This window comes from Oncorhynchus clarkii, chromosome 5 (assembly GCF_045791955.1).
Source record: "Oncorhynchus clarkii lewisi isolate Uvic-CL-2024 chromosome 5, UVic_Ocla_1.0, whole genome shotgun sequence".
Classification (NCBI taxonomy): domain Eukaryota; kingdom Metazoa; phylum Chordata; class Actinopteri; order Salmoniformes; family Salmonidae; genus Oncorhynchus; species Oncorhynchus clarkii.
Genome location: NC_092151.1, coordinates 82,876,000 through 82,948,088, shown reverse-complemented (window position 1 = coordinate 82,948,088; position 72,089 = coordinate 82,876,000). Strand labels below are relative to the sequence as shown.

Genomic DNA, 72,089 nt, shown 5'->3' with positions numbered 1-72,089 from the left:
TAGCCTTATTAGAATGCCCCCAAAAGGTATTTTGTTTCGACGTGATTACTATGTGATTACCCCATGTGAGATGACTCCTTTCTCTACTGTCTCTGTGGCATCCCTCCGCGGTGTGTGGGCAATTAGCAGACCAGAGCAGCCCAACCCCGACTAGAACAAATCTGGGGGAAAAACTAGTTCCTCTAGAGTCGACAGAAGGGTTGCCTCCCACAATGTTACAAATGTTCCAGCATACATGTCTGTACAAGCACAGAGTTTCCAAACCCAGAGGCCCAACAGGCTAATACTTCCAAGAACTCCTCGTAAAACAGACTCAACAGCAGACCAGGGTTTATGGTGTCAACGAGAGAAGAGAAAAATGTGTCCTCAGATGTACATTTTCTAAACGTTTTAAGGCACAACCAACACTATCGTTAAAAAGTTTGGGGTCACACATTTTTTGGTCCATTAAAACAACATAAAATTGATCAGAAATACTGTGTAGACATTGTTAATGTTCTAAATGACCATTGTAGCTGGAAACTGCAGTTTTTTTATGGAATATCTACATAGGCGTTGTGTTAGCTAATCCAAGTTTATAATTTTCAAAGGCTAATTGATCATTAGAAAACACTTTTGCAATTATGTTAGTGTAACAGGGTTATATTGGTGATTCCACTTGCCACTTTATTGTTAAGCCAATGGGTTTTTGGTTTGAGTTTGTTTTGCCTTCACCTACTCAACATGGCATCTTATTGGCTGGTTTGCGTAGCTTGCTTACGAGGGGGGATGTTCCAGTTAGAATCGTCCCAGTGAACAAGCACCAAACCAGCGTGCGTGAGTGCAGAGTTGGATGGTGAGACGTGCATTGCATGACGTGCAATTTTGTGTCGTTCTTATCAGAATAAAGCTACATGACTGGTGCTACATGTTGGAGTTCCGTGTTGATGACTGATTGTACACAACGCAAGACGAGTACTGTTACAGTAGTGCCGTGACCGTTCTTCTGGATCGGATCATCCTTCGCTGGATTTCCATCTCAGAACTTCGCCGTGGTTGCCGTTGAAGAATCAGATAAGACGTTGCTGGTGCAGTTTATGGCGATATCGCATTTCGCCACAAGAGGGCGCCACTAAAACGTTTTATTATCGAAATTGATGAACTTTTGTGTTACTTGTTTAATTGCAATTCTAATGTATATCTGATATAAGTAGGGTGAGTTTTACCAGTGTACTAGATATAGGTTAGATTTTGACGTGAGGTTTAAAATATATATATATATATATATATATATACATGTTTTGCTATTTACATTTTTATTAGGGTGTTGATTTCCCATTGTTAAAATGGAAGGTGTTGGGAGAGGTAGGGGTTTCCTGTCATTTAATCTGTCACCATCTGTTGGTAGGGGTTCAGCCAAAATTCCAGTTACTTCTACACCTATGCCCAAACTGGAGGGTTTTGATGATAGGTTACCCATGGACACGCCCAAGGATGTGTATGAAAGAGTTTTGCCAAATACAGGGAGTGGGGAGGTCTCCATGGATTTGATAGCAGACATAGTACAGCAGATTGGTCATTCCATTGGGGAGAACATTGCCTCCTGTTTGGAGTCAAAGGCAATTGTTGGGCATGTTGGGGACAATGTTATGGGGAGTGTATGCAGCTCGAGGGGTATGGATGTGTCAGGCCTGAACCTGGTATTGAAGTCTGATATCAGGGAACCGGTGTACTTTCGGGGGGATGGCTCTGAAAAGTGCACAGTGCATGAGTGGGAGGATATGGTAATGGTTTACATGCGTAAGAGGGGCGTGTCTGTGATGGACCAAGCAGTTGAGGTTATGGGCAGGCTTATGGGAAGGGCCCGCGATGTTGTTAAAGTTGGCATACGCAGCAATCCCTCCATTGATTTATCTAAAGGCCCGAGTCCCATCTTTGACATACTGAAACAACATTTTAGTGACACTGTTTTTTCAAGCATGCCCCTTGCTGACTTTTATGCCACATTACCTCTGACTGATGAACAACCATTTGAATATTGGCTCAGACTGAACAGGGCTATGGAGGTTGCTGAAGATTGTCTAAAGAGACAAGGAAAAAGTGTTGAAGACCCATCTCGGGAGCTCACAGTCATGTTTATCAGACATTGCCCTAATGCTGAACTGTCGCTTATCTTTAAGTACAAGCCATTACAGCAGTGGACTGCTGCAGATGTTCATGAGAGGCTGGATGAATACAGGAGGGAGCGGAGGTACTCTCACTTATCTAAGTTGACCCCAGCCATCGCAACAATGAAGCAGGAAGTTGGTGCTGTCATGCCGATCACCATGCCTGCTGTGAGAACCCACATGGAAGTACCCAATACGTTGCCTGACCCAGCCCAGACTATTCAGGGCTCAGCTGAGCCGATGGAACGTATCCTTGCAATGCTGGAGCGTGTGCTGGAGCAGAGGCCACAACAGTCTGACCATAAGTTCCAAAAAGGGAATAGGAGCAAAGTGAAGTCTAATGGGCCATGGGATGTGTGTGGGGATGCCGGACATGATACTTACTTTCACTGCAGGGCCAATCACCTCTGCTTTCTTTGTCATGTAGCTGGCCACGCACGCTCTCAGTGCCCCAAGGCCGCAGCTCTGAGCACAGCTGGTGGAGTCCCTACAGTAATCACTGCTCAGCTTCCGGAAAACTAGTAGGCCTGTATGTAGAAGGGGAGAGTGTTGGGCCTTTTGTAGAGTCCCCATCAGTGAGAGCTGTTGATTTGGAGTCTGTATATAAAAGTGTTTGTGACGAAATGGAGACTGAGAAGAGTATCATAATGCAGAACACACAGAGACTTACCCCGTATGATGATTTATTCTATGCCAAGGTGTTAATAGAAGGAGAAGTAGAAGTGAGAGCTATGCTTGACAGTGGATCCATGGCTTGTACCTTGAGCTCTAGGGTCTTACCTGAACTGTTGCATGCAGGAGTGTTGAAAAGTCCATTATTGAGTCCTACAGAGGTAGTCTTGGTTGGTTGTGGTGGGTTGAAGACGAGGCCTTTGGGAGTATGTGAGCTGGAGATGGAGGTGTACGGATGTAGAGTGGCTGTGCCTACACTGGTGGTGGAAGGCCAGAGTGATGACCTCATCTTGGGCAGCAATCTCCTAAAGCACTTGATTCGCCACCTGAAGACGGATGGAGATCTCTGGAAGAGGGTTTATACTCCTGTGTGTGACGGGGGTGAGGAGAGCAAGCTAATCGATATGATGGCTAATGTGGAGAGATGGAGAGACAGTGAAGTACTTGACAAAGTTGGAACTGTGAGACTAAAAGGGGCTGTGACTCTAGAGCCTATGCAGGAGCACTTAGTCTGGGGCAGACTACGAAACACTCAGTCTATCTGCTGGCAGTGCTGTTGTCATTGAGCCCAGCAGTTCAAGGTCAACACCAAGGTCAATACTGGTAGGGAGGACAGTAGCTCTATTGCGGGGGGATGGGTGGCACCCTGTTAGAGTGATAAACCCTTCTCAGAAGACAGTGACATTGAGACGAAACGCCACTTTAGCCGATGTCTTTCCTTGCATGGCTCTAGAGGACTTTGACTGTTCGTGTGTGAATGATGATTCATCAGCAGCTTTCCAGCAGCAAGTGCAGAGAACGGCTGATATACTCACTGACTGCCAAGATGACTTGACACTGACTGACGGTTCCAGCCAACTTCACGATACTGACGGACCTGACAGTTCAAGCGACCCTGAGGTCTTACGTGACTTAGGTTTGACTGATATTGATGTCTCCTCCTGTCAAGCGTCTCCTGCTGGTAAGAAGAAACTCATCCAGCTCATAGCTGAGTACCAGTTTATTTTTTCCAGGCACAAGTTGGATTGTGGAAAAGCTTCCGGATGTCTTCACCGCATTCAACTGAGTGATGAGAAACCCTTTCGGATGCCCTACCGACACCTTTCACCAAATGATTATGAGAAGCTCAAACAAGCATTGAATGAGATGGAAGAACGTGATATCATAAGGAAGTCAAGTAGTGAGTTCGCCTCTCCCCTTGTCCTTGTATGGAAGAAGTCTGGAGACCTGAGACTCTGTACTGATTTTCGTTTGCCCAATGCTCGCACCATCAAAGACGCCCACCCACTCCCTCACCAGGCTGACGCGCTGGCTGCGTTAGGTGGAAATGCCTTTTTCTCGACAATGGACCTCACCTCTGGCTACTACAATGTGGAAGTGCATGAGGATGACCGGAGATTCACAGCTTTTACGTCGCCATTTGGATTGTACGAATACAATCGAATGCCACAGGGGTTATGTAATAGTCCTGCACCCTTTATGAGGATGATGCTAAACATCTTTGGGGATCAGAACTTTCTTAGCCTGCTGTGTTACCTTGACGATGTCTTGGTCTATGTGGCCACTGAAGATCTGGCTATACAGCGCCTGGAAATGGTTTTTGAGCGTCTCAAGGCTCACAACCTGAAGTTGGCGCCAAAAAAGTGTAACTTTCTGCAGAGGTCTGTGAAGTTTCTGGGGCATATCATTAGTGTGGATGGTGTAGCTACAGACCCTGAGAAGGTGAGGGCCATTACAGGAGTAACAGAAGCTGATCTGATGAAAGATGGCACTGACATTCCATCTCAGAAGAAATTGAGGTCATTCCTTGGGATGGTGGTGTATTATCAACAGTTCATTGAAGGTTGCTCGACCATTGCAAAGCCTCTCTTTGGATTGACTACTGGACACAAGGCTCCATGCTGGAAAAAGAAGCGAAGCTCACCTGTCAGGAAGTTGACGGCTGCCGACTGGACAACAGAATGCAGACAGGCCTTATTCCAGCTAAAGCAAGCCTTACTGGACCAGGTTTTGTTGGCCCACCCCAACTTCGAAAAACCCTTTCTACTCTCGGTGGATGCATCCAGCAATGGCTTAGGTGCTGTGCTATCTCAGGTGCAGGAACCGGGAACTACAGCGAGACCTATAGCCTTCGCGAGCAAGTCCCTCAGTTATGCACAGTCGAGGTATCCTGCGCACAGGCTCGAGTTCTTTGCCATGAAATGGGCTATCTGTGACAAGTTCCACCACTGGCTACGGGGACAGCAGTTCACGGTATGGACGGATAATAATCCCTTGACATACATTCTGACCAAAGCAAAGCTTGATGCTTGTGAACAGAGATGGGTCGCCAAGCTAGCACCGTACGAGTTTGACATCAAGTACATCCCTGGAAAAATAAATGTTGTTGCAGATGCTTTGAGCAGAGAGCCCTTCGCCTGACAAGGGTTCCGTACGAGACCTTACTAGCTGAAGCCGACGCTGTGCGCACAGACAGAGTGCAAGATGTGTTTCGCTGGTCCAGCCACCCCTTTGACAAAGCCTCTGACTCCAACGAAGTGGTCATTAGCTGTCAGGCTACTGTTGACCCCCCATCTGGTGCTTTATCAAGACATGAATTTGCAGCTGTTCTTCATTCACACAGGTGCTGGGTGGGGGAAGTGGGCTCACATGCACTGCTGTTGCCACAGCTCCCACAGGCTGTTATGCCATCAGAGCAGACCGATGTCGATGTTCTGCCACACGACCTACTGATGAGTAAGCAGCGTGATGACAACGTGATCAGCAAAGTCATCTTCTTTGTGGAGAGGGGGAGAAGACCATCCCGGAGAGAGCGTGCCCATGAGAGTGTTGAGGTTTTGTGTCTTCTCAGAAGTTGGGACAAGTTGACCATGAAGATGGGTGTACTGTATCGTGTTTCGAAGAATGTGGTTACAAAGAGGAAAATGTATCTGTATGTGGTTCCAGCCTCCATGAAAGCAATGGTGTTGAAGGGTGTCCATGATGAAGCTGGCCACCAGGGCCAACAGAGAACAGTCTACCTGACAAGACAAAGCTTATGTGAAGTGCTGCAGGAGATGCGTGGTGAGCAAGACTCCTGATCCGGAAGCAAGAGCTCCTCTTGAGAGCATAATAACAACTGAGCCTCTTGAACTAGTGTGCATAGACTTCTGGTCTGCAGAAGATTCTTCAAACAAATCCTTGGATGTGCTCGTTGTTACTGACCACTTTACCAAATTGGCTCATGCCTTCTTGTGTCCGAACCAGTCTGCTAAGTCAGTAGCTCATCAGTTGTGGAACAACTATTTCTGTGTCTACGGGATGCCTCAACGTATACACTCAGACCAGGGAGCCAACTTTGAGAGCGCTTTAATAGCCGAACTGTTGAGTGTTGCAGGCGTTCAGAAGTCTCACACCACGCCGTACCATCCGATGGGGAACGGGTCCTGCGAAAGGATGAATAGGACTTTGGGAAATATGATCCGGGCCCTGCCAACGAGAGCAAAGCACAGATGGCCTCAGGCGCTGAAGTCCCTTACGTTTGCATACAATTGTACAATCCACGAGACCACAGGCTTTGCCCCTTTTCTGCTAATGTTTGGGAGGACGCCAAGACTGCCTGTTGACATAGTCTTTGGCTCTGTCATAGAGAACCCAGAAGTTGTCGACTATGACCAGTTTGTTCAGTCTTTGAGGAGAGATCTGAAAGAAGCCATGAATGCAGCACAGGCATCTGCAGCGAAGCAGTTGAAGAGGCATGCTGACCTTTATGACAGAAGAGTCAGAGGAGCACCAGTGGAGATTGGGGATCGAGTATTGCTGGCTAACAAGGGGGAGCGGGGAAAGCGGAAGCTCGCTGACCGTTGGGAGGATACTGTCTACCTTGTCACTGGATTGAATGCTGACAGTCACACTTTTAAGATTCAGAACAGCTCCACTGGACGGGAGAAGACGGTACATCGCAACCTAATAATGCCAGTCAACTTTCTTCCTCTTCCCCATGCTGCTGTTGAGGAGGGAACAGACATGTCTGGATTAACAGAGTCTGAGGACATGAATGACAGCCTTGTGGTCTCAGCTGCCATGGACACTGCAGTGGATGATGGTACTGAGTACAGAACCAGAGTGTGGGTGTCAGAGTTGTCTTCTGAAGGAACAGGTGACACAAGCTTGGAGGGTGATGTGCGATCCTTGGATGCTCAGGATATTCCACCTTTGGATTCCGTGGATGATATACTGCAGCTGGAAGGTCTGCCTCGATCAGAGAGTCTTCAAGAATCTGACCGAGACTGTAACAGTGTAGTGAGTGAGCTAATTGACCAGTCTGCTTACGATATCTGTACTGACCTACCAAACGCGGACCATTCCTTACCTGATCAGTTACGTACTGATTGTGTTGACGGACACACTATTGCAACAGTACACAACACTGTTACCCCTTATACAGTTGAAGGTAGTTGGGGTCATATTAGGTCAAGGGCAGGAAGGCTAGTTAAACCAGTGTCAAGACTGATTGAGATTATGAATCAGCAGAAAGTTAGCTCTTGAAGGTTAAATATGTGAATAGAGGGTCAATGGTATTGACATCTTTTATTTGTTTTGCTTTTACATCATTGTGACCATGATTAGAGGTTGCAGGATGGTAATGTGACGGATATGATAAAGTCTCTTATGGTGGTTTATTTTATTACTTGGATGTTTTAAAGTCACCGAGTGTACTTATTAACATGTGACAGGCATGTTTACCTATGAGGGCTAAGGGGTTTGATCAACTGCTTTTCACTCTAATTCTCAAGGAGAATAGTCTAATGACTGGAATATTTAGTGACTGATTTAAAGCAGGGTCTGCATCCTTGATATACACAGCTTTACCTTTTAGTTTTCTCTATTAGGTAGTATATATATATATTTTTGTTTCTTCTTCTCTGGATTATTCTGTACATATGTTGAGTGTCTCTGTATCTGGTATGTTTGCACAGTGCCGTTTTGTATTTTGTTATTTTTCTTGGCAAGTGGAATTCAGTAAGTGGGAGTGTAACAGGGTTATATTGGTGATTCCACTTGCCACTTTATTGTTAAGCCAATGGGTTTTTGGTTTGAGTTTGTTTTGCCTTCACCTACTCAACATGGCATCTTATTGGCTGGTTTGCGTAGCTTGCTTACGAGGGGGATGTTCCAGTTAGAATCATCCCAGTGAACAAGCACCAAACCAGCGTGCGTGAGTGCAGAGTTGGATGGTGAGACGTGCATTGCATGACGTGCAATTTTGTGTCGTTCTTATCAGAATAAAGCTACATGACTGGTGCAACATGTTGGAGTTCCGTGTTGATGACTGATTGTACACAACGCAAGACGAGTACTGTTACATTAGCACAGCTGACAACTGTTGTTCTGATTAAAGAAGCAATAAAACTGGCCTTCTTTAGACTAGTTAATTATCTGGAGCATCAACATTTGTGGGTTCGATTACAGGCTCAAAATGGCCAGAAACAAAGAACTTTCTTCTGAAACTCGTCAGTCTATTCTTGTTCTGAGAAATGAAGGCTATTCCATGCGAGAAATTGCCAATAAACTGAAGATCTTGTACAACGTTGTGTACTATTCCCTTCACAGAACAGCACAAATGGGCTCTAACCAGAATAGAAAGAGGAGTGGGAGACATAGGTGCACAGCTGAGCAAGAGGACAAGCATATTAGTGTCCAGTTTGAGATACAGACACCTCACAAGTCCTCAACTGGTAGCTTCATTAAACAGTACCCTCCTGGGACAGGAGCAGAGTGAAGGGTTTCCAAACATCCACTACAGTTCTTCACCATGTTTTCTATCTGTTCATTCAGAAATGGCTCCTTGCGAGCAGCTTCATTTTGACAATTCCAACATGACCTTCAATGTAGTTGCTGCAAAACCTGATGTTTGCATTTATGGGGTATCATGACTCTCATTCCCCACATCAAACATCCTTGGTACGTTGTCATTTCATTTCTCCACTGGAAATACAGTCAGCTCCTTTCTGCCTGTAGTGTATACTTTTGACAAGCTCATGTCTTTCCTAGTCTTCCGTTTGATAACTGTTCTTGTGACAGATAGTGCCTTGAGCTGAGAGGTGTGGAAAATGTCCACTGCATCCACACTCCTTTGCCTTTCTCTTGTACAGGGCAGTCTGGATAATCCTTCTGCAGTTGTGTGGAGGGACGACGGCTTAAACTCAATGTCATGCATATGACTGGCAAGAAACAAGGCGTATCGCTGTAACCTGGCCGCTGTCATTCCCGGAATGCCTTTCTTTGGACTGAAAATGGAAATCAACGACTGGTGATCCGTAACCTGTGTGAATCGCTTGCCATATGTGTGGAATTTCTTAATGCCCCACACTAGCGGCAGTGCTTTTTTGATGATTTGTGAGTAGTTATTCTCTGTATCATTCAATGTTCGTGACGGAAATACCACTTGCCTCCCTGACCCATCTTTCAGTGTGTGTGAAGCCATAAGAGGACACATCACAAGCCAACTTAAATGGCAGTCTGGGGTCGTAATGTCACGCTGGTATAAAGGATTTGGAGACAGGCACAGGAATACACAATGTGTTTTTTTAATACACCCAAAACAAACACGTATACCAAAACACTGGGCTGTACCCAAACAAGAGAGCGAGGGTAAACCTCGTTGAACGAATCGGGATGATACCCGTAATACACAATATATAAAACACACAGCATAACAGCTGCACCAACGCATAGGCACTCACTCAACCAACAAACATGGGAACAATAATCGACAGGACAATGATAAACCAAGGACACACTTATACAATTACAAATCACTGGGAATAGGGGCCAGGTGTGCATAATGAAAGTTCTGGAGGGATCCATGACACATAATGCATCAGAACCTGTTCAGATGTGATGATCCGTTTTGCCTCAAGAAACACATTTTCACACTGTTCTGTCCACTGCCATGTCCTATTATTTTCCAGGAGCTGATTGAGAGGCTGGAGTACTGCTGAAAGGTTTGGGAGGAATCTTCTGTAGTAATTAATCAGTCCCTTGAAAGATCTCACTTCTGTGATATTTTGTGGTCGTGGTGCCTGTACCACTGCATTGATTTTTTCCCCCTATGTTTTGTGCAATCCATTGCGGTCGATTTCATGTCCACAGAACAACATCTTGTCTTTGAAGAGCTCACATTTCTGTAAGTTTGCCTGTAACCCATACTCTTTCAGTCTTCTCAGGACCTCTCCCACGGTAGCCAGGCGCTCTTTGTCAGTGTGTCCTGTTATGATCATGTAATCCAGAATACACTGGGTTCCTTGGATTCCTTGCAAAATCTGATCAATAGCTTGTTGCCAAATGGCTGGGGCCAATGCAATGCCAAAAGCCATGCGGTCTTTATCTTTGTGTGTGTTTATTGTCAGGTATTGTTTGGAACTCTCTTCACCCGGCAGCTGCAGGTAAGCCTGTTTCAGGTCGATTTTACTGAAGTGTTTCCCACCAGCTAGTGCAGCAACGATGTCATTCAGACGTGGCAGGGGGTATTGGTCCACATGCAACATTGAATTCACAGTTACCTTGAAGTCCCCACACATTCTAACAGACCCATCTTTCTTTACAATAGGAACAATGGGTGTGGCCCATTCGCTTCTGTCCACTTCCGTCAGGATCCCTGTATCCTGCAAGCGATCGATTTCCGCTTCCACCTTTGGTCTCAGGGAGTATGGAACAGATCTGGCTTTGCAGAATTTTGGGGTTGCGTCATATCTCAGTACAAGTTTGGCTGTGAAGCCCTTCACTGTTCCCATCTGTTCAGTGAAGGGCTTCACAGCCAAACTTGTACTGAGATATGTATGCTTCTGGGCCAATTAAACTCAGCAACGCTGGTACTATCTTGTTATCAGCAATGTCGTTTGCATAGAAGTACTGTTCCAGTCATTCAATGTATGTTGCCCAGTTTTGTAAGTTGCCCAGTTTTCTTACATGTCATCAAAAACATATATTTTCCCGATGCTAGCCATTCTCTTTACCTCCGGCTCTACGGGTCTTTGATCTGCCGCCTCGTTCTTGTCAGCTCTTCCCTCATCGTCACTGCTTGCTAGCTGTTGTGCTACAGGGTCAAAACCTTCCTTTCTTTCTACAAGCTCCAACTGCAATCGTGATGCACACTGCAGGTAATCATCCTCGTCGCCATTGTAGTGTCTTAGCTCTTATTACTTATTTATATAATAAGAAAGACTCTGAATACAAGGAAGTGAACTGGAGCTTCACATTTAATAAAATGAGTTAGTACCAGAATAACATAGAACAACACTGCGCATGACCACGGCTGCTCCATTCTTAAAGGGGGCATCAGTAATTAACAGAACATAACAACTACTAAATGTATAAAGTGATAATTTTTAACATTAGTATTTTTTTTTATACAAAAAACAACTAAATTTGATTGATACAATCAGTCTTGTTTCTCATGGTCTGAGAGTCCAAGCGAACTGTCACGTGCCTTTTACTGATGAGTGGCTTCCGTCTGGCCATTCTAGCATTAAGGCTTGATTGATGGAGGGCTGCAGAGATGGTTGTCCTTCTGGAAGGTTCTTCTATCTCCACAGAGGACCTCTGGAGCTCTGTCAGAGTGACCAGTGGGTTCTTGGTCACCTCCCTGACCAAGGCCCTTCTCCCCTGATTGCTCAGTTTGGTGAACTTCTTCCATTTAAGAATGATGGAGGCCACTGTGTTCATGGGGACCTTCAATTCTGTGGAAATGTTTTAGTACCTTTCCCCAGATCTGTGCCTTGACACAATCCTGCCTTGGAGCTCAAAGGACAATTGTTTCTACCTCACGGCTTGGTTTTTGCTCTGGCATGCATTCTCAACTGTGGGACCTTATATAGACAGGTGTGTGCCTTTCCAAATCATGTCCAATCAATTTAATTTTCTACAGGTGGACTCCAATCAAGTTGTAGAAACATCTCAAGGATGATCAATGGAAACAGGATGCACCTGAGCTCAATTTCGAGTCTCATAGCAAATGGTCTGAACACTTATGTAAAAAAGGTATTTTTGTTTATCATTTTTAAGACATTTGCAACACTTATAACATTTGCAACATTTTTGCTTTGTCATTATGGGGTATTGATGAGGAAAACATTTTAATTAAATTAATTTTAGAATACGGCTGTAATGTAACAAAATGTGGAAAAAGGGAAGGGGTCTGAATACTTTTCTGAATGCACTGTACCTTGTATAATATTAGTTTTAGGACATTTTTGCCAGTTTAACTAGCTAGATTATTACGATTCACATATATAGCTGATCATTATTAAGTAAAACATTTTCTTTGTGTATATCTTATTTAGTCTATTGTTGCCATTGTCCTGGCTGGAAGAAGGTTCAGTGAATGGGGAGGTCAATCGCGAGGTAGGGGGAGTGCGAGTGCTTCTCAAATGTATTGTTTTATGCATTCTCCACACTCTCGTCCTCACAAGAACGTACTCATGGCCGGAGAATGCATGAGAGTTTAGAGCACGGTAGCATGCATATTGAGAAACACCCAGGGTGTTCAGAAAGTATTCACACCTCTTGACTTTTTTTTAAATCAACGATCTACAGAAAATATTCTGTAATGTCAAAGAGGAAGGTGTATACAGTACCAGTCAAAAGTTTGAACACACCTACTTATTCAAGGGTTTTTCTTTATTTTTACAATTTTCTACATTGTAGAATAATAGTGAACACATTAAAAATATTAAATAGCACACATAGAATCATGTAGTAACCAAAGAAGTGTTAAACAAATCAAAACATCTTTTATATTTGAGATTCTTTAAAGTAGCCACCCTTTGCCTTGATGAAATCAGAAGACTGGATAGTAATTTGACAGCTTTGCACACTCTGTGCATTCTCTCAACCAGCTTCACCTGGAATGCTTTTCCAACAGTCTGGAAGGAGTTCCCACATACACTGAGCACCTGTTGGCTGCTTTTCCTTCACGCTGTGGTACATCTCATCCCAAACCATCTCAATTGGGTTGAGGTCGGGTGATTGTGGAGGCCAGGTCATCTGATGCAGCACTCCGTCACTCTCCTTCTTGGTCAAAAAGCCCTTATACAGCCTGGAGGTGGTAGCCATGCTGGTTAAGTGTGCCTTGAATTCTAAATAAATCAATCGCAGACAGTATCACCAGCAAAGCACCCAATAACCATTCCACCTCCTCCTCCATGCTACATATGCAGAGATCATCTGTTCACCTACTCTTCATCTCACAAAACACGGTGGTTGTGACCAAAAATCACAAATTTGGACTCATCAGGCCAAAGGACAGATTTCCACCGGTCTAATGTTCATTGCTCGTGTTTCTTGGCCCAAGCAAATCTCTTCTTCTTATTGGTGTCCTTTAGTAGTGGTTTCTTTGCAGCAATTTGACCACGAAGGCCTGATTAACGCAGTCTCATCTGAACAGTTGATATTGAGATGTGTCTGTTACTTGAACTCTGTGAAGCATTTAATTTGGGCTGCAATCGGAGGTACAGTTAACTCTAATGAACTTATCCTCTGCAGCAGAGGTAACTCTGGGTCTTCCTTTCCTGTGACGGTCCTCATGAGAGCCAGTTTCATCATAGCGCTTAATGGTTTTTGCGACTGCACTTGAAGAAACTTTCACAGTACTTGACATTTTCCGTATTGACTGACCTTCATGTCTTGAAGTAATGATGGACTGTCGTTTCTCTTTGCTTATTTGAGCAGTTCTTGCCATAATATGGACTTGGTATTTTACCAAATAGGGCTATCTTTTTTATACCACCCCTAAAAAAAGCTCAAAATGGCTCAAAACAGGGCTGCCAGTATAGCTCTTCACTGCTCTATCCGTATGAATATTATCCAAATGCATCAGAATCTCTCACGACTTCACGTTAAAAACAAATTACTATCCAGTCTTCTGATTTTCTTCAGGAATGTTATATTTAAAAATAATAATAATAATTTTAGGCCAGTTAGTACATACTAGCAACATGCATAACCACCAAAACAGACAGGCAAATTCAGGGCAGCTAAGACAACCCAAGCCAAGGACAAATCACCAAACCTCTTAAGTCTACCCCTTCCTTTTTCGAACATTCTGTTAAAAATCGCGCAACTTTTCAGCGTCCTGCTACTCATGCCAGGAATATAGTATATGCATATGATTAGTATGTGTGGATAGAAAACACTCTGAAGTTTCTAAAACTGGTTAAATCACGGCTGTGACTATAACAGATCGTGTGTTTCATTGAAAAACGCAAGAAAAACTGCTCTCTGAAAGCTAAAAATAATTTCCATAAGTCACTTTCATGGGATGTTAAAAGGGGACAAAATTTAATATCGACCTGCATGCAATTCATACAAATTCCACACGATGTCGCCATTGTCGTCATTTTCAATTGAATTTTTTGTTGGAAAATCCAACTATCTGGATTCCGTTTCTTCCGGTCTCCACCAGGATGCTTTGAATGTGGACATTGGCAGCCATTGATTTGCAGACGAGGAGCTATTGAATATACATCGCCCTGTAATCATTTTGATAGATTATAAACGTTTACTAATACCTACAGTTGGATTACAAAAGGATTTCGAAGTGTTTTGTGAAAGTTTATCGTCAACTTTTTTAATTATAAAAAATGACGCAGCGTTTAAAAACGATGTTTTTTTCTGAATGACACAGCTTCCATAGAAAGCTATTTTGGGTATATATGGACCGATTTAAACGAAAAAAAGACCCAATAGTGATGTTTATGGGGCATATAGGAGTGCCAAGAAAGAAGCTCGTCAAAGGTAATGAATGTTTTATATTTTATTTCTGCGTTTTGTGCAGCGCCGGATAAGCAAAGTCTTTGTTTACGTCGCATTCAGGCATTTTGAGGTGTTGCATGCTATCAGATAATAGCTTCTCATGCTTTCGCCGAAAAGCATTTTACTTGTGAATTTGATCAAGGTTTGAGTTTTAACGAGTACATTTAGCATTTAGCGTAGCGCATTTGCATTTCCAGGTGCCTAGTTGAGACATATGCGTCTCAAGTAGAATCAAGAAGTTAAATTTACAGTTTTATATAGAGCCATAGCTGAATGGAACTCTTTACCAATCTATATTTCTCAGGTTAAAAGTAAATCCACCTTAAAACAAATTATAACACCTAATGTGATAGACCATATGACCAGACAGGAAATAGAAAGCATCAACTGAATGTTAAATGTGTTTCCTGTCAGGTATTTTAATTGTCTGTATTGTCTACTTGAATGTTTGAAGTCTAGATATGTGGTTGTTTGTAATGTCTTGTTAATTGGTGTTGGACCCCAGGAAGATTAGCTAGCGTTATGGCGTTAGCTAATACGGATCCTAATAAAAATTACAAATGACAAATTACCTTGTCACAACACTTTTTTGCTTACTCCATGATTCCATATGTATTATTTCATAGTTTTGATGTCTTCACTATTATTCTACAATGCAGAAAATAGTAAAAAATTAAGAAAAACAATTGAATGAGAAGGTATGTCCCAACTTTTGACTGGTACTGTATATAAGAATTTTGAATAAGTAAACCCATATTCTTTATCCAACAGGCTGTAGATGCCAGGCTGAGAGAGAAGACGTTAAGTGACAGGACAGGGGATATTACAGTCACTTTTGTTAATAATTCAGAATGAATAGTCTTGGTCCTAGTTGCTAATGGTCTTCTGAGCTGGCTGGGCTACTGGGTCCACTACAGGCTATGTCAGGTCAACAACTGCCAAGAAACAAAGTAAGCCTGCAGGATCCCTGTCAAAAGAAACTACTAAACCTATATGGCCAACAGATGTCTTCTAGAGGCAACTGACAAGACCTGCCGGTACTCTGTGCCACTCTTTTTTTTCTCTGTGTCCGAACCAATGTTTGTTATGCAATTGTCGGGGCCTTTCTCACACAGACAGATACGACATCGGGCGTAAGAGAATCAAATCAAATGTATTTATCAGCTGATATCTCAAAGTGCTGTACAGAAACCCAGCCTAAAACCCCAAACTGCAAGCAATGCAGGTGTTGAAGCACGTTGGATAGGAAAAACTCCCTAGAAAGGACAAAACCTAGGAATAAACCTAGAGAGGAACCAGGCTATGAGGGGTGGCCGGGTGGAGACTATAGCAGAACATGGCCAAGATGTTCAAATGTTGCTAAATGACCAGCATGGTCAAATAATAGGTCTGGGACAGGTAGCACGTCCAGTGGACAAGTCAGGATTCCATAGTCGCAGGCAGAACAGTTGAAACTGGAGCAGCAGCACGGCCAGGTAGACTCGGGACAGCAAGGGGTCATCATGTCAGATAGTCCTGAGGCATGGTCCTAGGGCTCAGGTCCTCTGAGAGAGAGAAAGAAAGAGATAATTAGAGAGCATACTTAAATTCACACAGGACACCGGATAAGACAGGAGAAGATATAACAGATATAACAAACTGACCCTAGCCCCCCGACACATAAACTACTGCAGCATAAATACTGGAGGCTGAGACAGGAGGGGTCAGGAGACACTGTGGCCCCATCCGATGATACCCCCGGACAGGGCCAAACAGGAAGGATATAAGCAAATTACGGACTCCTCTTTAAATCTGCGTATTCCTTCAAAGCTCAGTTGTCCTGAGTCCGCACAACTCTGCCAGGACCTAGGATCAAGAGAGACGCTCCAGTGTTTTAGTACTATATCTCTTGACACAATGATGAAAATAATCGTGGCCTCTAAACCTTCAAGCTGCATACTGGACCCTATTCTAACTAAACAACTGAAAGAGCTGCTTCCTGTGCTTGGCCCTCCTATGTTGAACATAATAAACGGCTCTCTACCCACCGGATGTGTACCAAACTCACTAAAAGTGGCAGTAATAAAGCCTCTCTTGAAAAAGCCAAACTTTGACCCAGAAAATATAAAAAACTATCGGCCTATATCGAATCTTCCATTCCTCTCAAAAATTTTAGAAAAGGCTGTTGCGCAGCAACTCACTGCCTTCCTGAAGACAAACAATGTATACGAAATGCTTCAGTCTGGTTTTAGACCCCATCATAGCACTGAGACTGCACTTGTGAAGGTGGTACATGACCTTTTAATGGCATCAGACCGAGGCTCTGCATCTGTCGTCGTGCTCCTAGACCTTAGTGCTGCTTTTGATATCTTCAACCACCAACGTACCATCCTGAGACAAGGCCGAGTATAGCCCACAAAGATCTCCGCCACGGCACAACCCAAGAGGGAGCGCCAACCCAGACAGGAAGATCACATCAGTGACTCAACCCTCTCAAATGACGCACCCCTCCTAGGGACGGCATGAAAGAGCACCAGTAATCCAGTGTCTCAGCCCCTGTAATAGGGTTAGAGGCAGAGAATCCCAGTGGAAAGAGGGGAACCGGCCAGGCAGAGACAACAAGGGCGGTTCGTTGCTCCAGAGCCTTTCCGTTCACCTTCACACTCCTGGGCCAGACTACACTCAATCATATGACCCACTGAAGAGATGAGTCTTCAGTAAAGACCGAGTTTGCGTCTCTCACATGGGTAGGCAGACCATTCCATAAAAATGGAGCTCTATAGGAGAAAGCCCTGCCTCCAGCTGTTTGCTTAGAAATTCTAGGGACAATTAGGAGGCCTGCATCTTGTGACGTGTACGTGTAGGTATGTACGGCAGGACCAAATCAGAGAGATAGGTAGGAGCAAGCCAATGTAATGCTTTGTAGGTTAGCAGTAAAACCTTGAAATCAGCCCTTGCCTTGACATGAAGCCAGTGTAGGGAGGCTAGCACTGGAGTAATATGATCCAATTTTGGGGTTCTAGTCAGGATTCTAGCAGCCTTATTTAGCACTAACTGAAGTTTATTTAGTGCTTTATCCGGGTAGCCGGAAAGTAGAGCATTGCAGGAGTCTAACCTAGAAGTAACAAAAGCATTAATTAATTTTTCTGCATCATTTTTGGACAGAAAGTTTCTGATTTTTGCAATGTTACGTAGATGGAAAAAAACTGTCCTTGAAACAGTCTTGATATGTTCGTCAAAAGAGAGATCAGGGTCCAGAGTAACGCCGAGGTCCTTCACAGTTTTATTTGAGAAGACTGTACAACCATTAAGAGTAATTGTCAGATTCAACGTAAGATCTCTTTGTTTCTTGGAACGTAGAACAAACATCTCTGTTTTGTCCGAAAGTAAACGGCCTATTTCTCAGGACCAGATGCTAGAATATGCATGTAATTGACAGATTAGGATAGAAAACACTCTAAGGTTTCCAAAACTGGAAACCAGTTTATTGGAAACCTTTATTTAGAAAAATGAGCCAGAAAGATAACATCGCGTCAGGTGGTCACATGAGTTTTGCTCGCGCAACAGAGTTTGGACAGCTACTGTTTTTCCCTCTCCTACTGATAAAGACATTTGCGGTTGATATATTATTGATTATATATTTTAAAAACAACCTGAGGATTGATTATAAAAAACGTTTGACATGTTTCTGTGGACATTACGGATATTATTTGGAATTTTCGTCTGCGTGGTCGTGACCGCTCTTTCCTGTGGATTTCTGAACATAACGCGCCAAACAAACGGAGGTATTTGGATATAAAAATAATCTTTATGGAACAAAAGGAACATTTGTTGTGTAACTGGGAGTCTCGTGAGTGAAAACATCCGAAGATCATCAAAGGTAAACGATTAATTTGATTGCTTTTCTGATTTTCGTGACCAAGCTACCTGATGCTAAGTGTACTTAATGTTTTGTCATGCGATCGATAAACTTACGCAAACGCATGGATTGCTTTCGCTGTAAAGCATAATTTCACAATCTGAGACGACAGGTGGATTAACAAAAGGCTAAACTGTGTTTTGCAATATTGCACTTGTGATTTCATGAATATATTTTTTTGGGGTAATATTATGTGAATGTGGCGCTATGCTATTCAGCGGTTGTTGATGACAATTACCCCGCTAAAGGGATGGTAGCGTCAAGAAGTTAAAAGTAGAAAGTTTGCAGCCATCCACTTCCTTATGTCTGAAACACAGGCTTCTAGCGAGGGCAATTTTGGGGCTTCACCATGTTTCATTGAAATGTACAGCTGTGTGTCATCCGCATAGCAGTGAAAGTTAACATTATGTTTTCGAATTACATCCCCAAGAGGTAAAATATATAGTGAAAACAATAGTGGTCCTAAAACGGAACCTTGAGGAACACCGAAATTTACAGTTGATTTGTCAGAGGACAAACCATTCACAGAGACAAACTGATATCTTTCCGACAGTTAAGATCTAAAGCATGCCAGAACTTGTCCTTGTAGACCAAGAGAAGACCACTGTGTGTTCATGAACAGGAACCCAGACTGAGATCCCAGCCACTTTATGGTGGACTTCTCTGAAGTTGAAATTACGTCACTTGAGGGTGAGTTCCCAGGTAAACAATAGCATCCAATGAAACATAATGGTATTCTTATTAGAATGTGGTATTCAGGATTTATCACTTGCTAATGATAAAGATGACGCAACATCCCATATCATTTTTTGTAAGACTGGTATCTTTATCTTATCTAATTGGACTTTTGTCTAACACGATCCAAGGTAATGCTCTGTGACTTCCATAGAGAGAAGGCCTGGGTTGAGTGGATGAGGAAGAAGGACAACGGACATGGCAAACACACTTAAACGGTCCTTGGTCTTCTCCGTAGAATTGCCAGGCTTTTATGGTTGTCACGTTCGTCGAATGGGAAATGACTGGACCAAGGTGCAGCGTGGTAAGCGTACGTTTACTTTATTTAGAATGTCGCCAAAAAAAACAAGAAACAACAAAAACAAACGTGCCGCTTACTAGGGCTATACAGGCCACTAACAAAGACAACTACCCACAAATACCCACAACTACCCACAACTACCCACAAATACAAAAGGAAAAAAAGCTGCCTAAGTATGATTCCCAATCAGAGACAACGATAGACAACGATAGACAACTGTTCCTGATTGAGAACCATACCCGGCCAAAACATAGAAACAGAAAACATAGAAATAAAGAAACTAGAATGCACACCCTAGTCACACCCTGGCCTAACCAAAATAGAGAATAAATGCCTCTCTATGGCTAGGGCGTGACAATGGTTGAGTTGTGAGGAAAATTAACATGTTTACCTGCTTTGTTTAATATTAATAGTTAACAATTATATATACTCAACAAAAAGTAAGACATTTCTGTTCAACTAATGCTGTGTTTTTAACAGGGTGAATATTCCAGCTCCCTGCAGCTAGTTTAGGCGTGTGGTCAAGGACATGGGTTACTTGGAAATAGGGGTATCTGAAGCTGACAATTGATTTAATGGGTTGGAGATAAAACCTACAGCATGAATTGCATAGTGTTTGTGTAATGTAAGGTACCAGGGAGAGATGGCTCAGGTATGGATAACGATGAGAGTAACCTTGTCTAGGGGCCAAACTCTTGTTTCTGTACAATAAGAACAGTCTTCATAGAAAATTATGTCTGGGGGATATTCCTTTTTCCTTTATCAAGTTTAACCTTGTGACCCATTCCACACATCTGCTGTTTGTCATGTAGACTAAGGGGGAGTATCGTTGCTATGAAATATCTTTGTATTCTTTGCATGTCAGGCTGTTCGATCCAACAGTCAAGAGTGTTGGGTTGACTAGCTTCATTATTTCAATAATTAATCAATATTATATAAAGATGATTGTTTGAAGAAGTGACAAAGTCTCTCTCAGTATGAATTGTATGAATCTCAGTATGAATTGAGAGAGACCATGACACTGAACTGAAATACAGCAGACCGTGGATTGAGAACCCAAGGCTAAGGGGTTTGGTTCTCTCACAAATGGTTGCCACAAGCTCAGGTTTGAAATTGATTTAGGTCTAACTTTATAGTGTAACAGGCTGGTTAATTATTGATTGTTAAAGTTCATTCATATGTAATTCATTATTATGAGTATCCTGTTTGACAATTAGGTTTATCAGTTTAAGGCTCTTTATGGGGCAAACAAAAGCTTAAGAACATGCGAAACATCCAGGTACTTTTTGCAGGTGCTGGAGTTGATGGTGACTTCATGGGAAATAAAAAGGAAAACGCCACACACTGCTGCTCATGCTCCACACAAGAGCATGATGCCACCTATACCAGGCAGGCCCATTGTGAGTTGTAACGGATCTCTGACAGAGAATATCTCTAACTTTGTAGACCATTTTGTGAAACTCTGGGTGATTTCTCTTCCCACGTACACCAGAGACTCTATTGATTTTATTAATCTCCTGAAATCTGTGGACCAGATTACTAACATCCCCCACCAGTGCAGCCAAGAGGCCCTCAAATTATACCTCAATGAGCGTCCACCTAATGCTCTTCCCATCACCAATTGTATTGTGAACTGGTACTAACCTCACAATTATTTTCTCTTCAGTGGAGACTTTTTCTTCCAGACCAAAGGAAGCAATGGGGAGCACTATGCCTCCTAATTATGCTAACCTATATCTAGGGTTGTGCTGATTCCAGACCTTAACCCTTTTCTCTCCAAAATTCTCCTAATTCTGAGATACTTGCATGACATTTTCGTGATCTATACAGGGACCCAGAAAGAACTCTTGAAATTCCATGCTTATCTAAACTCTAAGAATGAGCACCTTCGATTCACCATTAACTATGACCTATCCCAAATCAGTTTTCTTGATGTGATGGTTATTAAGGACACAATCTCCCTCTCTACTGATCTTTAATTGGAAACCTACGGACAGGAACACCCTCTTTAGAGGTGACAGTAACCATTCACGTCCACTTATTAAAAGTCTCCCTGTAAGTCATTTTAGCCACATTAGAATAATATGCAGCTCTGATGCTTCTTATCAGATACAAAACCTCACACAAAGGTTTAAGGATAGAGAGTACAAAGATATGCCAATGATAGCTTTGAAGGGCTAACACAGTTGGAAAGCCTTCAAACAAAAGTAAAACATTAAGCAGAATGTGTCCCCTCATGCTTCACCCAATACTCACCATTGGGGGAGGCATTTAAGGACAGGAAGCACTGGGACATTACTGATACTGACCCACATTTGAAACCAGTCTTTAAGTATCCCCCACGTATGGTCTTTAAAAGACCCCCAGTGTGGTCAAATCTGATTATCCACCAGAGAAAATGGAAACTTTCTTGGACAAGGTTTCAGAGGATAATTACAAATGTGGCCAATGTGCTCAATACAGTTTCACTTACAAATGTGACTCATTTACCCACCCCTGTACAAGACAAATATTTAAGATCAAAGGCCTGATTACCTGCATGTCCACCAAAATTGTTTAAATGTCTGTGTCGTCTGTCTTGGCGGGAAAAACGGATCAGTGATCACCACAGGTATATACAGACAGGTGAGACAAAATACCTGGATGCTCTTCATTTTGTACAAGCTGGCCGTCCCATTAGTTCTCTGAGATACATTGGAATAGAAAAGGTCAAGATGTCACGCAGGGGAGGAGACACTGAGAGGAAACCTCTTCAAAGTGAATCTTTCTGGATCCACAGAGAGAACACACTGTCTCCTCTTGGCCTTAACAAGGAGTTAGACTTTTTTAATAGTTCCAAAATGTCCAAAGTATTGTTTTTTAATCCTAATTGAATATTGTGGGTGTATATATACAGTATATACAGTATATACTATATATATATATATATATATATTTGTGCATGACACAAGTAATTTTTACAACAATTGTTTACAGACATATTATTTCACTGTATCACAATTCCAGTGCGTCAGAAGATTACATACACTAAGTTGACTGTGCCTTTAAACAGCTTGGCAAATTCCAGAAAATTATGTCATGGCTATATCTGATCGTCTAATTGACATAATTTTTGTCAATTGAAGATGTACCTGTGGATGTATTTCAAGGCCTACCTTCAAACTCAGTGCCTCTTTGCTTGATATCATGGGAAAAACAGAAGAAATCAGCCAAGACCAAGAAATCAGCCAAAAAATATTGTAGACCTCCACAAGTCTGGTTCATCCTTGGGAGCAATTTCCAAATGCCTGAAGGTACCACGTTCATCTGTACAAACAATAGTACGCAAGTACACCATGGGACCACGCAGACATCATACCGCTCAGGAAGGAGACGCGTTCCGTCTCCTAGAGATGAACGTACTTTGGTGTGAAAAGTGCAAATCAATCCCAGAACAACAGCAAAGGACCTTGTAAAGATGCTGGAGGAAACAGGTACAAAAGTATTTATATCCACAGTAAAACACAGCCACTGCTCCAAAACCACCATAAAATAATCCAGACTACGGTTGGCAACTGCACATGGGGACAAAGATTGTACTTTTTGGAGAAATATCCTCTGGTCTGATGAAACAAAAATAGAACTGTTTGGCCATAATGACCATCATTATGTTTGGAGGAAGAATACCATCCCAACCGTGAAGCACTGGGGCTGGCAGCATCATGTTGTGGGGGTACTTTGCTGCAGGAGGGACTGGTGCACTTCACAAAATAGATGGCATCATGAGGAGGACAATTGTGTGGATATACAGAAGTAACATCTCAAGACATCAGTCAGGAAGTTAAAGCTTGGTCGCAAATGTGTCTTCCAAATGGACAATGACCCCAAGCATACTTCCAAAGTTGTGGCAAAATGGCTTAAGGACAACAAAGTCAAGGTATTGGTGTGGTCATCACCGTGCCCTGACCTCAATCCTATAGAAAATTTCCGGGCAGAACTGAAAGAGCGTGTGTGAGCAAGGAGGCCTACAAACCTGACTCACTTACACCAGCTCTGTCAGGAGGAATGGGCCAAAATCAACCCAGCTTGTGGAAGGCTACCCAAAACATTTGACCCAAGTTAAACAACTTCAAGGCAATGCTACCAAATACTAATTGAGTGTATGTAAACGTCTGACCCACTGGGAATGTGATGAAATAAATAAAAGCTGAAATAAATCACTCTCTCTACTATTATTCTGACATTTCACATTCTTAAAATAAAGTGGTGATCCTAAAAGACCTAAGACAAGGAATTTGTTCTAGGATTAGATGTCAGAAATTGTGAAAAACTGCGTTTATACGTATTTGGCTAAGGTGTATGTAAACTTCCGACTTCAACTGTATATATATATTACTGTAAATATTGATCACATTCCTTGTATATGGTCATTCCTTGTATATGGTCATCCGCATTTAATGTGGATATTGTGAGCCTATGTCATATATTTCACCTCCTGATTCAGGAAGTGAAGTTACTGAGTACTGCCCCTATATATAGGACCTTCCAACCTCACCTGGGATATGGATGCTTGATGAAGACCTAAGGGTCAAAACGTTGTTATTAACAAAATCACTTGGGAGCATGAGCAGCAGTGTGCAACGTTATCCTTTTTTTGTTCCACACATTGTTTGTTTTTGTAAAGAGATAGGTGCATGTGAGGGTGAGGATGAGGGTCGCCTTCTTTACAAATAATGGGGTCGAGCGGATCTCCAAGTATGGTCATCTGGAAGCCTACAAAAATTGTTGACCATCTTTATGACCAACTTCTTCCCAACAGCCATTAGAAAGAAAGTAAAACATTTTTTTGTCATGAATTGTTTTTTCTTTTCTTGTATTTAGGCCAGGAATGGGCAACTCCAGACCTCGGGTTCAGGAGTGGTGTCATACTTTCCCCCCCATCCCTAGCAAACACAGCTGACTTAAACGGATTGCATTCTAAACTGAAGATCATGATTTGTTGATTTTTGGAGTCAGGTGTGTTAGCTGGGGATGGGAAAAAGTTTAACACCAATCAGGCCTCTGAGAACTGGAGTTGCCCATCCCTGATTTAGTCTCATGAATGCTCTGCTTAAATGTGGATTTGAATGATGCAATTAGTCATTTAAATGTAATCTCTACAGTAAGATACACAGAGCTGAATGTGAAGTGCTCGTCAATTTACAGAAAATACAATGAATCCACCACCTACACTGTGGGATGGTGTGGTGGCCTTCCACAATCAGTGTGAAGGATGTCAACAAAGTGGGTGAGGGGTTGTTCAAAGTGAAGAGCCATCCCTACAGGATTGTACTCTGTGAACTTTGTAAATGATTGCACAATGCCCTCTTGCACATGCAGGGACTGGAAAAGACACAAGCTCCATTGTAAGCACCTCTGCTATTTTTAGTTTAGTTGAAGGGTGGGATTGGGATTATCTATGGGGAACGTCTGCAAGGACAATCCCCTGCTAAATCTCATTATGCCACTTTCAGCCAACAACAACACATGGTGATGCTGATCAAGAAGAGTACAACTCCACATCTGAGCAGCATGGTGATGCTGATGAAGATTTCCTTCCATACGGAGGTCCATCTGCAAAGGACTGCTGTGGAGACAATGTGCAGGCTATCTTAAAGAGATCACAGACCTCACTTATCTCGAAGATGAAGAGTTCATGACTGACCTGTCTTCACATACAATGCATTTGGAAAGTACTCAGACACCTTGACTTTTTCCACATTTTGTTACAGCCTGATTCTAAGATGGATTAAATAAAAACTGAATCCTGTTTCCATTGATCATCCATCTACAACTTGATTGGAGTCCACCTGTGGTAAATTCAATAGACTGGACATGATTTGGAAAGGCACACACCTGTCTATATAAAGTTCACAGTTGACAGTGCATGTCAGAGCAAAAACTAACCCAAGAGGTCGAAGGAATTGTCTGTAGAGCTCCGAGACAGGATTGTGTCGAGGGGTACCAAAACATTTCTGCAGCATTGAAGGTCCCTTCCAGAGAACCTTCCAGATGGACAACCATCTCTGCAGCACTCTACCAATCAGGCCTTAATGGTAGAATGGCAAGATGGAAGGCACATGATTGCCAAATGGCACTTAAAGGACTCTCAGACCATGAGAAACAAGATTCTCTGGTCTGATGAAACCAAGATTGAACTATTTGGTCTGAATGCCAAAAAGTCTTGAGGAACTAGGCATCTCTCATCACCTGGCCAATACCCTCCCTACTAGTGTTGTTCAGTGGCAGGGACTAGTCAGGATCGAGGGAAAGATGAACAGAGCAAAGTACAGAAAGATCCTTGATGAAAATCTGCTCCAGAGCGCTCAGGACCTCGGACTGGGGCGACGATTCACCTTCCAACAGGACAACAACCCTAAGCCCGCAGCCAAGACAACACAGGAGTGGATTCGGGACAAGTCTCTGAATGTCCTTGAGTGGCCCAGCCAGAGCCCGGACATGGACCTGAAAGTAGCTGAGCAGTGACGCTCCCCATCCAACCTGACAGAGCTTGAGAGAATCTGCAGAGAAGAATGGGAGAAACTCCCCAAATACAGGTGTGCCAAGCTTGTAGCATCATATCCAAGAAGACTCAAGGCTGTAATCGCTGCCAAAGGTGGTTACAGATACCTTGACAAAAATGTAGGGGTGTGGATCAGAAAACCAGTCCATATCTGATATAACCACTATTTGCCTCGTGCATGTGCTTCGCATAGCATTGACCAGGCTGTTGATTGTGGCCTGTGGAATGTTATCCCACTTCTCTTCAATGGCTGTGTGGAATTGCTCGATATTGGCGGGATCTGGAACACTCTGTTGTTTACGTAGATCCAGAGCATCTCAAACATGCTCAATGGGTGACATGTCTGGTGAGTATGTAGGCCATGGAAGAACAGGGACATGTTCAGCTTCCAGGAATTGTGTGCAGATCCTTGTGACATGGGGCCATTGCATTTTCAAATAAAATGTTATTAGTCAGATGCCGAATACAACAGGTGTAGTAGACCTTAGTGAAATGCTTACTTCCGAGCCCCTAACCGACAGTGCAGTTTCAAAAAATATGGATAAGAATAAGAAAGAAAAGTAACAAGTAATTAAAGAGGAGCAGTAAAAAATAACAAGTGAGGTGATGGTGGCAGATGAATGGCACAACAATGGTCTGCAGGATCTTACCACAGTATTTCTGTACATTCAAATTGACATCGATAAAATGCAATTTTGTTCATTGTCCATAGCTTATGCCTGCCTGTACCATAACCCCACCAACACAACGGGGGATTCTGTTCACAATGTTGACATCAGCGAACCGTTTGCCCACATGACGCGATACACACTGTCTGCCATCTGCCCAGTAAAATTGAAACCGGGATTCATCCGTGAAGAGCACACTTCTCCAGCATGTCGGTGAGCATTTTCCCACTGAAGTCAGTTATGACGCCAAACTACAGTTAGGTCAAGACGACGAGCACGGAGATGAGCTTCCCTGAGACAGTGCAAATCAACAGTGTCATCAGCTGTCAAGTCTCAAATGATCCCACAGGTGAAGAAGCCAGATTTGGAGGTCCTGGGCTGGAATGGTTGGACATCATTTTTTGGGGTCAGGGACAGCCCTAGTTTGCACAGATCAGAGGGTTAAGCACACACACTTTTGTTTAACTAGGCAAGTCAGTTAAGAACAAATTCTTATTTAGAATGACAGCCTACCAGGGGAACAGTGGGATAACTGCCTTGTTCAGGGGCAGAGCAACTGATTTTTACTTTGTCAGCTAGGGGATTTGATCCAGCAACCTTTCAGTTACTAGCCCAACACTCTAACCACTAGGCTACCAGCCGCTCTTAATATGAAGTTTTGGTATGTCAATGAAGTCGGTAAAAGTAAGTGAGAAGGGTTGATCATGTCTAATGAAGTTGGTAAAATATACAATTTTAACAGTATATTAGTAGGAATTGGATACCCTTCAAGTGGGAATTATAGTCATATGTATCGGCAGGAATTGGCTGGCCTACAATTAAAGATACATAGTTTGGATTGTAAGGTAGTAGGAATTGGTTGGTCTACATGAGAGGAGAAAGATAAGGTAATTACAGAATTGTAATGTTTTGGCTGGTAATAGGACAGGTTGAGTATAGAGAAGTCGTGAAAGACCAGTAGATGGGTAGAATTCTGTTGGTTAAGAGACGTAGTTGGATAAAGAGAGATGAAATTATATGTGTGTATAATGTGTTACTAGAGATTTGATAAAGTAACAATAAAAAATAATACAATATATATGAACTAAGCAAAAAAAGGAACGTCCTCTCACTGTCAACTGCGTTTATTTTCAGCAAACTTAACATGTGTAAATATTTGTATGAACATAACAAGATTGAACAACTGAGACATAAACTGAACAAGTTCCACAGACATGTGACTAACAGAAATTGAATAATGTGTCCCTGAACAAAGGGGGATCAAAATCAAAAGTAACCGTCAGTGTCTGGTGTGGCCACCAGTTGCATTAAGTACTGCAGTGCATCTCCTCATGGACTGCACCAGATTTGCCAGTTCTTGCTGTGAGATGTTACCCCACTCTTCCACTAAGGCACCAAGTTCCCAAACATTTCTGGGGGGAATGGCCCTAGCCCTCACCCTCCGATCCAACAGGTCCCAGTCGTGCTCAATGGGATTGAGATCCGGGCTCTTCGCTGGCCATGGCAGAACACTGTCAGGAAGGATACCACATGAGGGAGGAGGATGTCTTCCCTGTAACGCACAGCGTTGAGATTGCCTGCAATGACAACAAGCTCTGTCCGATGATGCTGTGACACACCGCCCCAGACCATGACGGACACTCCACCTCCAAATTGATCCCGCTCCAGAGTGCAGGCCTCGGTGTAATGCTCATTCCTTCGAAGATAAACACAAATCCGATATTCACCCCTGGTGAGACAAAACCGCGACTCGTCAGTGAAGATAACTTTTTGCCAGTCCTGTCTGGTCCAGCGACGGTGGGCTTGTACCCATAGGTGACGTTGTTGCCGGTGATGTCTGGTGAGGACCTGCCTTACAACAGACCTACAAGCCCTCAGTCCAGCATCTCTCAGCCTATTGCGGACAGTCTGACCACTGATGGAGGGATTGTGCGTTCCTGGTGTAACTCGGGCAGTTATTGTTGCCATCCTATGCATGTGTGATGTTTGGATGTACTGATCCTGTGCAGGTGTTGTTACACGTGGTCTGCCACTGCGATGATGATCAGCTGTCCATCCTGTTTCCCTGTAGCACTGTCTTAGGCGTCTCACAGTACGGACATGGCAATTTATTGCCTTGGTCACATCTGCAGTCCTCATGCCTCCTTGCATCATGCCTAAGGCACCTTCACTCAGATGAGCAGGGACCCTGGGCATCTTTCTTTTGGTGTTTTTCAGAGTCAGTAGAAAGGCCTCTTTAGTGTTCTAAGTTTTCATAACTGTGACCTTAATTGCCTACTGTCTGTAAGCTGTTAGTGTCTTAATGACCGTTCCACAGGTGCATATTCATTAATTGTTTGTTTCATTGAACAAGCATGGGAAACAGTGTTCAAACCCTTTACAATGAAGATCTGTGAAGTTATTTGGATTTTTACGAATTGTCTTTGAAAGACAGGGTCCTGAAAAAGGGACGTTTCTTTTTGCTGAGTATATACTGTATATACACACACACACACATACAACTTGCTCACCCACACGTAGATGTACGGAAGTGGTGTACAACTATTCTGAAAATGTCCGGAGTGGTCCCTTTATGGAGCTTTTGATAAAGACAGGTCTGGGAAATAAAGTATCAATTAAAGACAAAGATTGTTGCATTTTCTGTGCTTTTCTTCCAACAAAAAATATAACTGCCCCAACTTGTTAGGTAGAGACTTGTTGAGTAAACTTAATGCTACAATTTATTGCACCCCTGATGGAGTGCTCTTTGACATCCCAAATTATGAGGTCTTGACCAATGTGTAAGTAGGCAAATGAAACCACTTCCCCAGGAGGAATGGGGGTCTGACACTGCCTCGCAGTCTATTCTGAACCACTTCCCCAGGAGGAGTGGGGGTCTGACACTGCCTCGCAGTCTATTCTGAACCACTTCCCCAGGAGGAGTGGGGGTCTGACACTGCCTCCCAGTCTGTTCTGAACCACTCCCCCAGGAGGAGTGGGGGTCTGACACTGCCTCCCAGTCTATTCTGAACCACTCCCCCAGGAGGAGTGGGGGTCTGACACTGCCTCCCAGTCTATTCTGAACCACTCCCCCAGGAGGAGTGGGGGTCTGACACTGCCTCCCAGTCTATTCTGAACCACTTCCCCAGGAGGAGTGGGTGTCTGACACTGCCTCCCAGTCTATTCTGAACCACTCCCCCAGGAGGAGGGGTGTCTGACACTGCCTCCCAGTCTATTCTGAACCACTCCCCCAGGAGGAGTGGGGGTCTGACACTGCCTCCCAGTCTATTCTGTCTCAGGTGCCAGAAACCTTATCTACAGAACATTCCAATGGCAGTGGACTGATATGCAGTGCCAGCCCAGTTGTAATTCATGTTGATCCCAAGCAGAAACTCCCCAGGTTACCTCAATAGCCCATTATGCCAGAGGTAACAGAAGGGATTAGAACGATTATTTAATCACTGCTGACACAGGGTAAGCTGTTTATAACCAAAAGTGTTTGCAACACACCCATTTTTCCTGTTAAGAAACCTAGGAGAGATGAGTGATTCCTGGTTCAGGACCTGAGAGCTGTAAATTATGTGGTAATCCCAGTTTATCCCGTGGTACGCAACCCAGTTACCATCCTGTCATCAGTTCACCCAGAGGCAGAATGGTTAACTGTAATAAATCTCTGTAGTGCGTTTTTCTCTGTTCGAGTGCACAAGGATAGTCAGTACCTGTTTGCATTATATGGATGACATCTCGATGGCATCTATGAGTAGAGAAACACACATTAAAGATGTTACCACTGTATTGCAAACATTAGCACCCAAAGACCACAAGGCATCCAAAAACAACTTACAGCTGTATCAATCTAAGGTTTTGTATTTGGGCCATCACCTCTCCTGTGGTCGGCTCTCCCTCACCGACATTAGTTAAGTCTATTTTAGACTGCCTGGCACCAACTACAACTTGTCAGATGAGCATTTTTGGGAATGGCAGGTTACTGTCGTCAGTGGATCCTGAGTATTCCATCCTTGCCTCTGGTCTCGAGAGCGACCTTAAAAATGAACATGGAATGGCGCTCGGACGTCGCCGGTCCACTAACTGCCGGTCCTGGCAACCATCATTACGCACACCTGGCAACCATCATTACGCACAATTGCGACCCATCATGATTGACACCTGGACTTCATCACTCCCTGATTACTTCCCCATTATCTAGCACTCCGTTGTATCACCCATTAGGTAGTATTGTTTCCTGTTTTTATGTTTAGACGCTACTCCTGTTTTTGTATTCACTCCATGTTCGTTCCTATTAAACTCACCGACTGCACCTGCTTCCTGACTCCCTGCATCTCCGTTATATCATGTTTGTTTTGTTTGGTTTAAAAAAACATTTTTTGTAGCTCTAGGTATAGTAGCGGTAAAAGCATATCATTGTTTGAGAGTGATCCATGTGTATTAGCAGTAGTGATTGAGGGGGCTTTCCTATTGCAAAGAGTAGAAGGGTCCAAGTTAAAGGAAACATATATGGAGACTAGTCAAAGTAACAAAGACAAAGTTAACTGGAAAGATTCATAGTACTCATGGTCTATCAGTTGAGGTCAAATTTAATGAATGGATGGGCTGAATGGTAATGTTATTTGTAGCTTTCAGATAGCAGTCTACTCATGCAATATATTAGTAATTTGAAGAACATAGGGTTTCAATACCCGGTCACATGACGAATACTAGTATGAACAGCATTTGGTTGCCATTGTTTGGTTTTATTGTGTGCCTAAGCAAACAGGGGGATTGAGCTTTGGGACTGATATTACATTTGGAGATGCCATCTGGTGTTTGGGTTAAATATAAGCTTCCTGTGGACTAATAGATAAGCCGCCAGTGAAAATGAACGGTACTCACTGAACTCAAACAGGCTGTAAGGGACACAGTGGGAAAATTTTGAATGGAGGTATGAATAATTAAAAAGGATACATTTTTGATGATATCCAATTATTATTTCTCAACAGCAGTAGATTTAAGAAGGTAATGTCATATAAAACAATAATCATTACATGGAACACTGTCCAAAATGTACATACAAGTATATACAAATAAAGTAGATACAAATAAATGTTTTTAGTACAAGGGCTGTGTCACGTTCTGACCTTTATTTTCTTCGTTTTGTATTTCTTTAGTATGGTCAGGGCGTGAGTTGGGTGGGCAGTCTATGTTTGTTTTTCTATGTTTTGGGGCATTTCTATGTTTCGGCCTAGTATGGTTCTCAATCAGAGGCAGGTGTCATTAGTTGTCTCTGATTGAGAATCATACTTAGGTAGCCTGGGTTGCACTGTTTGTTTGTGGGTGATTGTCTATGTTGATTGCTTGTTTCAGCACAGTTCGCATTAGCTTCACGGTTGTTAGTTTGTTTACTGGTTTTGTATAGTTTTCAGTGTTCAGTACTTTCTTGATTAAAGATTTACCATGGACACTTACCACGCCGCATATTGGTCCTCTGATCCTTTTCGCCTCTCCTCTTCAGATGAAGAGGAGGACGACCGTGACAGAATCACACACCAACCGAGGACCAAGCGGCGTGGTAAAAGACAGCGTCGACAGCAGCAGCAGCTACAACAACAGCGGCCAGCATCACAGGACTACACAACTTGGGAGGAGATCAGTCAGTTCAGATGAAGAGGAGGACGACCGTGACAGGCTGTGGGAAAAAAGAAAGAGCTGATAAGCCACCGCCAACTTTTTGACGGCCCAAGCAGATTTGTTAAAAAACATGTTCCGTATTTTGACTAGTTGATGCTCCAGGGACAGAAAGTACAGAACAAAAGCCATGGGTAAATGCAACAGGTCTACTCGATAAGATTCCAACTGAAAGGAGCTTTGGGATTGTTTAATTTAGAAGGTGTCTATTTCGCTTCATGGGACTCTATATAATCTGATGTGTCTCCAGTATGATTAAGTATATGCATCGAGTAAACTAGATGGAAAAAGAGAGGGAGGTACACAGGCCTAGTAGTACCAAATATTACACATTTAGAACTAATTAAGATTGAGAATTTTTAGGACTGATTATGATGTAATATAGTGAAAACGAACTAAATCCTAGAACTGATGGAATGTCCAAGTATTCTGAAGTATGAAGAAGTGTATTGACACAAATCTTACCAGATTTATATTTATATCCCTGACCTTTTTTTCTTTACCCTTTGTAATTGGTCAATAATTCTAATTCTGATTCGGAAGGATGAGAAGGAAAGAGACTGTGAAGAAAGCAAAGAAGGAGGGGTGGGTGAGCTACTCACACAACAATGCATCAGTAGTGTGAGAGAAACCTGTCTCTAGTCTACTTGACTATTCCTTGAATTCTGTTATGGGATACAATTATTTCCTTATGGATTTATCAAGGGATTGTAATTCAAAATGTATTTGCTGTTCTGATTAGTTCATTAAATTATGAGTGTGTATATATATATATATATATATATATATATATTCACTTATGATTCACTGTATCACAATTCCAGTGCGTCAGAAGCTAAGTTGACAGTGCCTTTAATTAAACAGCTTGTTCCAGAAAATTATGTTTTCAGACAAATTCCAGAAAATTATGTCATGGCTTTAGAAGCTTCTGATTGGCTAATTGACATCATTTGAGTCAATTGGAGGTGTACCTGTAGATGTATTTCAAGGCCTACCTTCCAACTCAGCGCCTCTTTGTTTGACATCATGGGAAAATGAAAAGAAATCAGCCAAGACCTAATTTAAGACCACAAATCTGGTTCATCCTTGGGAGCAATTTCCAAACGCCTGAAGGTACCACGTTCATCTGTACAAACAATATTACGCAAGTATAAACACCATGGGACCATGCAGCCGTCACACCTCTCAGGAAGGAGACGCCTTCTGTCTCCTAGAGATGAATGTACTTTGGTGCGAAAAGTGCAAATCAATCCCAGAACAACAGCAAAAGACCCTGTGAAGATGCTGGAGCAAACAGGTACAAAAGTATCTATGTTCACAGTAAAACAAGTCCTATATCGGAGTAACCTGAATGGCTGCTCAGCAAGGAAGAAGCCACTCCTCCAAAACCGCCATAAAAAAGCCAGACTATGGATTGCAACTGCACATGGGGACAAAGATGGTACTTTTTGGAGAAATGTCCTCTGATCTGATGGAGCAAAAATAGAACTGTTTGGCCAAAATGACCATCGTTATGTTTGGAGGAAAAAGGGGGACGCTTGCAAGCCAAAGAACACCATCCCAACCGTGTAGCACTGGGGTGGCAGCATCATGTTGTGGGGATGCTTTGCTGCAGGAGGGACTGGTGTACTTCACAAAATAGATGGCATCATGAGGACGGAAAATTATGTGGATATATTGAAGCAACATCTCAAGACATCAGTTATAGCTTGGTCGCAAATGGGTCTTCCAAATGGACAATGACCCCAAGCATACTTCCAAAGTTGTGGCAAAATGGTTTAAGGACAACAAAGTCAAGGTATTGGAGTGGCCATCACAACGCCCTGACCTCAAATCTATAGAACATTTGTGGGCAGAACTGAAAGAGCGTGTGCGAGCAAGGAGGCCTGCCAACCTGACTCAGTTACACCAGCTCTGTCAGGAGGAATATGGCCAAAATTCACCCAATTTATTGTGGGAAGCTTGTGGAAGGCTACACAAAATGTTTTACCAAAATGAAACAATTTAAAGGCAATGCTACCAAATACCAATTGAATGTATGTAAACTGACCCACTGGGAATGTGATGAAAGAAATAAAAGCTGAAATAAATCATTCTCTCTACTATTATTCCGACATTTCAAAAATGTTAAATAAAGTGGTGATCCTAACTGACCTAAAACAGGGAATTTTTACTAGGATTAAATGTCAAGAATTGTGAAAAACTAAGTTTAAATGTATTTGGCTGAGGTGTATGTAAACTTCTGACTTCAACTGTATATATATGTACAGAAGAACCTGAAAAGGTATGTTTGACAATTTAATTTATTAAATTGACAGAGATAATGATTTCCAATTAATTGAGATTGGCTGGATTATCAAAAGTGTAACCAGTAGTTCAAATGTAAGGGTACATTCACCACCAGGTTCACTTATCCCTAAGGCCGAAGCCACATTGGATTTCCGCGAAGGTGGGACTTCTGTCAGTACTGGGGTTTTGTTCTGAATGAGCTTTGCAAAAGCAAGTTTAACTGATAAATCAATGTCAATGATAAATCAAACCTGTATAGGCTATTTGGGAATTAAACTTTAATTAACCTGACAACATTGTTTATCTAGCTTAATGTGGAAAAGTTTAAATTGTCTCATTTGTAGAAAACCAATCAATTTGGATATTACTTAAAAGATCCACCTGAAAAGGTAAGTCTGGCAAGTTTAACTTTAAGTTTAACTAGTTGAAATTGAATGAGACCAATATACAATCATTTTAAATTGGTTGCAGAAGATACAATGAACCCCGTTTCAATAGACGTGAGCATATGGTCAATGTCACATAGAACACATTTTTTTAATAAAAAAATATTACTGCCGATTCTTCACCACCAGGGGTCACTGATCGCAGAAAGCTGAACTCAAACGGGAGTCCAAAGGAGCCGTTTTCCCAGGCACAGGGTGTCACACTGTGAACAATGGGAAAAAATGATTGCTTTCTCTTTGTTAGATTAGCATCTCGTGCCCTGCTAATCCTATTTGTACAGAAATATCACTTTCAAGCACCAAATAGGTTCCCTTAAGCAAGGGAATGATTTTACTAATAACGTCTTACGTTACAACTCTTTTCAGCGTTATTTTCACAATGTTCTAACCAGAACAGTGAAACCGGAAAACGAAATACACAGTGGTCTACTGACGCTACTGAAAACACGAGGAACAGAGAATTATCGCTTGGTCAAGCTAATATATCCTCAAATTTCAATCGCCTGGCCCTATGTCCTCGCTCGAGGAATTAATAATGATCGAGTCTACCCGGTTCTGAAACACGAGAGACAGAAATAGCATGTTTGGCCCAACGTGTCTATTTGCCAACTTTCTATAAGTAGCTGGATCGTGTCCTAGCACTAGAAATGTAATCACTAACTTTACCATCTCCTAAGACATCCTGAGGTTATCAGATACGCAACACCAGGACAACTTCTATGTGCAACACACACACCAAACGGCTCTATTTGTATCTAACGCACCTCACAGAGTTCAAGTAACAGACTCATCTCAACATCAACTGTTCAGAGGAGACTACGTGAATCAGGCCATCATGGTCGATTTTGCTGCAAAGAAACCAATACTAAAGGATATCAATAAGAAGAAGAGACTTGGGCCAAGAATCATGAGCTATGGACATTAGACCGGTGGGAATCTGAGATTTTGAGAAATTTTTGATTTTTGTTTCAAACGCCATGTCTTTGTGAGACGCAAAGTAGGTGCGTGTGTGGTTCCCACCATGAAGTATGGAGGAAGAAGTAGATTTATTGAGCACTTTTTTGGTTACTACTTGACTCCATCCATATGTGTTATTTCATAATTATTCTACAATGTAGAAAATAGTCCAAATAAAGAAAAACCCTTGAATGAGTAGGTGTTCTAAAACTTTTGACTGGTGCTGTATATTAAACATTTTCTTTAAAAAATCACATAAGTTGCATGGTTTCACACTGTGTGCATTAATAAGGGTTAACATTCATTTTGTTTACTACCCCATCTCTGTACCCCCCACAAACAGTTGTGAATTTCAAGCACAGATTCAACCACATACAGACCACAGAGCTTTAACAATGCCTTGCAAAGAAGGGCATCAATGGTAAATGGGTAGAAAAATCAACAACTGACACTTTAATATCCCTTTGACCATGGTAAATGTATTAATTAGGTTTTGGATGGTGTCTCAATACACACAGTCACAACAAAGATACAGGAGTGCTTTCTAACTGAGTGGACAGAAAGGAAGGAAACCTCTCAGGGATTTCAACATAAGGCCTATGTTCATTTTAAAAACAGTAAATATTGCACAATCCAGGTGTTCAAAGCCATTACACTTAAATCTGTAATTGCTGCCAAAGGTGTTTCTTGTCTTGATCAATATTCGTGTTTCATTATTCTTACATTTTGTTACAAATGTTAGGGGGAAAAAATCACTTTGACATTAGAGTAGTTGGTGTAGATCGTTGACAAAAAATACACAATTAAATACATTTTAATCCCACTTTGTAACACAATAAAATCCAAGTGGGCTGAATACTTACACTATATTATATTATGTTATACACACCCGTTCAATTGAGTGGATTCAGCTTTTTCAGCTACATCCTTTGCTGACAGGTGTATAAAATCGAGCACACAGCCATGCAGTCTCCATAGACAAACATTGTCAGTAGAATGGCCTTACTGAAGAGCTCAGTGACTGTCAACGTGCACTGTCATAGGATGCCACTTTTCCAACAAGTCGGTTTATCAAATTTCTGCCCTGCTAGAGCTGCCCCGGTGAACTGTAAGTGCTGTTATTGTGAAGTGGAAACATCTAGAAGCAGTAACAAAGTGGTATGCCACCCAAGCTCATAGAAAAAGACTGCTGAGTAATGAAGCCCATATAGCGTACAAATCGTCAATCCTCTTTTGCAACACTCAGGCCCGAGTTCCAAACTTCCTCTGGAAGCAACGTCAGCGCAATAACTGAAATGGGTTTGAAATGAAATGGGTTTCCATGGCCGAGCAGCCGCACACAAGCCTATGATCACCAAGTGCTATGCCAAGCGGCGGCTGGAGTGGTGTAACGCTCGCCACCATTGGACTCTGGAGAGGTGGAAATGCGTTCTCTGGAGTGATGAATCACGCTTCACCATCTGGCATTCCGATGGCCAAATCTGTGTTTGGAAGATACCAGGAGAATGCTACCTGCCCCATTGCATAGTGTCAAATGTCACGTTTGGTAGAGGAGGAATATTAGTCTGGGGCTGATTTTCATGGTTCAGGCCCCTTATTTCCAGTGAAGGGAAATCTTAACGCTACAGCAAGCCCGACCTCACTAATGCTCTTGTGGCTGAATGGAAGAACTTCACAGATCTTCATTGTGAAGGGTAAACACTGTTTCCCATGCTTGTTAAATGAACCATAAACAATTACTGAACATGCACCTGTGGAACGGTCATTAAGACACTAACAGCTTACAGACAGTAGGCAATTAAGTTATGAAAACTTAGGACACTAAAGAGGCCTTTCTACTTACTCTGAAAAACACCAAAAGAAAGATGCCCAGGGTCCCTGCTCATCTGCGTAAACGTGCCTTAGGCATGCTGCAAGGAGGCATGAGGACTGCAGATGTGGCCAGGGCAATAAATTGCTATGTTGGTACTGTGAGACGCCTAAGACAGCGCTACAGGGAGACAGGACGGAGAGAGACAGGACGGAGAGCCGATCGTCCTCGCAGTGGTAGACCACATGTAACAACACCTGCACAGGATTGGTACCTGCGGGACAGGTACAGGATGGCAACATCTGCCTGAGTTACACCAGGAATGCTCAGACTGTCCGCAATAGGCTGAAAGAGGCTGGACTGAGAGCTTGTAGACCTGTTGTAAGGCAGGTTCTCACCAGACATCACTGGCAACAATGTCGCCTATGGGCACAAACCTACCATTGCTGGACCAGACAGGACTGGCAAAAAGTGCTCTTCACTGACGAGTCGCGGTTTTGTCTCACCAGGGGTGATGGTCAGATTTGCGTTTGTCGTCGAAGGAATGAGCGTTATACCGAGGCCTGTACTCTGGAGGGGGATCGATTTGGAAGTGGAGGTTCCATCATGGTCTGGGGCGGTGTGTCACAACATCATCAGACTGAGTTGTTGTCATTGCAGGCAATCTCAACGCTGTGCGTTACAGGGAAGACATCCTCCTCCCTCATGTGGTACCCTTCCTGCAGACTCTTCCTGACATGACCCTCCAGCATGACAATGCCACCAGCCATAATGCTCGTTCTGTGCTTGATTTCCTGCAAGACAGGAATGTCAGTGTTCTGGAATGGCCAGCGAAGAGCCCGGATCTCAATCCCATTGAGCATGTCTGGGACCTGTTGGATCGGAGGGTGAGGGCTAGGGCCATTCCCCCCAGAAATGTCCAGGAACTTGCAGGTGCCTTGGTGGAAGAGTGGGGTAACATCTCACAGCAAGAACTGGCAAATATGGTGCAGTCCATGAGGAGGAGATGCACTGCAGTACATAATGCTGCTGTTGGCCACACCAGATACTGACTGTTACTTTTGATTTTGACCCCTTCTTTGTTCAGGGACACATTATTCCATTTCTGTTAGTCACATGTCTGTGGAACTTGTTCAGTTTATGTCTCAGTTGTTGAATCTTGTTATGTTCATACAAATATTTACACATGTTAAGTTTGCTGAAAATAAACGCAGTTGACAGTGAGAGGACATTTATTTTTTTGCTGAGTTCATGGAGAAGATCAGTTCTATGATGTTAAGAATAAGCAGATTACTTGTACTTATGATTTCTCACATGGTGCTTTCCAAAACATTTTATTGCCCAAAAGGGCTTAACTTCATCAATGATGCATCACACAGTTTATGCATTTATATAATTAATATCATAAATATATACATGACTAACTTTTGATTTACTAACTACTAATCCATCCTCAATTCAGTACTTTTTTAACCTTGATTTGTGGGATGAGTATTGATTCCTCAGGAACTGCAGGGTTAATAGCAATCATAATGTCTGTGTACCATTTCCTTCCAGCGTGATCCCAAAAGTATATCCTGACAGGAAAACCAGCATGTTCCTAGCTGTAAATTCAGATTGTTCATTTCTTGTAGACCTAATTCAGCAAGTATCTCAATGTTAAAGAGGAAAGTTGGAGATTCCATACAGCAGTTTGAATGTACTGTTTGTGAACTGTACTGTTTGTCCATAATGACCAAGTGATACATTGCCCGATGAGCTAAATGTTATTTATACAAACATAGACTTGGCTTTACAGTATTTTGTGAACGGACCAAATGCAGGGAACCATTTAGTTGGCAAAAAATTGTGTTCAATTTTCTTTAAAAAAAACAACAAAGGCAACAGTCTGAAAGGAACTTCTGCATTGATTTATCTTGTTCTTTTTAAGGACATAAAACAATTGTCTTAGCTAGTAGATCTAACTCAAAATAATAATAGTTTTTGTCCAACAAAAAATGTTCAGTTCCGTATTGAAAAAAATATTGAGTTAGATTAAGTGTAGTTAATGCAAATTAAACCAGGGCCACCTCTACGATGTGGCAAAGCCAGGCACGTATAATTATGTGATTAAATGAAACAGGTAATTATTAACTCATTAACCTGGGGCACCATGGGAAAGTTTGGTTTTATTGAGTTTCTATTTTCCAAATTAACTCAAAAAATATCAGAATATCGATTTTACAACAGTCGCTACTTAATCAATTTCCTCTACAGTCTCATTCTGAACGTTGCATAATCCATGAATCTGCACAAACCCGAGTCTCACCCATGAGTTGATTATTTATTTACTAACAAGCTAAAATGATATTAGATACACATACACAAACCTACCGTCTAGGCTATTGATTAGAACTTAGTACGATGAACCAGTCCCTAGCGGGCCAACACAATATGACACGTTACACAAAATGAGGATTTCAAAAGAGAGAGAAAGAGAGAGAGTACACGAGAGAAAAATACACTTGGGTGCATTTGTCAGCTATGATTATTTTAACCCTAACCTTGCCCCGAACTGCCGCTCTCATAGGTCAGAATATAATGATGTAATTACATGTTAAAGGTCTCCGATGGGGGTCTCTGCGTGGACAGTTTCGGCTTCTCTGATGACGCACTTCTCTGGTTACAGGGTATGTAACTCTCTGGTTGTCCTCATCATGTCAGTGTCCTTTGTCTTAGTGGTCTGTTTCCTCGCTCTTGTTCTGAAAGGGGTATTTTGAGAACAGCCAGCCCTGTAGCTCAGGGCTCACAGTGTAGGAATGAAAGCAGTGTAGACACACGATTCGATGGAGAGTGGTGACCGGATTCAATTTATACAACTATCTCAGATCCAATTTAGACAACTAACTTCACATTTCATCTTTACAAAAACATTCTCTTTGATCTGGACATTTTCCACACAATGTACAATATGCACACATCCAGCATATACTAGGAAAACTCTTAAAGTTACAATGTTTTCGTTATAACGTCGTCCTTTACCTTTTAATAACATAACAAAAACAACATTAATTTTCATATTCCATCTATCGTCATTACCACCATTGTGGCTGACGAAACCTATTGTCCCAAAGTCCATTTATTGCATGTTAATGTTCAGAGGCCGGTTCTCCATAGTGAGGACAAAGGAATTTTGTCTGCTGCATTAGATTTACAATGGTCGTGAGGTGTCAACAAAAAAAAAACATCTCTATACCTCTCGATCTTTTCCCCGCTGGTGGGTGTGAGATCTCTCTGTAGGACTGTGGTCCACGGTAACCTGACCCGAGGAGGCCAGTCATGACATAATACACATTAATGTCAATCAATTTTATGATAAATCTTACATATTGTACCTTAATAACAGAACATGTTCTTCATTGTAAACACATGATGGTTAATGCACAAACACAAAGCTTCAAATGAGATCTTAAGAGAATCGGTCTAATCAATCTATTATAGCACGATCAATTTAATTTGGTTAGCTAGGATCTCATTCTAACCTTTCAGCTATTTAAAAAACAAAGAATGGTAGATAAGCTCATTTATTCCCTCTACTTCATATGTTTTTTTAGTGTTAATCAAAAACACAGGAAGCTTTGCTATGATTCAGTGCAATGAGCTGGAGCTACATTTGTTCATGGTCATAATTTGTTTTAAGCATGATTAACTCTCCTTGATTTAATTGAACACATTGTCACACTAGCAATCAGACAAGCCACCATTGTTACTGTGGTGACTGATATGACTATAGCAGCAATGTTCACACCACTGCCTGATGTATCAGGCGCATCAGTTGGAGAAGGAACAGGAGCTTTGGGAACAATCTTGGTCACTTGAATAATGTTGGATGTTTCAGATTTCAGGAAAGATTTGTCTTCTGCTTTTGCTGCAAAAAACAGAGTGGTGCCATTTTTGATGATTGAGAAGAGAGTGAAAGAGAGCTTTTCTGGGGAGCCTGCCTTCTTTGGTGAGAGGTCGTATGTGACAAGATGAGCGGTACTGAAGTTGGATCTGAGTAGGTCTGAATCTTCACTAAAACGGATCTCATAGGCCGTTGCTGAAAAATTGAAATGGCAAGTAAATAAATGTAAATGTACACCAAGACAGCACAGTGATGATCTGATTGTTAGCATTTTGTACCCGTCATATGAAATTTAACGATTGGTGAAATACTGTACATGTCAGTGTTGCAGTGTTATTTTTTTTTTCATATTTTGTGAATATTAGGATTACTTCTAAGCAAAAAAGTCTGGAAATATATCCACAACTTGTTGTTGAGATGCTCATTATTTATACATTTTTGTACCTGTGCCTTGGTCCATGTCTTCCCCAGGTGCAGTCCAGGTGAGCAGCACTTTGTCCTCCTCTATCTCTGCATTCAGGTCTGTGATTTTGTTAGGGGGGAAATTTGGAGGGGGGACACCAGGTGGGAGACTGACTGAGAAGCTCTCTCCTATGACTGTCCTGGTGAAGCTGCCAACATCAGCCTGCAGGTCATCCTCACTGATTGGGGGCTTTGGGGGATTCATCACTACTTGTCCTGGGAAGACAGTCATCAAACATATGAATGCATACATATTCATACAATCCCAACTACCAAATCATACCCTTGATCATTATAAGGCTAGTTGTTGAGAATAGGTATGGGTACTGATCCATCAAATTAAATATGTTTTGGTATTTACATAATATGGTATCACAATTTGTATTTTATTTTATCTTTATTTAACTAGGCAAGTCAGTTAAGAACACATTCTTATTTACAAAGACAGCCTAGGAACAGTGGGTTAGCTGCCTTGTTCAGGAGCAGAACGACAGAGTTTTACCTTGATAGCTCAGGGATTCAATCTAGCAACCTTTCAGTTACTGGCCCAACACTCCAACCACAAGGCGACCTGCCGCCAGTTCATGAATGAAGAACACATAGTTTCAGATGGAATGTACTGTACCATTAACCACATATCCAGGTATGTAAAGTGCTCCACTGTGTCTCCTGAGGGAGAATCTGGCCATGCCATCATTGTTATGTACTTTCACTTTCAAGCTGTATTTTCCTGTTGTTAGTTCAGTGAAGTAACTGGAATAGATGCCATCATTTCTGAAAGCATCAGCACCTGAAAAAATAGGATTTCATCTTAAAACTTAAATAAATAATTGTTTTTGTAACACCCTACTCCATTTTGGTTCTAAATCACCATGTATTGTGGCTCTACATCACCTGCTCCATTATCCAGCAGTTGTAGCTTATATTGGTCCCCAGAATCAGACTTCAGTGTGGCCATCACATCTGCCAGAATCACTGGAACACCTTTCTGGTTGACCTCTGCATACACCAACATGGGTTTGCTGCCGTTGCTGAACTGTTGGCTCATGTGGGTTTTGACCATGACCGGTGGTATAGCATCACTGACAGCACGACTTGTCACAGTCATTGACATAGATTGGGCAGTTGACTCTTTATTTAGTAGGCTGTATTTCCACTTTCCAGTCTACAATTTAAAATAATATCATCACCATTCAATCTAGTGAAATTGTAGTAATGCATTATATGGTCCACATTGAACAACTGAAATGTCTAAATTAGTAACTTGTAGTAATTGGAAAAATAATACACACAACTATAATAAATATAAATATAACTTTTGAATCTAGCTGAACACATAAAATATACACAACCAGACAGACCTCAGCAGTTCCTTCAATATCGAGCGTTAAAGTCTTAGCAGGAGCATCATGTTTGAAATGTGATGTGTCATAGGTCCGTGTAAAGGGGCTTAAAACAAGGATGTCAGGTGGACTTCTTTCATAGATAACTAAAAAGCTTGTCTTGTTTCCAATTGTCCTGTCAATGGATACAGATCCATTAAACCAACCAATCATATTCAATCCAGTGCTCTCAAGCTGTTGGAAAAAGAGACAGATTATGTTCAAATATCTGTAAACACTTATAGTATATTATGTTTCTCATAATTCCCTGCAACTTCATCACACCTGGATTGTCTGCTTGGTCAGATTTCCATCAGATGTTGTGTGTGAAGTAAAAATATCCACAAGGTCATTGGAATCCACACCATCAGCAGCATTGTGATATTTACCACCTACAGCAGGAAGGATGATATTTAGGTAAAACATTTGAACAAGTAAAAAAGAATTTCAGATATAATTTAGAATGCTTACTTAGGAAAGATACTGCTCTCTGTGTTACCTGATATGTCTGACAATTCTTTTACATCTATGTTTGCATTTGGCCCAAGAGTTATTGTGTGCACAGTTGCACCACTTTCATTAACACTTTTTTGACAGTTGATACTTGATTCCCCATCAGTTAGTAATATGATTGCATCTCCCATTGCACCATCTCCATCTCCCCCAAGTACCTAATAGAAGCATCATTGAGTTATTGAAATTATATATATAAATGTAATTTTAATGGGTTTCTTTCTAAATATATGTGTATTCATGTGTCAAACGGTTTTGTCCAGATTGTTGCCGCACTATGTACCAGTATTATTTTAAGTGATCATTTAAAGCCATTTGCAATGTATTATATGAACGGTGTCAAATAAATATAGATTGGTATTGTATTTACCTCCAGACCTTTCTTAACACCTGCACAAATGTCTGTGTATCCACCAGCTGATAGCGGCAGACTGCCTACAAGCTTATCTCTCGACGCTTCACCATCAATTAAAGTCAATGGTTCAAGAATTGTAGCCGTAGCTGTAAATTGTACAATGCCAATATAAGCTTGGTCTTCAACAATCTTCTGTATGAAGAGCGTTGCCGCTTGTCTCAGGTTCAACATTCTAGAACCCTTTATAGGAAAAATATATTAGCAACCATCAGTACAGTTAGACAAAACACACACACACGTGCCCGGGCACAAACACCAATAATACCAGGAATTTGTGTTACCGTTGTCAGATCTTGAATTGTTTTTATAAAATATGGTTTGATTTGAAAAATCAGTCCATAAAAACTTACTGCAGCCATGCTTCCTGAAACATCAAGGACAAGACAGACAACCCTTTGCCGGCACTGCACCACAGTGAATGTGGGTAGTATACTTGGTGGTGTTGGCACAACTGCCACACCGGCATCTACAGAAAGTGAAGTGATAACTTCCTCTACACCTATGTTACCACACAGTCTGTTCTGGATGTTTGGAGCCTCAGTGTTGTGAGTTTCTTTTGTACAGAACTCTTTTACCTGTGCACACAACACAAACGTTTCTGTCATTAGTTTAAACATATCTTCATTACAGTTAAAAATGGAACGTTGAGCATTACAACTACATAACACATTGGGTAGATATCAAGGTAGTTGAAAGGCTGTGTAGACTTGTACTCACAGCACTAAGGCCTTGATTGTACATGATAGATGCAGAGGTTGTCTGTTGCTTGTCAGGATAGAATACACAGTCTTCGGTGTATAACCCAGTAACAGGGTCAGTGGTGCAGTCCCTTTGGTCATGTTTGTGGATGTACTTTCCTGTAATGTTTATGGTACATCTGAAAAATGTGAAATGAACATTAACAATAAATTGATTGTACAGTTAGGGTTGACTCCAAGTCTCAATAATTTAAGAAAAATCACTATTTATTTGTTGGTAGATGCATGTCATAGTGGAATCTGAATTAAATGCTCAGAAATAGACAATAGGCTATAAAAATAAAGACAGTGACTAATCAATGTGCCTTCAGCAAGTACTCATTCCCCTTGATTTAATGCACATTTTGTTGTGTTACAGCCTGAATTCAACATGGATTACGTTGATTTGATGAAGTGAACACATTTTTAGAAATGTTTGCACATTTATTGAAAATGACATACAGAAATATCTCATTTACATAAGTATTCACACCCCTGAGTCAATACATGTTAGAATCATCTTTGACAAGGATTACAGATGTGAGTCTCGAAGAGCTTTGCACACCTGGATTGTACAATATTTGCACATTATTATTTTTTTAATTCTTCAAGCGCTGTCAAATTGCTTGTTGATCATTGCTAGACAGTCATTTTCATGTCTTGCCATAGAATTTCAAACCTATTTAAGTCAAAACTGTAAGTAGGTCACTCAGGAACATTCAATGTTGTCTTGATAAGCAACTCCAGTGTATATTTGACCTTTTGTTTGAGGTTATTGTCCTGCTGAAAGGTGAATTTATCTCCCAGTGTCTGTTGGAAAGCCGACTGAAGCAGGTTTTCTACTAGGATTTTGCCTGTGCTTAGCTCTATTCCGTTTCATTGTATGCTAAAAAAACTAGCCTTAGCATGATGCAGCCACCACCATGCTTGAAAATATGAATAGTGGTACTCAGTGATTTGTTGTGTATGATTTGCCCTAATCATAACACTTTGTATTCAGGACATAAAGTTATTTTCTTTACCACATTTTTTATTTACTGCGTAAAACACCAACGTTTCGGCATCACTGTACCTTCTTCAGGCCAACAGTTTACTTGCTGTTAGATCAGCACATCTACTAACTTGTTTTGGTGTGCGCCAGCTCATGCTTTTCACTGGACATAACAGACAATGAAAATGGGCAGGTACAGTTTAACTGGGACCTTTGCCATGTTCCGCAAACAATACGGAATCTATTGAAAATGTGTTTGATTTAAATGTTTTTTTCAAAGGCAACTTTTTAAACTCCTTGTTTTAGGGACAAATGATGACACTTAAAGGTGAATTCCACCCCTTTTCAACCCATATTCATTATCTCCAGCACCATACAAGTTTCTACATATAAATAGAGCATTTCTATGTTTGTGCTGAAAAAGATAAGGTCCTAAAAAAGTGCAATTTGATGATGCTATCAAAAGTAAAACCAGTTATTTTACTACTCCCCGCATCACAGTGTATCTCATAGTCTTTGAAATTAAATGTTTTTTTCACTACAGAATGTAGAAATGCTCCATGTTGGAATTCCCCTTTAATGGATACAATATGAATATGGAATTGTATAAATCAGAGCAGAGCAACTCACAGATCACTACACCTGTACATTGCACATCTATAAATAGCCCAAACAATTACCTCATCCCCTACTGTATTTATTTATTTTGCTCCCTTGCAGTATTTCTACTTTGCACATTCACCTACTGCAAATCTACAATTCCAGTGTTTTTAATTGCTATATTGTATTTACTTTGCACCATGGCCTTTTTATTGCCTTTACCTCCCTTATCTCACCTCATTTCCTCACATTGTATATAGACTTGTTTATGTACTGTATTATTGACTGTGTGTTTGTTTTACTCCATGTAAAAAAAAATATTTAAAAACCTTGAAATTTCCATTCCTAACTATAACGTTTTCCTCCAAGATAGAACTGCCAAAGGGGGCGGTGTTGCAATCTACTGCAGAGATAGTAATACAGAACTCTGCAGGCTATCTAAGTCTGTACCCAAACAATTTGAGATTCTACTTCTAAAAATGCACCTTTCCAGAAACAAGTTTCTCACTGTTGCCGCTTGCTATAGACCTCCCTCTGCCCCCAGCTGTGTCCTCGATACCATATGTGAATTGATTGCCCCCCATCTATCTTCTGAGCTCGTGCTACTAGGTGACCTAAACTGGGACATGCTTAACACCCCAGCCATCCTACAAACTAAGCTTGATGCCCTCAGTCTCACACAAATGATCAATGAACCTACCAGGTTCAACCTCAAATCAGTAAACACGGGCACCCTCATCGATGTCATCCTAACTAACTCGCCCTCCAAATACACCTCTGCTGTTTTCAATCAAGATCTCAGCGATCACTGCCTCATTGCCTGCATCCGTAATGGGTTTGTGACCAAACGACCACCCCTCATCACTGTCAAATGCTCCCTAAAACACTTCTGCGAGCAGGCCTTTCTAATCGACCTGGCCGGGGTATCCTGGAATGACATTGACCTCATCCCGTCAGTAGATGATGCCTGGCTATTCTTTAAAAGTGCCTTCCTCACCATCTTAAATAAGCATGACCCTCTCAAAAAATTTAGAACTAGGAATAGATATAATCCTTGGTTCACTCCAGACCTGACTGCCCTTGACTAGCACAAAAACATCCTGTGGTGTTCTGCATTAGCATCAAATTGCCCCCGTGATATGCAACTTTTCAGGGAAGTTAGGAACAAATATACACAGGCAGTTAGAAAAGCTAAGGCAAGCTTTTTCAAACAAAAATGTGCATCCTGTAGTACTAACTCAAAAAAGTTCTGGGACACTGTAAAGTCCATGGAGAATAAGAGCACCTCATCCCAGCTGCCCACTGCTCTGAGGCTAGGAAACACAGTCACCACCGATAAATCCACTATAATTGAGAATTTCATTAAGCATTTCTCTACGGATGGCCATGCTTTCCACTTGGCTATCCCTACCCCGGTCAACTGCCCAGCACCCTCCACAGCAACCCGCCAAAGCCCCCACCATTTCTCCTTTACCCAAATCCAGATAGCTGATGTTCTGAAAGAGCTGCAAAATCTGGACCCCTACAAATCAGCCGGGCCAGACAAGCTGGACCCTCTCTTTCTAAAAATATCTGCCGAAATTGTTGCAAACCCTATTACTAGCCTGTTCAACTTCTCTTTCGTATCGTCTGAGATTCCCAAAGATTGGAAAGCTGCCGCGGTCATCCCCCTCTTCAAAGGGGGTGACACTCTAGACCCAAACTGCTACAGACCAATATTTATCCTACCTATCTTCGAAAGCCAAGTTAACAAACAGATTACTGACCATTTCGAATCCCACCATACCTTCTCCGCTATGCAATCTGGTTTCAGAGCTGGTCATGGGTGCACCTCAGCCACGCTCAAGGCTCTAAACGACATCATAACCGCCATCGATAAGAGACATTACTGTGCAGCCGTATTCATCGACCTGGCCAAGGCTTTCGACTCTGTCAATCACAACATTCTTATTGGCAGACTCGACAGCCTTGGTTTCTCAAATGATTGCCTCGCCTGGTTTACCAACTACTTCTCTGATATAGTTCAGTGTGTCAAATCGGAGGGACTGTTGTCCGGTCCTCTGACAGTCTCTATGGCTGTGCCACAGGGTTCAATTCTCGGGCAGACTCTCTTTTCTGTATACATCAATGATGATGCTCTTGCTGCTGGTGATTCTCTGATCCACCTCTACGCAGACGACACCATTCTGTATACTTCTGGCCCGTCCTTGGACACTGTGTTAACTAACCTCCAGACGAGCTTCAATGCCATACAACTCTCCTTCCATGGCCTCCAACTGCTCTTAAACACAAATAAAACTAAATGCATGCTATTCAATCGATCACTGCCCGCACCTGCCCGCCCGTCCAGTATCACTACTCTGGACGGCTCTGATTTAGAATACGTGGACAACTACAAATACCTAGGTGTCTGGTTAGACTGTAAACTCTCCTTCCAGACTCACATTAAGCATCTCCAATCCAAAATTAAATCTAGAATCGGCTTCCTATTTCGCAACAAAGCACCCTTCACTCATGCTGCCAAACATACCCTCGTAAAACTGACCATCCTACCGATCCTCGACTTCGGTGATGTCATCTATAAAATAGCCTCCAACACTCTACTCAACAAACTGGATGCAGTCTATCACAGTGCCATCCGTTTTGTCACCAAAGCCCCATACACTACCCACCATTGCGACCTGTACGCTCTCGTTGGTTGGCCCTCGCTTCATACTCGTCGCCATATCCACTGGCTACAGGTTATCTCCAAGTCTCTGCTAGGTAAAGCCCCACCTTATTTCAGCTCACTGGTCAACATAGCAGCACCCACTCGTAGCACACGCTCCAGCAGATATATCTCACTGGTCACCCCCAAAGCCAATTCCTCCTTTGGTCGTCTTTCCTTCCAGTTCTCTGCTGCCCATGACTGGAACGAATTGCAAAAATCTCTGAAGCTGGAGACTCACATCTCCCTCACAAGCTTTAAGCACCAGCTGTCAGAGCAGCTTACAGATCACCACACCTGTACATAGCCCATCTGTAAACAGCCTATCTATCTACCTACCTCATCCCCATACTGGTATTTATTTATTTATTTATTTATTTTGCTCCTTTGCACCCAAGTTTCTCTACCTGCACATTCATCTTCTTCGAATTGCTACGCTTTATCTTGGCCAGGTCGCAGTTGCAAATGAGAACTTGTTCTCAACTAGCCTACCTAGTTAAATAAAGGTGTTCTCAACTAGCCTACCTGGTTAAATAAAGGTGAAATAAAATAAAATAAATAAAAATGTGTAACTCTGTGTTGTTGTATGTGTCGAACTGCTTTGCTTTATCTTGGCCAGGTAGCAGTTGTAAATGAGAACTTGTTCTCAACTTGCCTACCTGGTTAAACAAAGGTGAAATAAAATAAATGTAAAAATTATAAAGATTACCTTGTTGCCTCGATTATGGAACCTGACAGGTAGAATGGTTTTTCTTCATTATATTCATCAAAAACTCCCCATCTTAGATGTGCCCATTCATGGACAAAAACCTTACCTGGAAGTGAGTTTTAGAAGGAAAATTCAACAAATAGGATTTCTGTATTGGGTCTTACACAGTAACAGGAGATAGAGTTTATGGCAGGTGACTCTAACCTCTGGGTCCATAGTATTTAGAGACATCATCATTCAGCATGAAGTCAGGAGTCAAATGAATGTACCGGCCCTCAGATCCACATTCACCATACTGCAGAGTGTAAGGCTGATCTCCATGTAATTTATTTGGCCCATCAATTATTATATTGGCCTATAACAGAGACAATGCAGTAGTAACAAAATAACTAGATTTACCATAATACTTCAAAGTGTTTGTAATTACTAGGAAAAAGCTTATACTTTAGAATTTTGCAAAGATGATACCATGCCTATTTACATTCCGACTACCCGGTCTTATGAGTTATATATTGATGTACAATTTTGTCACATTTTCCCCTTAACTATAACAGTTTAATGTATATCTTCCTTGTTGTATTTTAACAATTACAGTTAAGGTTACTATTATAGTTGCCTGGACATAGCCTTTAGCCGTGGTAAATTGGCCATATACCACAAACCCCCGAAGTGCCTTATTGCTATTATATGCTAGTTACAAACGTAATTAGAGCAGTAAAAATACATGTTTTGTCATACCCATGGTATAGGGTCTAATATACCACAGCTGTCAGCCAATCAGCATTCAGGGCTCGAACCACCCAGATTATAACTGGAAATCTACACTACATGGACAAAAGTATGTGGACGAACCGACTTATTGAAAAGATGGCATCCTATGACGGTGCCACACTGAAAGTCACTGAGCTCTTTGGTAGGGCCATTCTACTGCCAATGTTTGTCTATGGAGATTGCATTTCTGTGTGCTCGATTTTATAGACCTGTCAGCAACGGGTGTGGCTGAAAGACCTGAATCCACTAATTTGAAGGGGTGTCCACATACTTTTGTAGTGTGTGGTGTGTCTTCCTATCAATTAATGATTTAAACAATTGTAATGATGAGGAATCAAAAGCTAATAGAATGTCAGTCAGGATCGTTCTCTGTCATTGGTGGTAATGATGACTTCAACATCATTTGCATGTTTTAGATTCTCTCAGTACCTTATCGTAGACCTCCGTCTTTGCTTTGGGGTAATTTCCTTTATTCCAATTAGGTGGCACTAATATTGCGACTTCCTTGAAATATAAATGTTTCTTTGTTGCATTGAGTAGATGTTTGGAGGCTTCTTTAAACATTTCCTGAAGTAACAAATTAAATAAAATGAAACAAAAACTGTGGTATCTAATTGAATGTTTTGGTGTACTGTCATTATTAGTAAAACAATCACAGCATGCCTGTCCTATGGTTAGATACAGCATTTGAATTTCAACATCAAAAACAGCAATATCCTACATTCAACATTACATTCAATGACATTCACAATATCCTAAAATATATATTACCTGTTGAGTGGGGAAAGAATGCTTTTGTCATTAATTTATTACCTTGATTTGTGTGATGAGCACTGGGTCCTCAGGCACCTCAGGGTTAATAGCAATCAGAATGTCAGTGTATCCATTTCCAGTCAGCTTGATCCCAAATGTAGATCCTGACAGGTAAACCAGCAGCAACACAGCTGCTGCTTTAGAGGCCATGGTGGTGGACTCAGTGATGTGTGGGAAGGATCTGTGATCTGCCAGTTATATTAGCAGAGATAGCAGAGGGTGGAAATAAACAGAGAATTGCCCCATAATTATGTAAATCAGATGTCATTGAGTCAGATGACATTATCACATGCCCAGTGTTTTCGAGAAGCCACAAGTGTTGATTCACCTAGAACTGTATTTCAGGGAAGGGTGGTAGTGTTAGGGAAGAAAAAATAAATAAATAAATATATATATATATATATATATATATATATATATATATACACTGCTCAAAAAAATAAAGGGAACACTTAAACAACACAATGTAACTCCAAGTCAATCACCGTTGTGTCAATCACCATCGCCGTTGTGCAAATGGAATAGACAACAGGTGGAAATTATAGGCAATTAGCAAGATACCCCCAATAAAGGAGTGGTTCTGCAGGTGGTAACCACAGACCACTTCTCAGTTCCTATACTTCCTGGCTGATGTTTTGGTCACTTTTGAATGCTGGCGGTGCTTTCACTCTAGTGGTAGCATGAGACGGAGTCTACAACCCACACAAGTGGCTCAGGTGGTGCAGCTCATCCAGGATGGGACATCAATGCGAGCTGTGGCAAGAAGGTTTGCTGTGTCTGTCAGCGTAGTGTCCAGAGCATGGAGGCGCTACCAGGAGACAGGCCAGTACATCAGGAGACGTGGAGGAGGCCGTAGGAGGGCAACAACCCAGCAGCAGGACCGCTACCTCCGCCTTTGTGCAAGGAGGAGCAGGAGCAGCACTGCCAAAGCCCTGCAAAATGACCTCCAGCAGGCCACAAATGTGCATGTGTCTGCTCAAACGTTCAGAAACAGACTCCATGGTGGTATGAGGGCCCGACGTCCACAGTTGGGGGTTTGTGCTTACAGCCCAACACCGTGCAGGACGTTTGGCATTTGCCAGAGAACACCAAGATTGGAAAATTTGCCACTGGCTCTTCAAAGATGAAAGCAGGTTCACACTGAGCACGTGACAGACGTGACAGAGTCTGGAGACGCCGTGGAGAACGTTCTGCTGCCTGCAACATCCTCCAGCATGACCGGTTTGGCGGTGGGTCAGTTATGGTATGGGGTGGCATTTCTTTGGGGGGCAGCACAGCCTCCATGTGCTCGCCAGAGGTAGCCTGACTGCCATTAAGTACCGAGATGAGATCCTCAGACCCCTTGTGAGACCATATGCTGGTGCGGTTGGCCCTGGGTTCCTCCTAATGCAAGACAATGCTAGACCTCATGTGGCTGGAGTGTGTCAGCAGTTCCTGCAAGAGGAAGGCATTGATGCTATGGACTGGCCCGCCCGTTCCCCAGACCTGAATCCAATTAAGCACATCTGGGACATCATGTCTCGCTCCATCCACCAACACCACGTTGCACCACAGACTGTCCAGGAGTTGGCGGATGCTTTAGTCCAGGCCTGGGAGGAGATTCCTCAGGAGACCATCCGCCACCTCATCAGGAGCATGCCCAGGCGTTGTAGGGAGGTCATACAGGCACGTGGAGGCCACACACACTACTGAGCCTCATTTTGACTTGTTTTAAGGACATTACATCAAAGTTGGATCAGCCTGTAGTGTGGTTTTCCACTTTAATTTTGTGTGTGACTCCAAATCCAGACCTCCATGGGTTGATAAATTTGATTTCCATTGATAATTTTTGTGTGATTTTGTTGTCAGCACATTCAACTATGTAAAGAAAAAAGTATTTAATAAGAATATTTCATTCATTCAGATCTAGGATGTATTATTTTAATGTTCCCTTTATTTTTTTGAGCAGTGTATGTATATATATATATACACACACTACCATTAAAAGGTTTGGGGTCACTTAGAAATGTCCTTGTTTTTGAAAGAAAATAAACGTTTTTGTCCATTAAAATAACATCAAATTGATCAGAAATACAGTGTAGACATTGTCAATGTTGTAATGACTATTGTAGCTGGAAACAGCTGATATTTTATGGAATATCTACAAAGGCGTACAGTGGCCCATTATCAGCAACCATCACTCCTGTATTCAATGGCACGTTGTGTTAGCTAAACTAAGTTTAGCATTTTAAAAGGCTAATTGATCATTAGAAAACCCTTTTGCAATTATGTTAGCACAGCTGACAACTGTTGTTCTGTTTAAAGAAGCAATAAAACTGTCCTTCTTTAGACTAGTTGAGTATCTGCAGCATCAGCCTTTGTGGGTTTGATTACAGGCTTAAAATGGCCAGAAACAAAGACCTTTCTTCTGAAACTCGTCAGTCTATTTTTGTTCTGAGAAATGAAGGCTATTTTATGCGAGAAATTGCCAATAAACTGAAGATCTCGTACAAAGCTGTGTACTACTCCCTTCACAGAACAGCGCAAACTGGCTCTAACCAGAATAGAAAGAGGAGTGGGAGGCTCCGGTGCACAACTGAGCAAGAGGACAAGTACATTAGAGTGTCTAGTTTGAGAAACAGATGCCTCACAAGTCCTCAACTGGCAGCTTCATTAAATAGAATCCACAAAACACCAGTCTCAACATCAACAGTGAAGAGGCAACTCCGGGATCCTGGCCTTCTAGGCCCAGTTGCAAAGAAAAAGCCATATCCTAGAATGGCCAATAAAAATAAAAGATTAAGATGGGCAAAATAACACAGACACTGAACAGAGGAAGATTGGAAAAATGTGTCATGGACAGACAAATTTAAGTTTTAGGTGTTCGGATCACAAAGAAGAACATTCGTGAGACGCAGAAAAAATGAAAAGATGCTGGAGGAGTGCTTGACGCCATCTGTCAAGCATGGTGGAGGCAATGGGATTGTCTGGGGGTGCTTTGGTGGTGGTAAAGTGAAAGATTTGTAGAGGGTAAAAGAGATATTGAAGAAGGAAGGCAAATCACTCAATTTTGCAACCCCACCCCGTACCCTGTGGACGGCGCACACCTGGCACTCATCATTACGCACAACTGGTAATCATTATGATTCACACCTGAACTCCGTTACCTTCATGATTTCCTCCCCTTTATGTGTCACTCTCCCATGTTCTCTCACCAGTTGGTACTGTTCTTGTGTATCAGCCTGTTAGTATCGTGTTCTTAGTTTTGTTGTTTTATTAAAACGTTTCACCTGCACCTGCTTCCGACTCACCGCCCCATCATTACAGAATCCAAGTTTCTTTATAGTCATAGAATATACTATATTTGTCTGGGAAACCTGAGACAGTCATAGTGATAGTGACAGTAGTCCATATAAAACCATGATTCTTGTAAGTCACAAAGAAGTATGAAATTGCATTCTGTTATGCATTCACAACACTGCTCTGTATTGGTATCTGACCTCTGTTTATAATCATAGAATCACGATGGAACAATGAAAATGTGTCTCTCTCTGAGCACAGAAGTAGGGATGCTGCATATCACATCGAGTTGATGAGGCAGTTTTAAAGGGAACATCTGGGATTCGAAAAACAACAAGCGGTCAACCAGCTGCTTGTTTTGGTAAACAGCTGAGCGATGGGACTAGAGAAATTTGATCAAATCTCAAATTAATAGACAAAGTTCTGAATAACCATGTTTTGAAGCTCAAGTGTTTTACATTTTTAACAAACAATGAAGTTGAACTAAGCTCATAACTGATAAGTTATATTATTCAATAATTAATGGATAAAGGTCATTGATTGAAAAGTTTTTAAAAAATGTATGTACCAATCTTGGGCTGCCCCTTTAAAACCTGCTGTTGTCTGTGTAATGGTACCCACAACTTTCAGCTTGAACTCTACCAGGAAGTTCACTAGTCAAACATTGTTACATTGTTACATATTATATTGTTCCAGTAAATGTACTTATCTTTTATTATTCTGACATGGTCCATCAGCAAGGAATTTCCCTTCCACCGTAATGATCATTATGTCATTCTAGATGAGACTGAGATTGTTGCTGATGACTGGGATGAATGCAGGATCAGGTTTTCAGGAAAAGAACAAGACACCCTCTGTTTGACTGATAACGCCATGTACGTCATAGGCCTATTTGGCTTATATGATTGTGATGGTCATAATGCTTATTTACAGTGTCATAATGTGTATTTTTCTTAGTCCAGTAGGTGTGTTCGTAAATTCAATCTGGAGTGACAGAGTGCGCTCAGAGTGCGCTCATGTAATCAGAGCATTGTCAGATTGTCCATTCCTATATTCAGAGCGTTTTGCTTTCAGTGCGTTCAGAGCACACACTGGACGCTCTGGCCAAACTAACGTTGGATAGCTTGCAAGCTACTTCCAGACACAAATGAAAAAACATCTCACTTTGAGCATTTTACTCCCCCTATAGCAGAGCTGGTTAGGCTGTTTTCATGTTATCTAGAGAATTGGTGACTGTAACTGTGTTGCTGGCAACAATTTAATTAGCTTTTTTTGCCGATGTTTACTGACACCGGCCATATTCAACTGGTGTTGAATATCATTGGGACAGCATACAGGTGATTTCTGTGAGCGCTGGTGTGCCATCCTGAACAAATGCTCTATTGATTTAATGACATTAATTGTTGACCAGTTGAAAAATGATTTTATTGAAATGGATAACACGATTAAAGACAAACGCACAGCTCTACAAATAGTTAATGATGATGGCATATTCAATGAACTGATGAAAACTAACCAAGCGCTCCAGGACAAGGTGTATACAGAAATAAAATAACTTAAAATCAAGAAATTCAACCAAGACATAAATCAAATCAAATCAAATTTTATTTGTCACATACACATGGTTAGCAGATGTTAATGCGAGTGTAGCGAAATGCTTGTGCTTCTAGTTCCGACAATGCAGTAATAACAAGTAATCTAACTAACAATTCCAAAACTACTGTCTTGTACACAGTGTAAGGGGATAAAGAATATGTACATAAGGATATATGAATGAGTGATGGTACAGAGCAGCATAGGCAAGATACAGTAGATGGTATCGAGTACAGTATGTACAAATGAGATGAGTATGTAAACAAAGTGGCATAGTTTAAAGTGGCTAGTGATACATGTATTACATAAGGATACAGTCGATGATATAGAGTACAGTATATACGTATGCATATGAGATGAATAATGTAGGGTAAGTAACATTATATAAGGTAGCATTGTTTAAAGTGGCTAGTGATATATTTACATCATTACTCATCAATTCCCATTATTAAAGTGGCTGGAGTTGAGTCAGTGTCAGTGTGTTGGCAGCAGCCACTCAGTGTTAGTGGTGGCTGTTTAACAGTCTGATGGCCTTGAGATAGAAGCTGTTTTTCAGTCTCTCGGTCCCAGCTTTGATGCACCTGTACTGACCTCGCCTTCTGGATGATAGCGGGGTGAACAGGCAGTGGCTCGGGTGGTTGATGTCCTTGATGATCTTTATGGCCTTCCTGTGACATCGGGTGGTGTAGGTGTCCTGGAGGGCAGGTAGTTTGCCCCCGGTGATGCGTTGTGCAGACCTCACTACCCTCTGGAGAGCCTTACGGTTGAGGGCGGTGCAGTTGCCATACCAGGCGGTGATACAGCCCGCCAGGATGCTCTCGATTGTGCATCTGTAGAAGAAGACAAGGCTGAGAACAAAGTATACTTCTGGAGAAACCCTGACAAGAGGTCCTGCTCCTCCTCTCCATGGCAGACGCAGGAGAGATGCCGCTTACTTCTATGCACCTCTGTCTGACTAACGCTCTACAACCAGCGCCTCATCGGCTTCCAGTGGTAGTTTTTTATTCAACGAGAGACTGGACGGACGGAAGGGCGGAGGTGGCCGCAGGAACGCGCATCGACGAGATGCCGCACCCCGACGGGGTAAGAAGAAACGACTATCAGAGGCAGAGGAGACCGTTCACACGGTCCCAGAACCCACGGGACTGAGTGACTTTAATTTATCAAGCAAGATATTGAGCCCTGCCCATGTCTCTTTGGGCAATAAAGGGTTATTTTGTGCCTACAACTCAGTGCAACGATTTTGATTTAAAGGTAGACAAGTTTAAGTTTTTTAGTAACATCCGTTTAAAGGGATACTTTAGCTCCCCTAATCATTATATTTCTGCTGAACCAGTAGGTTACTCACCTGCACATACTCCAACTCCTTTTTTACTTCTTTTTTTTACCTTTATTTAACTAGGCAAGTCAGTTAAGAACAAATTCTTATCTTCAATGACTGCCTAGGAACAGTGGGTTAACTGCCTGTTCAGGGGCAGAATGACAGATTTGTACCTTGTCAGCTCAGGGGTTTGAACTTGCAACCTTCCGGTTACTAGTCCAACACTCTAACCACTAGGCTACGCTGCCGCCCCTTTTAGAAGTAAGAGTTATTTTATGCCTTCAGCCAATCACAATCACTCGATCGAGACATATTGCAGACTCGTTGAAAAAGATGTTGCTCATCTCCTTAAGAACAAATAAGAGTCCAAATCTTTCCATAATTTACCCAAGGATGAAAAATAAGCTTTGCTTGATTTACAATCCGATACGTCAGTCCTTATTCGTCCTGCTGATAAGGGTGGGTCGGTTGTACAATCCGATACGTCAGTCCTTATTCGTCCTGCTGATAAGGGTGGGTCGGTTGTACAATCCGATACGTCAGTCCTTATTCGTCCTGCTGATAAGGGTGGGTCGGTTGTACAATCCGATACGTCAGTCCTTATTCGTCCTGCTGATAAGGGTGGGTCGGTTGTACAATCCGATACGTCAGTCCTTATTCGTCCTGCTGATAAGGGTGGGTCGGTTGTACTCATGGATAGGACAGTTTATGTAAATGAGTGTCATAGACAACTGCTTGACAACACCTTTAACAACAAACTCAGAAGTGACCCCACTTCCCAATTTCAGAATACTATCCTTACTGTCCTAGATGGGTATTTAATTTCTGGTCAGATCACCAAGAAAGAACATGACTTTTTGGCTATTCAACACCCTAAAATTGCCACTTTCTATACTTTGCCGAAATTACACAAGAATGTTACAAAACCTCCAGTGCGGCCTATTGTAGCGGGCATTGATGCAGCAACGGCCCCTCTATCTACTTTTGTTGACTTTTTTATTAGACCACTCGCAGAACAGCTCCCCTCCTTTGTAAAGGACACCAGCAGTATGATCTCTATCATTGAATCTCTTGATCTTCTCCCTGAGAATACCTTTGTCTTTAACTTAAAGACCCTTGCTCCCTTTGGTCTCAACGTAGACTTTGATCTGAAGCCATTCTTGTGGTTATTGTGACTTTGCCATTGTAATTGTTTTTAAGTTTGTGTAGTCTAAAATGAATCTATGATCGTATGCTATCCATTAGTTTTTTTGTATGCTGTTCTTTGTATGCCATTTTTATATTTGAGAATTAACCAATGATATTAGGCCACACTTGGCCATGATTACAGACACCTGTGTGTCTTTTGACACTATATAAACGAGTCATCCCGCAGTGTTTGTGATTATACCCTGATGAAGACAGCTTGGCTGTCGAAACGTTGGATGTTACATTATTGCATCTGAGCTCCTAGAGTGTGCGGCTCTCCTTCATTTACCAGCTTTCTACTCCACTAGCCAGCACCTCGCCTAAATAGGTGTGCATTTCTTTTTCTTCGAGACTGGCGTATCTTTGACCATGAAAGAAAGTTGTAATTATTCGCCTACCTCCTCATGCCTTTTGCACACAATGTATATAGACTCCCCTTTCTTTTTTTCTTTTTTTCTACTGTGTTATTGACTTGTTAATTGTTTACTTACTCCATGTGTAACCTTGTGTTGTCTGTTCACACTGCTATGCTTTATCTTGGCCAGGTCGCAGTTGCAAATGAGAACTTGTTCTCAACTGGCCTACCTGGTTAAATAAAGGTGAAATAAATAAAAAAATAAAAAAATGTAAAAAAGTTATGCTAGCGAGCGAGCATTTTAGCCAGGTAGCCTAGGACAATGAAAACTGTATGATAGAGTGATGAAAGAGAGGAGGATGACATAAGCGTTTTCTGGGTCAGTCAACATGTTTTTCCTACTTGAACACGCACGCACACACACACACACACACACACACACACACACACACACACACACACGCACACACACACACACACACACACACACACACACACACACACACACACACATAAATCAGTACCATGGATATCCATATCATATTTATCTTATGTTGTTTGGACTATATTGTTTTTGGTATCTTTTTATAATGTTTTTGGTATCACAGTTGTCACTGTGTTAGACTAAGCATAAGTGATTTGATGATGTTGAAATATTGAAGTTGAAATGGTGCTGGAATAGTGTAGACAGCTCCTGTCTCCACTAAGTCTTGCTTTCTCCCAGAAATCTCCAAGACATTTTCTCCCTCTACAGGGTATTATTGTCAGTATAAATAAAACCTGGTTATTGAGAAGAACGTACAGCTGAAATAACATCATTTCACTTTCAAGACAGCAACTATATTTTGGCAATTTCTCATACAGGTTATATAAATAGAAAACTCAAGTTGCTTTCATTTTCCATTTAAGTAGTCCGGTAATGACCACATGTCTAATCAAGTATGGCTATTTATTATCAAGAGGGGGAAAGAAAATATAAATTAACTGTCCACATCTAAAATGGGAAACTAAATACACTATAGTTTTGGTTTTGATTTTGAACTTACCCCCATACTCCCTGAAACATCAAGAACAAGACACACCACTCTTTGCTGTCACTGCTCCACTTTGGGTGCTGTAACGGGTGGTTTTAGAGACGGGACTGAGACATTGTGATCCTCAGAATCATGGAGTATAACCTCTACACCTCTGTTATCACACATTCTGTTCTGCATGTTTGGAGCAAGCTGGTTGTGAGTGTCCTTCGTACAGAACTTGTTTACCTGTGGGGTACACAACACAGTTACTTGTTTCTGGCATAACAAAAGTCATTTTAATAACAGTTACAATAATTAGGTATTTTTCGCAACAAAACATGGGGTAGGAGGAAGGCTTTGAAGAGATTACACTCACAGAATCAAGTCCTTGATTATACATGATGGATGCAGGGGTTGCCTGGTTCTTCTCAGGAATGAATACACAGTCTTTGGTGTATAACCCAGTCACGTGGTCCGTGGTGCAGTCCTTTGAGATGTCACTTTTGTTGATTAACTATCCAATAATGTTTGTGGTACATTTGAAAAATGTACAACTTTACATTACGTAATGAGTATGAGGTGATTTTGCAGTGAGGAGGAGCTTTGACATTTTTTCACCAAGAACAATAATAGTTAAGGTCCTTTGTCTCAGGTCAGACTGAGTAAGGTCAAACATTTCATTAAAAAACCTTCACAAATAAGCATCAATAAACAATATTATTAACAGTATCTATCATTAAAACCATAAATAGGGCCTCCTGAGTTGCGCAGCGGTCTAAGTCACTGCATCGCAGTGCTAGAAACGTCACTACAGATCTGGGTTCGATCCCGGGCCGTGACCTTGAGACCCATGAGGCAGTGCACAATTGGCCCAGTGTCGTCCGGGTTAGGAGAGGGTTTGCCGGCTGGCATGTCCTTGTCCCATCATGCTCTAGCGACTCCTTGTGGCTATATGTTGTTTCCTCCAACACATTGGTGTGGCTGGCTTCCGGGTTAAGCGAGCAGTGTGTCTAGAAGCAGTGCAGCTTGGTTGGGTTGTGTTTTGGAGGATGCATGACTCTCAACCTTCGCCTCTCCTGAGTCCATACGGGAGTTGCAGCGATGGGACAAGACTGTAACTACCAACTGGATATCACGAAAAAGTAGTAAAAATAACCAGAAATATATAATTGAATGATTAAATAAATGATAAAACATATATAAAGCATTTAACCTTTATATATTGAAAGTTAGCGTAAAATATAATCAACTTCCATGGGTGAGATGATGAAAACATCCATGCCCATTTTCAAGTGATTCAGAGTAGGAGTGATGATCTAGGATCAGTTTTGCCTTTGAGATCTGTTACGTTCCCCAATAAGAAACCAAAAAACATTTCTCAATAGAAAACTGACAACCAGAATGAAACAGGTGGGGTTTTAAAATGGGTTTTGAAAGGCAACCATGGGGTGACAACTGAATGCTGGCCAATCAAACTCGAGTAGGGTCTTAAACACCATGGACACCCACTAGATTTGCCTGATATCAGACAAACTAAAGGAAAAGAAAACCCACACCAACTTAGGTAAGGATGTGCAAATAAATGTGGAGCAAACTAAACAGTAAGGATGTGCAAATAAATGTGGAGCAAACCAAACAGTAAGGATGTGCAAATAAATGTGGAGCAAACCAAACACTAAGGATGTGCAAATAAATGTGTAGCAAACCAAACAGTAAGGATGTGCAAATAAATGTGGAGCAAACTAAACAGTAAGGATGTGCAAATAAATGTGGAGCAAACCAAACAGTAAGGATGTGCAAATAAATGTGGAGCAAACCAAACAGTAAGGATGTGCAAATAAATGTGGAGCAAACCAAACAGTAAGGATGTGCAAATAAATGTGGAGCAAACCAAACAGTAAGGATGTGCAAATAAATGTGGAGCAAACCAAACAGTAAGGATGTGCAAATAAATGTGGAGCAAACCAAACAGTAAGGATGTGCAAATAAATGTGGAGCAAACTAAACAGTAAGGATGTGCAAATAAATGTGGAGCAAACCAAACAGTAAGGATGTGCAAATAAATGTGGAGCAAACCAAACAGTAAGGATGTGCAAATAAATGTGGAGCAAACCAAACAGTAAGGATGTGCAAATAAATGTGGAGCAAACCAAACAGTAAGGATGTGCAAATAAATGTGGAGCAAACCAAACAGTAAGGATGTGCAAATAAATGTGGAGCAAACCAAACAGTAAGGATGTGCAAATAAATGTGGAGCAAACCAAACAGTAAGGATGTGCAAATAAATGTGGAGCAAACCAAACAGTAAGGATGTGCAAATAAATGTGGAGCAAACCAAACAGGGGAGACAAAAGATAAAGGTTTTGTTTAACAACTTAAAGAGGGCTGTGGCGGATGAATCAGAATTAGTTGGGTAACATAGATCATTAAGATGTTTTATTTGCATAATATGCTTATGTAAGATACTTGTCTTTAGAATGTATCCTTTTGGACTAGAGTGTTGGCAGTTGCACTTTTCCCTCAGCTGGGGCTCAGTCACTTGGGGCCCAGAGAGGGGAGAGGTCAGGCTTGTCTTCCACATGTCCCTGGTGCTATGCAGAATATCAGAAAGGGAAGAGGACAGAATGGAAAATTGTCTTCATATGTGAATGTGTCTTTACCTATCCTTAAACCATGTGAAGGGATGGCGTGATTAATGGGGAACCAATTACTTGTCTCCACTATGTCTGTGCGCCAGGCACTCCCTCTTTTTCCCATTGGGGGGAGGTGTATGGCAGTGTCTGGAAACATTGTTTGTCCTCTTTGATCTTACACTTATCCTGGGATAGTGTATGACATTGAGGCTCACTCCCCTCAGTGAGCTTGTCAATGAGTGTGGTCAAGATGGGGTTTACTTGAGATGGGAGTATCTAGAGTTGATAATTGATATATGCCATTGGATGAGTTGGTGTTTTTGTACTATGAAGTACCAGGAACAAGATTAGAACCTCGTCTGAGGGACCAAACTGAACAATAATTTATAGCGAATGTTATCTGGCTAAGGGATACTCCTTTCTCATGAAAAAGTCTTTATTTGTGAACAGTTCCTAGTATCTGTTGTTCGTCATGTAAGTTGAGAGGGGTGTATCTTGGCTATAAAAGATCTTTGTACTTTTCTGTTGGTACTTTTCAATGGTTCATTAGAGATAGAAAGTCAAAAAGTCTATTGCAAAGCTTATTATTAAAAAATGTGTAGTTTAAGTATAACTCTGACTGGTGTGTGAAGTGTGTAACTCTTTCCTTATTTGGTAAAGCAGAAATATGCCACCACAGGGCGCACTAAACATCGGTCTAACGCTTCCAACATCTCTCATGCCAACTGGAGAACTAGGCCTGCCACTCTTAAATATCACCTGTGCAAGCATTAGTGATAATAATGACTGACTAACGAGGCGACAGGTACAACACATCCTGACCAACGAGTATGATTCCAATTAGGGAAAGCCGCACCCAAATAGAACCCACCTCGAAAACGAAATCGAGCAAAAAGTTCATGCAGGATATTCACAGCACTATTTCATTTAAAAAACATCTTATTTTTTATTTATTTCACCTTTATTTAAACAGGGAGGCCAGTTGAGAACAAGTTCTCATTGACAACTGCAACCTGGCCAAGATTAAGTAAAGCAGTGCGACAAAAACAACACAGAGTTACACATGGGATAAACAAACGTACAGTCAATAACACAATAGAAAAATCTATATACAGTATGTGCAAATGTAGTAAGATTAGGGAGGTAAGGCAATAAATAGGCCATAGTTGCGAAATAATTACAATTTAGCATTAACACTGGAGTGATAAATCTGCAGATGATGATGTGCAAATAGAGATACTGGGGTGCAAAAGAGAAAGAAAGAAAAGAAAAACAATATGGGGATGAGGCAGTTGGGTGTGCTATTTACAGATGGGCTGTGTACAGGTGCAGTGATTGGTAAGCTGCTCTGACAGCTGATGCTTAAAGTTAGTGAGGGAGATATAAGTCTCCAGCTTCAGTGATTTTTGCAATTCGTTACAGTCATTGGCTGCAGAGAACTGGAAGGAATGGAAGGCCAAAGAGGTGTTGTAGTTGGGGGTGACCAGTGAAATATGCCTGCTGGAGCACGTGCTACGAGTGGGTGCTGCTATGGTGACCAGTAAGCTGAGATAAGGCGGGGCTTTACCTACTAAAGACTTATAGATGACCTGTAGCCAGTGGGTTTGGCGACAAATATGTAGCGAGGGCCAGCCAACGAGAGCATACAGGTCGCAGTGGTGGGTAGTATATGGGGCTTTGGTGACAAAACAGATGGCGCTGTGATAGACTACATCCAATTTGCTGAGTAGTGCTGGAGGCTATTTTGTAAATGACATTGCCGAAGTCAAGGATCGGTAGGATAGTCAGTTTTACGAAGGTATGTTTGGCAGCATGAGTGGAAGAGGCTTTGTTTGCGAAATAGAAAGCCAATTTTAGATACAATTTTGGATTGGAGATGCTTAATGTGAGTCTGGAAGGAGAGTGTACAGTCTAACCAGACACCTAGGTATTTGTAGTTGTCCATATATTCAAAGTCAGAACCGTCCAGAGTAGTGATGCTAGTCGGGTAAGTGGGTGCGGGGAGCAAGTATTTGGATGATCCAGATGAAGATTGAGAGAATGTCATAGTATCAGATGAAACCAAAATATAACTTTTTGGTAAAAACTCAACTCGTCGTGTTTGGAGGACAAAGAATGCTGGGTTGCATCCAAAGAACACCATACCTACTGTGAAGCATGGGGGTGGACACATCATGCTTTGGGGCTGTTTTTCTGCAAAGGAACAGGACGACTGATCCGTGTAAAGGAAATAATTCACGGGGCCATGTATCGTGAGATTTTGAGTGAAAACCTCCTTCCATCAGCAAGGGCATTGAATATGAAACGTGGCTGGGTCTTTCAGCATGACAATGATCCCAAACACACCGCCCGGGCAACGAAGGAGTGGCTTCGTAAGAAGCATTTCAAGGTCCCGGAGTGGCCTAGCCAGTCTCCAGATCTCAACCCCATAGAAAATCTTTGGAGGGAGTTGAAAGTCTGTGTTGCCCAGCAACAGCCCCAAAACATCACTGCTCTAGAGGAGATCTGCATGGAGGAATGGGCCAAAATACCAGCAACAGTGTGTGAAAACCTTGTGAAGACTTACAGAAAACGTTTGACCTCTGTCATTGCCAACAAAGGGCATATAACAAAGTATTGAGATAAACTTTTGTTATTGACCAAATACTTATTTTCCACCATAATTTGCAAATAAATTCATAAAAAATCCTACAATGTGATTTTATGTCTGTCATAGTTGAAGTGTACCTATGATGAAAATTACAGGCCTCTCTCATCTTTTTAAGTGGGAGAACTTGCACAATTGGTGGCTGACTAAATACTTTTTTGCCCCACTGTATCTATGAGGGTGCCCATGTTTACGGATTTAGGGTTGTACCTGGTAGGTTCCTTGATCATTTGTGTGAGGTTGAGGGCATCTATCTTAGATTGTAGGACAGCCTGGGTGTTAAGCATATCCCAGTTTAGGTCACCTAACAGTACGAACTCTGAAGATAGATGGAGGAAATCAATTCACATATGGTGTCCAGGGCACAGCTGGGGACTGAGGGGGGTCTATAACACGCAGCAACAGTGAGAGACTTGTTTCTGGAAAGGTGGATTTTTAAAAGTAGAAGCTTGAATTTTTTGAGCACAGACCTAGATAGTATGACAGAACCCTGCAGGCCATCTTTGCAGTAGATTGCAACTTTGCCCCCTTTGGCAGTTCTATCTTGACGGAAAATGTTGTAGTTTGGGATGGACATTTTTGGTGGCCTTCCTAAGCCAGGATTCAGACACGGATAGGACATCAGGGTCGGTGAAGTGTGCTAAAGCAGTGAATAAGACAAACTTAGGGAGGAGGCTTCTGATGTTAACATGTATGAAACCGAGGCTTTTACGGTTACAGAAGTCAACAAATGAGAGCGCCTGGGGAATAGGTGTGGTGCTGGGGGCTACAGGGCCTGGGTTAACCTCTACATCACCAGAGGAACAGAGGAGAAGGATAAGGGTATGGCTAAAGGCTATAAGAACTGGTTGTCTCGTGCTTTAGGAACTGATTTCTGGACGTATAGATTCAGGGCATAATTTACAGACAAGGGTATGGTAGGATATGAGTACAGTGGAGGTAAACCTAGGCATTGAGTGACGATGAGAGAGGTTGCATCTCTGGAGGCACCAGTTAAGCCAGGTGACTGTGGGCGCTACAGTGAAATCAAACAATGAGAACTAACCGAAACAGCAGTAGACAAGGCATATTGACATTAGAGAGAGGCATAAAGCAGTCACAGGTGTTGATCAGGAGAGCTAAGACAACAACGGGTAAATGGCGATGAACGGGAAGAGTGGGTCAGTTAGGTACACACAGGACCTGAGATTTGAGGCTGGGGCCGACAGATAAACACAATGAGGTATGGTGTTAGTGAACAATCCAGTGGGCATCAGCTGTGTAGCCGAGTGATGATGGGGTCCAATGAGCAGCAATATGTGAGCCATGGAGCCGTTCAGTAGTCGCTACTACACTAGGTGAGCGGGAGACATGGCATTCAGAAAACTAGCGGGCCGGGTATAGAAGATGGGTCTTCTGCGACATCGCAACGGAAAGCCTGTTGAATCCACATCGGACGATTATGTCGACAGACCAGTCGGGATGGATCGGCGGGGCTCCGTGTCGACAATAAAGGGTCCAGGCCAATTGGCAAAAGAGGTGTTGTAGCCCAGGAATTAGCTGGTAATTCTTCGTCGGCTAGCCGAGAGATGGGCCGCTCAAGGCTAACTGGTGCTTGCTTCGGTATAGAGGCGTTAGCCAACAGTAGCCACTTGGTTGCAGCTAGCTGTGATGATCCGGTGTAATGGTCCAGAGCTTGCGGCAGGAATGATGTGGTAGAGAAAAGCAGTCCGATATGCTCTGGGTTGATATTGTGCTGTGCAGACTGGCAGGTATTGACCAAGCGAAAGCTGGCTGGTGTTCGAGCTAAAGGTGAAGACCTCTAGCAGTGGCTAACAATCACTAGTAGCTAGTTAGCTGGCTAGCGTCTAATGGAGGCTCCAGTTATAAAGTATAAAAATAGCCAATCCGTACCACATTGGGTGTGGCGGTTTGCAGGAAAGTATATTTAGTTCGTAGCTGGAAAGTGAGATTAAAGTATGTACCAAAAAAACTATTTAGACTATTTACTATTTACATGGGACAATACAAACACACGTCCGACTGCTACGCCATCTTGGATCATGGGCCATATTTCATGTAACATATTTGAGAATACTACAGCCTACCTTGCTTGCTTAGTTGGACTTTTCTGCCCCAAAACTTTATTTTGTCATAAACAAATTTGTCCTCGCTTTTCATGCGGCTTATATTTGTCCTCCTCGCCAGCATTAATGTGTAGATCCCTTACTGCCCGCTATTAAACAGAAAAGACCACCATTAGCAAAACAGGATTCAAATATTCAAAGTTAACTACCCCCAATGTGCAAGTTGTAAAAGTAAACATTGAACTTATAGAATTTTACTTTGTCTTCTGACATTACAGCTGCTACAACGTTCTATTATTTGTCAGTAAGCTGACTGCTTCCTACCTTATTGCAGAGCAGTGTTAATTTAGTCAACAAAAATAATGACTAAAATACAGTGCCCTCTGTTATTATTGGCTCTGTACTCCAGCATATTGTATTTTAAATCACACAATGACTATGAGGTTAAAGTGCAGACTGTCAGCTTTCATTTGAGGGTATTTTGCTCCATATCGGGTTAACTGTTTTTTTGTACAAAGTCCTCACATTTTAAGGGACCAAAAGAAGTGGGACAAATTAAATTACATGTGTATTAAAGTTGTCACTTACATGAGTATTTGGTTCCATATTCCTAGCATGCAATGATTACACCAAGCTTATGACTCTCCAGACTTGTTGGGCACAATACCAAAACAAACAGCAAATGCATCCAACAAGTTTGAAAAACAAATCAAATCAAATCACAAGCTTGATGTAAACACAGCTGTGAAACTTCATTTTTTCTCCCCCCTGGAGAAAAATCAAATCGCTGCATCCCCACCTTCAAACTACTTCCCGTGGCTATGTGACCTTCTACTCTACAGTGTTACTGACTGTATCAACTTCTGTGTGGACAACGTTGTTCCACAGAGAGCTTTGAAGTGCCCCCCCCACCCAACAAAAATTGATAAAAAAAATAAAAAATAAGCATTCCTGAGGGGTGATATGGTCAATGTGAAAGGGATACAGAAGGAATAAAAACAAATGACCTGGGCTGGTAAGAGGGACAACAAGAACAAGATGGAGGAACAGTTTGCTCGCAACAACATCAGGGAGGTATGAGGGAACTGTGGAGGCACTGCCTTGATATCAGCTCTGCACTGCTCTGCGAAGCGCAAGAGGTAAGAATGCCCTAACTTCTGCTGAGGCAACTCACCGTAAATGCTGCATGGCCAATAATTGAGATCAGGTGCATCCTGTTTCATTGATTATCCTTGAGATGTTTCTACAACTTGATTGGAGTCCACCTGTGGTAAATTCAATTGATTGGACAAGATTTGAAAAGGCACACACCTGTCTATATAAGGTCCCCCAGTTGACAGTGCATGTCAGAGCAAATACCAAGCCATGAGGACAAAGAAATTGTCCGTAGAGCTCATAGACAGCATTGTATCGGGGGAACACAGATCTGGGGAAGGGTACCAAAACATTTCTGCAGTATTGAAGGTCCCCAAGAACACAGTGGCCTCTATCATTCTAAAATAGAAGAAGTTTGGAACCACCAAGACTCTTCCTAGATCTGGCTGCCCGGTCCAACTGAGCAATCGGGGGAGAAGGGCCTTGGTCAGGGAGGTGACCAAGAACCCGATGGTCACTCTGACAGAGCTCCAGTTCCTCTGTGGAGATGGCATAACCTTCCAGAAGGACAACCATCTCTGCAGCACTCCACCAATCAGGGCTGTATGATAGAGTGGTCAGACGGAAGCCACTCCTAAAGTAAAAGGCAAATGATAGGACTCTAAGACCATGAGAAACAAGATTATCTGGTCTGATGAAACCAAGATTGAACTCTCTTTTAGTCAGAATCCAGGGAAAGATGAACAGAGCAAAGTACAGAGAGCTCCTTGATGAAAACCTGCTCCAGAGCGCTCAGGACCTCAGACTGGGGAGAAGGTTCACCTTCCAACAGGACAACGACCCAAAGCACACAGCCAAGACAGCGCAGGATTGGCTTCGGGTCAAGTCTCTGAATGTCCTTGAGTGGCCCAGTTAGAGCCAGAACAAGAACCCAATCAAACATCTCTGGAGAGACCTGAAAATAGCTGTGCAGCGACGCTCCCCATCCAACCTGACATAGCTTGAGCGGGTCTGTAGAGATGAATGGGAGAAACTCCCCAAAAACAGGTGTGCCAAACTTGTAGGTTCATACCCAAGAGGAGTCATGGCTGTAGCCAAAGGTGTTTCAACAAAGTACTGAGTAAAGGGTGTGAATAATTATGTAAATGTCATATAATTAAACTCTGTAACTGTTTTAAAGTCACCATTGGCCTTATGGTGAAATCCGTGAGCGGTTTCCTACCTCTCTAGCAACTGAGTAAAGAAGGACCCCTTTATATTTGTAGTGACAGGGTGTATTGATACACCATCCAAAGTGTAATTAATAACTTTACCTTGCTTGAAGGGATTTTCATTGTCTGCTTTTAATTTTTTTATACCCATCTACTAATAGTTGCCCTTCTTTGAGAGGCATATTAGGAAACCTCCCTGGTCTTTGTGGTTGAATCTGGGTTTGAAATTCACTGTTTGAATGAGTGTGGGGCACAGTGTGGAGGTAGCAGTGGTGGAAAAAGTACCCAGTCGTCATGCTATTTGAAATGTACTTCAGAGGTTAATGTTTGAATTGAAGTTTGATATTGGATCCTTAATTGATGATTGTATGAATAAAGACTCCATTAACTTTATAGTCTATCATTCTTATTAAAAGGTTTTTAAAATGTATGAACTAGGTTATAAGCCTAATAAATATGTTTGGAGTTGATTGCCTGCAGAGCTGAACTGGGGTGTGATATGAATACATTAGACAAGGTATGACTTTCAAGAGCTGACTAATTAAAACTGGTCAAACTCTGTTTTTATTCTGACTTCTCAATACTGAGTTTCTACTTCTTATCCTTAAAGATATTCTGACTTACGTGTACAGACTCGGAAACAGGCCATTTCACACAGTGTAAGGTACTGGACAGTTTCACCGTCATTTATTTGGCTCAACCTTTATTCACCCAGGTGAGTGTTTCAGAGAACAGATTCAATAATGTCTCACCTCTGTTTACATCATCTGACCACTAGAGAGCAGTATGACTTTAGGAGTCAAGTAAAATAAATCACTGGGGATTCTTGAACATCCACTATGTATTCAACATGATCTCAACATTATCTCAATGTAAAGCTATATTTCGCAAATCATATATTGACTGGAACAAGGCATTTGAGTCATTTGCCCAAATGTTTTCTATTACTTTTGACTAAACCACAACAAAAGTATGTGCATAGAATTAATTTGGCTTGATTATCAGACCTCATTTACGTAACAAGAATGAACGAGTTCAGGCCATACTGTCACTCGCGCCACATCACTTATCTAAATCAATGGGAGAAAAGCCATATAGTTTCTGTCTGGTGAATACAGTTTCTGTCTGGTGAACTACCACTGCCCCACACAGAGGTTAAACAGCAGGTAGAGGCAAGGATCTATGCCTGATCTACAGTTCAACTACGTGTAACCTACCCACTAATCTCTCTCTCCTCACAGCAGAACACCGGCTGCCACGGAAGGAGTGGACCCAGCCCAGATCAACCCAACCCAAAAAGCATAGACCACAGAGAGACCCTGTGACTGTACAGTACGCTGGTAATGACAATGTAACTGTAACATCTGAAATGCCTGTAACATCTGAAAGGGCTGCATCCGCAGAGATGATACTATACAGTGCATTGCGAAAGTATACACTTTCAGTGCAGCAAACTCTCTCCAGAAGTCCCGTGAGGATCTCTGAATGATCCAATGTTGACCTAAATGACTAATGATGATAAATACAATCCACCTGTGTGTAATCAAGTCTCCGTATAAATGCACCTGCACTGTGATAGTCTCAGAGGTCATTTAAAAGCGCAGAGAGCATCATGAAGAACAAGGAACACACCAGGCAGGTCCGAGATACTGTTGTGAAGAAGTTTAAAGCCGGATTTGGATACAAAAATATTTCCCAAGCTTTAAACATCCCAAGGAGCACTGTGCAAGCGATAATATTGAAATGGAAGGAGTATCAGACCACAACAAATCTACCAAGACCTG

General features: G+C 41.9%; 1 protein-coding gene across 1 annotated transcript; it reads right to left on the bottom strand.

Moving 5' to 3' along the window:
- Positions 1-41,592: 41,592 nt before the first annotated feature.
- Positions 41,593-52,051, bottom strand: LOC139409780 (calcium-activated chloride channel regulator 1-like). Its single transcript, XM_071155157.1, has 14 exons — positions 51,902-52,051; positions 51,518-51,655; positions 50,522-50,672; positions 50,318-50,423; positions 45,291-45,450; positions 44,924-45,148; positions 44,529-44,753; positions 44,145-44,316; positions 43,931-44,037; positions 43,625-43,840; positions 43,158-43,428; positions 42,889-43,053; positions 42,246-42,479; positions 41,593-41,996 (listed from the first exon to the last, which is right to left on the bottom strand). Exons 1-14 carry the CDS (start codon positions 52,049-52,051, stop codon positions 41,593-41,595), a joined length of 2,724 nt encoding a protein of 907 aa, XP_071011258.1.
- Positions 52,052-72,089: the final 20,038 nt, after the last annotated feature.

Bases quoted from the DNA above. Each gene is read 5' to 3' on its own strand.
- LOC139409780 (XM_071155157.1), bottom strand. From the start codon at position 52,051: ATGGCCTCTAAAGCAGCAGCTGTGTTGCTGCTGGTTTACCTGTCAGGA. The intron at 50,424-50,521 runs GTTAGAGTCACC...ACTCACTTCCAG, and splicing joins TAAATACTATGGACCCAGAG to GTAAGGTTTTTGTCCATGAA. The intron at 43,054-43,157 runs GTGATGTAGAGC...CTATTTTTTCAG, and splicing joins ACTGCTGGATAATGGAGCAG to GTGCTGATGCTTTCAGAAAT.